Source organism: Capricornis sumatraensis, chromosome 6 (genome assembly GCF_032405125.1).
Source record: "Capricornis sumatraensis isolate serow.1 chromosome 6, serow.2, whole genome shotgun sequence".
In the NCBI taxonomy this organism is placed as follows: domain Eukaryota; kingdom Metazoa; phylum Chordata; class Mammalia; order Artiodactyla; family Bovidae; genus Capricornis; species Capricornis sumatraensis.
In genome coordinates this window covers 101713700-101785788 of record NC_091074.1, presented here as the reverse complement: position 1 = coordinate 101785788, position 72089 = coordinate 101713700, and the positions used below count along the sequence as shown (strand labels likewise).

Below are 72089 nucleotides of genomic sequence, written 5' to 3'. Positions count from 1 at the left end.
ACTTTCTTATCCTTTCTTGCTGTTCTTTGGAACTCTGCATTCAGATGCTTATATCTTTCCTTTTCTCCTTTGCTTTTCACTGACAACATATGACTTTGATGTATTCCTTTCCAAATTTTGAACTAGTCTATTGTTCCATGTCTGGTTCTAACTGTTGATTCTTGACCTGCATACTGGTTTTGGAGGATACAGATAATGTGGTATGGTTTTCCCCTCTCTTTAAGGATTTTTCACATGTTATTGTGATCCACACCCTCAAAGCCTTTCCCATAGTCAATGAAGCAGTAGTAGATGTTTTTCTGGAATTCTCTTTCTTTTTCTATGATCCAACAGATGTTGGCAATTGGCCTTCAGATTCCTCTGTCTTTTCTAAATCCAACTTGTATATCTGGAAGTTCTCAGTTCATGTACTGTTGAAGCCTAGCTTAAAGGATTTTGAGCATTACTTTGCCAGTTTGTTGAAATGAGTACAATTGTAAAGTAGCTTGAACATTCTTTGGCATTGCACTTTTGGGGACTGGAATGAAAATTGACCTTTGCCAGTCCTTTGGCCATTGCTGAGTTGTCAAAATTTGCTGCCATGTTGAGTACAGCACTTTAACATTATCTTTAAGGATTTGAAATAGCTTGACTATTCTATCACCGCCACTAGCTTTGTTTGTAGGAATGCTTCTTTAAGGCCATTTACCTCAACACTCTGACTCTCAGTGAGTGACCACATTTTATAGAATAACCCTTCCTTCTCCAGTTAGTTTATAATGCTATTTTTCATTAGGCTTAAAATCCTTACATATATCTTAGAACTGTTTTTGTATTCTGTCTAGAACACTGTAGCCACTTATTTTAATATTTGTTTCACAATTTTTAATAGTGATCTTACTCTTACTATTCTTGTCCAATAAATTTCTTAAGAAAGATTTTCAAATTTACTTTTTACTATATTTCTATACCCCATCCTTAGTTCAGTTCAGTCGCTTAGCCGTGTCCAAATCTTTGTGACCCCATGGACTGCAATATCCCTGGCTTCCCTGTCCTACGTCAACTCCCAAAACTTACTCAAACTCCTAGTCCATTGGTTCGGTGATAGCATCCAACCATCTCATTCTCTGTCGTCCCCTTCTCCTCCTGTCCTCAATCTTTCCCTGCATCAGGTATTTTGCAATAAGTACATTCTTCACATCAGGTGGCCAAGGTATTGGAGTTTCAGCTTCAGCATTAGTCCTTCCAATGAATATTTAGAATTAATTTCCTTTAGGATGGACTGATTGGATCTCCTTGCAGTTCAAGGGACTCTCAAGAATCTTCTCCAACATCACAGTTCAAAAGCATCAACTCTTCAGTGCTCAGCTTTCTTTATAGTCCAACTCTCACATACATATATGACCACTGGAAAAACCACAGCTTTGACAAGAACTGTCTTTTGGCAAAGTAATGTCTCTGCTTTTTAATATGCTGTCTAGATTGGTCATAGTTTTTCTTCCAAGGATCAAGTGTTTTTTAATTTCATGGCTGCAGTCACCATCTGCAGTGACTTTGGAGCCCCAAATCATAAAGTCTTTCAGAGTTTCCATTGTTTCCCCACCTATTTGCCATGAATTGATGGGACCAGGTGTCACGATCTTAACTTTCTGAATGTTGAGTTTTAAGACAACTTTTTCACTCTCTTCTTTCACTTTTATCAAGAGGCTCTTCTTCATCAAGGAGACGAAGCTCTTCTTTGCTTTCTGCCATAAGGTTGGTGTCATCTGCCTATCTGAGGTTACGGATATTTCTCCCAGCAATATTGATACCAGCTTGTGCTTCATCCAGCCTGGCATTTCTCATGATGTACTCTGCATTTAAGTTAAATAAGCAGGATGACAATATACAGCCTTGACATACTCCTTTCCTGATTTGAAATCAGTCCGTTGTTCCATGTCCAGTTCTAACTGTTGCTTCTTGACCTACATACGGGTTTCTCAAGAGGCAGGTCAGGTGGTCTGGTATTCCCATCTCTTTAAAAATTTTCCATAGTTTGCTGTGATCTACAGAGTCAAAGGCTTTGACACAATCAATAAATCAGAAATAGATGTTTTTCAGGAACTCTCTCACTTTTTCGATGATCTAACAGATGTTGGCAATTTGACCTCTGGTTCCTCTGCCTCTTCTAAAACCAGCTTGGACATCTGGAAGTTCACGGTTCACATATTGTTGAAGCCTAACTTGAAGAATTTTGAGCATTACTTAAATTAAAAGACACTTACTCCTTGGAAGAAAAGTTATGACCAACCTAGATAGCCTATTCAAAAGCAGAGACTTGACTTTGCCAACTAAGGTCTGTCTAGTCAAGGCTATGGATTTTCCAGTGGTCATGTATGGATGTGAGAGTTGGACTGTGAAGAAGGCAGAGCACCGAAAAATTGATGCATTTAAACTGCGGTGTTGAAGACTCTTGAGAGTCCCTTGGACTGCAAGGAGATCCAACCAGTCCATTCTGAAGGAGATCAGCCCTGGGATTTCTTTGGTAGGAATGATGCAAAGGTTAAACTCCAGTACTTTGGCCACCTCATGCGAAGAGTTGACTCATTGAAAAAGACTCTGATGCTGAGAGGGATCGGGGGCAGGAGGAGAAGGGGACGACAGAGGATGAGATGGCTGGATGGCATCACTGACTCGATGGAAGAGAGTCTGAGTGAACTCTGGAATTTGGTGATGGACAAGGGAGGCCTGGCGTGCTAAAATTCATGGGGTCGCAAAGAGTTGGACATGACTGAGCAACTGAATTGAACTTACTAGCATGCTAGATGAGTGCAATTGTGCAGTAGTTTGAGCATTTTTTGGTATTGTCTTTCTTTGGAATTGTAAGGAAAACAGATCTCTTCCAGTCCTGTGTCCACTTCTGAGTCTTCCAAATTTGCTGGCATATTGAATGCAGCACTTTCACAGCATCATCTTTTAGGATTTGAAGTAGTTCCACTGCAATTCCATCACTTCCAGTAGCTTTGTTCGTAGTGATGCTTCCTAAGGCCCACTTGATGTCACATTTCAGAATCTATGGCTTTAGGTGAGTGAGCATACCATCCTGATTATCTGGGTTGTGATCTTTTTGTATAGTTCTTCTGTGTATTCTTGCCACCTCTTCTTAATATCTTCTGCTTCTGTTAGGTCCATGCCATTTCTATCCTTTACTGTGCCCATCTTTGCATGAAACGTTCCCTCCCTTGTTATCTCTAATTTTCTGGGAGAGATCCTTAATGTTTCTCATTCTATTGTTTTCCTCTATTTCTTTGCATTGATGACTGAGGATGGCTTTCTTATAGCTCCTTGCTATTTTTTGGAAGTCTGAATTCAAATGGGTATATCTTTTTTTTTCTTCTCTCTCTTTTGCCTTTTGCTTCTCTTCTTTTCTCAGATATTTGTAAGGCCTCCTCAGACAACCATTTTGCTTTTTGCATAGCTTTCTCTTGGGTATATCTTGATCACTGCGTCCTGTACAATGTCAGGAACCTCCATCCATAATTCTTAATGATACCATAGTTCTTGATGATGATACCCTATCATATGAGATATTATAATTTACAATACAAGATTTTATATTATTTTAAAATAAGAGAAAATCTATCATCTAAATTATAACAGTCCACCATTTGTAAAGTGAAGTGAAAGTCGCTCAGCCATGTCTGACTCTTTGTGACCTTATGGACTATATAGTCCATGGAATTCTCCAGGACAGAATACTAGAGTGGGAAGCCTTTCCCTTTCCCAGGGGATCTTCCCAACCCAGGAATCAAACCCAGGTTTCCTGAATTGCAGGGGATTCTTTACCAGCTGAACCACAAAGGAAGCCCAAGGTTATTGTAGTGGGTAGCCTCTCCCTTCTCCACGGGATCTTCCAAATCTAGCAATCAAACCAGGGTCTCTTGCATTGCAGGCAAATTCTTTACCAACTGAGCCATCAGGAAAGCCCCATCAATTATAAAGCATAGCCCAATATTAGAGTATTTAACATATGAAAATTTGTGCATCTTAAAATCAATGTAATATTTTTTAAATGGACTTAAAGTAAATTTGTGAGCTATAATATGTGCATAAAACATAATTTTATCTTAGGAAAAAAATAGCTTTTAGTCATCTTATCTTGAATTATATAGTGTGCAGCTCAATATATTCTAGTCTTTCCTATCTCTCACTAAAGTTTCTTAGAAGTTAATCTAGATTTAGCACCTTCTTATTAAGATTATTCCTATGTATTTATACAACTTTCACCTCGTATTGTGTTTTCAATCTAAAAAAAAAAAATTTCCTGGTGTATACTACTGATTTTCTAATTTTATATTTTATCACGCTCCAATTCCTTGAGGTGTTTTTGTAATTATGTTTCTCTTTATTCTCTTGTCTTTTTAAAGAAAATATTGATATTGTCTTTTCCCTACATTTATGATCCTATTTTATTTTATAATTTAGTGTGTTTATTACCAGATAAATTCATTTATTTTTTACTCTAAGTTATTGTCTGATGTTTATAAAATCCAGTGCTAACACTTTCTGACTCTTAGAGACAGACAGATTTAGAATTATCAACTAGAAGAGATGGTATATTTTTCATTGATATGTTTGCATTCTCTTGTCCAATTCTATAATGATAAAATGTGTTCTTTTGAAAAATATAACCTATATTCTTTAAAAATGTATTTCTCAAAATTGTTAGAGGCTTGTAAGAATCCCTAAAAATCCTTGCCATCACCTTTTTGTCACTATTACTAATTTACTCTAAATTTGGTTCTTTATAATCACTAAAGAAATAATCAATACTTGCAAAATTGGGTAAAAATCAACAGCACAGAATCATAAAATTTGGATAATAACTTAATAGATTCCACCTTTTTTTTTCTTTTTAAGTTATAAAATCACACGTATTCACATAGCTGGGAATTTTGCATTGAAATAGGAGTTTTAAAGTAAGAAAAGGCCCAGTTGCATGGGAGGACCAAAATTCTGAATGACAAGCATAACTTGATTTTTTAATTTATGTACCTCTACACATTTCCCTAAAATGTTGTATCAAAATCATAATGAAATCACTTTTTAAATTTTCTATTAGGGGAGTTTATATTTTTTATTTTTTCAAAATTTGAAATTAAAAAGTAATTCTTGGCCCAGCATACAACAAAAGCAATAAAAGGACCTGCAGTAATATTCACTTATATTTTTGTATCTGGGAAAACAGACCATACATTTGGAAGTTGAAACATTAAAAAATACTGTTCAGTTCAATTCAGTCATTCGGTCATGGCCGACTCTTTGGGACCCTATGAATTGCAGCACGCCAGGCCTCCCTATCCATCACCAGCTCCTGGAGTTTACTCAGACTCACGTCCACCGAGTCGATGATGCCATCCAGATACCATACTAAAATGATCCCTTTTTGATAAGAGAATTATAAAGTGGTATTGTTTATGGCATTCTTTTTGTTTATATTTCTCTTTTAATCTATAAAATTATATTTTAAAGTTTATTTATCTCAAAACTTTGATATGAATTTCTCAACAGACCTTCTGTTATATTTTTGGATATTTTGTTTTTAGTGCCATTTCAGATTTTTATGTAAATCTATCTTAATATTTTGAACATTTTTTATTTACTGGGTGGAAATAATTTTTATTTAAATTCTTCTTATTCATTTTTATTAAATTCAAATTTATTTCAAAGTACAGGACCTTGATTCCTTGATTCTGGTTCTCAGCTAGTAACCTACTATTCCTTGATCTTCCACAGGGAAGCATATGCACATAGATAATGTTTAGAAAAGGGACCACTTTGAAATCTTAAGTAATTTGAATTCAAACTCTACCAATCTTTCCTGAATTCTTGGACTATCATGAATTACTAATGTTTGCACTAGTGACAATTTCAGAACCTGGAACCTAGGCCTTCCCAGGCAAAGTATAAGCTTGTAAGACTATCTTATCTTTCTGGAATCATGGACCAAAATAATAATAATAATAATTTTCCAGAAAATACAAACAGCAGAATCAAAGAAAAAGAGAAATGTGTAAGGAAGAATGCCCTGGTCATCTAAGAGTCTGAACATTTCTACGTATTTCATTAAAATTCATGGAGAAAGGAATCAGATGGCCATTTGATCCAAAATCAATTATTTTTATACTCTTGATGAATATACATTTTAATATCTTCAAAACTATATATGTTGGGCTCATTTGATGGTATGCTATGAAGAAGAAGTTAGCTGTGAAATTTCCTTTATTAGCTGTCTTCTGTGTTTTGTTCTTAGTGCTTTTCTTGAAGTAGTTGGTTCTCTTCTCTATCCAAAGAATTTAACAGCCTATTCACAGTCAATCACGGATCCTTCTTTGTGTATCAAATGAAGGGTATCCAACGAGCTAGAGGATCTCAGCCTACATGTTTTCACACCATTATTCTAGTCTTTAATCATGTTTCAGCTTATCTATCAGGGACTACTGATGCAAATTTTTTAACTTCTGAAAATTTTTATGGGGGAACTTTGATAATATTCCTCCTCGGAGTTACTGAAAGTTGTAAATCATGCATAAATTCAGTGAAGACACATTATAGACTAGGTTGAGACTATTCAAACAAATGTACTACCTTTATTTATTGTACTTTGTTTTAGTGAGCATAAATTTGGTGTCTGAACAAATTCAAGTAAGCTTATGTAATGTGCATTAGAAACTCAAAACAACAACCACAACGTATAGAAAAAACAAAACAAAACTCAAAATAATTCCCATCTACTTCATAAGTGAAATACCATAGCCCTAAAACATACCTGACATCTCTATACTTTATATTATTATATTTAATTATGCCAGAGAAATTCCAGTTTCTTATTGGAGTTTGAAGTGAAAGTTAAGAGTATTAATTTCTCAGTCTTATCTGACTCTTTGCAACCCCATGGACCCCACAGACCCTGTGGACTATAGCCCGCCAGTCTCCTTTGTCCATGAAATTCTCCAGGAAAGAATACTAGATATCCATTCCCTTTCTCCAGGGGATCTTCCCGACCCAGACTGAACCTGGGTCTACCACCTTGCAAGCAGATTCTTGAATGTCTGAGCCACCAGGGAAACCCATTGGGAGTTTAAGTTTTCTTTTTCCAGTTGTGGTTGTTCTCTAGTAGAAACTGTTAGTTCCTTCAGTGACTTTAATATTGGAATATTCTAGAAAAATAACAAGATGCATAATATTATCAAAGCACAAGCTATATATTCATAAAATTTTGGAAATACAACATATAACCAGAATTAAAATGGCCACTGTAGTTAGCTATACATAAGGACCACGTTTCTGCTAAAATACTATTTCTTAAGCAAAAGTGTTACCCTAGGGAAAACAATATGAACTATAATTTAGGTTCACATTTCTTTTAACAATCAGGATTTATAATAAGTGCTTTGCAAAATTTGGAGGAAATATAGAGAAGTTGGAATCTAAAACAGATTTTCTTACTTTCTAATTTCAACAGAATGCCTGCCAATTGCTGCTAGTTGTCTGGAGTTTATAACCTGTGAAATTAAAAGTAAATTGAGTTGGGGAGTTGGGGAGCTGTACTATTTAAACGTATAAAAATTACACATGCACTATTTTCATTTAAACGTATTCTAGCTTTCAGAAAGATTTATATTAGTAGGATTTGGACTGTGTCACTGTGTCTTAACCAGACTGACACTAACCACAATACTATCTGTTAAGAGAATTCCTTAGCACGTTCGGGCTTTTCATTCCTTGTGATAGTATCTTACTAGTGTAAAGATAGGACATCAGGGAAAATATTCTCTTATGGCACTTCAAATTCTGAAGTTTTAATTTCAGCATTGTTTATTCCAGGAAAAATAGTGTAGCTCAAACATTTTCAAATATGAATTAATTTAATAACTCATATCAATGTACTTATCAAAATGAATTAACTTACTGCATTTACTTTAAATATCAGAAAGAGAACACTTCAAATTATTAATCCTAGTTACCATTTAGGAGTGAGATTAGACAGTGAGAAAATGAGAAGGACTGTTTTTCCTTAAAAATTTGGGTACTGTGCACATAGTTTAATAAACATGCTTTAAAATGTAAGATTATATAAATGAAACATATGGCAAAATTATATATATTTAAAGGTTCAGTTGGATTAAATTTATATTATCTTTATTGTTTTTCTCTCCTAAGAACTTTATCATGAAAGAAATGATGCTTTCATTAGCCTTTCTCATCATTTTGCCTTCAAAGAAAAACAAACTTACAAACATAGGTACATGTTTCTAGTCATACCTTGCTTTTTCTTAGTTTTTTATATCTTCAGGCATTTAATTGACCTTCATAATTGCAGAATAAAATGTCTTTGTTTAACTATTCTCCTGTTGCACTTGAAATTCACTGAGAAATATCTATCAAATATAGCCAAAAAGTGGATTAGAGTGGAAAAAAGAATCTGGGAAGAAAATATTTTTTCTCACCTATCATAACTGACTTCGTTAAGGGAGTCTATAAGTCAAAGCTTTATCTGTTTGGAGCTGGAGCTCCTATCCCAGCACCCTGTAAAAATAAAAAAAGAAAAAGGGCACTGAAGTCTCTCTCCCAGAAAAAGAAGTGACGAAGATCCAAGAGTTTTTCCTTCTAGACATGTGCTTTTGCTATCAAAAATGTAGCTGACTCTGCAATCTGAGATTTTTCTAAGTAGCCTGTACTGAGAACTCCTGAAACCAGAATTATCAGTTTTGCCTACAGATCATTGACCATGTTATAGTGCCCTTGCTCCTTCATAAGACTTTTAAAATATCAGTTTAGCTGACCTAGTAGTCTGACAAGCCTTCTGCAGTCGTTAGAACGTGTTATCAATCCCCCTGATAGCAACTGGACTTGCAGATGTAGTTATAAGCATTGATGTTCTAAGTGACTTCTTTCTCTCTAGTTCTGATGGGCTTTCCAAGGGTCTGAAGAAATGAGGACACTGCTTAAGTAAGAGTTACCGAAAGGGAGAAAAGAGATAGAAGAGTGCCAGATAGAAATGGGTTGGCCTTCTTAGCTCTGTCTTATTTACCTTTACTAAGTTATTAGAACTTAGGACTTTATGACTTCCCTGGTGGCTCAGATGGTAAAGTGTCTGCCTACAATGAGGGAGACCCAGGTTTGATCCCTGGGTGGGGAAGATCCTCTGGAGAAGGAAATGGCAACCCACTCCAGTACTCTTGCCTGGAAAAATCCCATGGGAGGACGCTGGTAGGCTACAGTCCATGGGGTTGCAAAGAGTCGGACATGACTGAGTGACTTTACATCACTTCACTTCACTTCACTTCACTTCAAGTTATTAGAAAGAAGTGAAATTAATTTTAGTACTCTTCATGACATATTCCATTCTGCTTTACCCTCTCAAAATGTATCCTGATTAACATGTTTTATAAAGGCAGCACAGCTTAAACTTCTTTGAAAGTAAAAGTCCAAAGTTATTTATTTTTTTCTTTATATGTGTGTGTACTCAGTCCTGTCTGACACCTTGTGAGCCCATGGACTGTGGCCTGCCAGTCTCCTCTGTCCATGGAATTTTCCAGGCAAGAATACTCAAGTGGGTTGCCATTTCCTTCTCCAAGGGTTCTTTCCAACCCAGGAATTGAACATATATCCCCTGTGTCTCCTGGGTTAGCAGGTGAATTCTTTGCCAAAGCAACACCTGGGAAGTCCTTTTCTTTATTAAGTTAATATTCATTAAGGACGAAAACAATGTCCAAACATTACTTTGGATAATGGGGAAAAGAGAGGAGTTGAACCTCTGTTCACAAATAACCTCATTTCCAAGAATAAGTCATGATAATAACATTTCTTGGTCGTATTTCCATTGATTTGTTTGGATACATGATTTTACTTCCCACCTAATTGTGTGGCAGGTAACTCTTAAATTATAAGTAATTGTGATGTTTGTGTTCTTTTATAACTTAGTTTCTGGGTTAAACATTTCAAGACTATTATTTCTAGATGTGAAAGAAAAAAAAAAACTTGGTATTAGATTTTTATATTTCTGGAGATTTAAAAGCCCATTAAAATAATGCTTCTTTGTACTACATATAGAAAATGCAAAAGATTCCACCAGAAAATTACTAGAGCTCATCAATGAATGTAGTAAAGTTTCAGGATATAAAATTAATACACAGAAATCCCTTGCATTCCTATACACTAACAATAAAAAATCAGAAAGGGAAATTAAGGAAACAATTCCATTCACCATTCAGCATAAATAATAAAATACCTAGGAATTACCCTACCTAAAGAGACTAAAGACCTGTATGCAGAAAGCTATAAGATACTGACGAAAGAAGTCAAAGATGACATAAACAGCTGGAGAGATACACCATGTTCTGAACTGGAAGATTTGGCTTTTACCCAAAGCAAGCTACCAGTTCAATGCAATCCCTATTAAATCACCAGTGGTGTTTTTCACAGAACAAGAACAAAACTTTTCACAATTTGCAGGGAAACACAAAAGACCCGAAATAGCCAAAACTATCTTGAGAAAGAAAAATAGAGCTGAAAGTATCAACCTTCCTGTCTTCAGACAATACTACAAAGCTACAGTCATCAAGCTAGTATGGTACCATCACAAAAGCAGAAATATGGACCAAGGGAATAGGATTGAAAGCCCAAAGAAAAGCCCATGCATAAAGGGACGACTGATCTTTGACAAAGGAGACGACAGTATACAACAGGGAAAAGATACTCTCTTCAATAAATGGTGCTGGGAAAACTTTACAGCCACGTGTAAAAGAATGAAACTGGAACACTTCCAAACATCATACAAAAAATAAACTCAAAATGGATTAAATACTTAAATATAAGGTCAGAAACTATAAATCTCTTAGAGGAAAACATAGGCAGTATCCTCCTTGACATAAATCACAGTAAGATCCTCTTTGGTCCACCTCCTAGAGCAATGGGAATAAAAACAAAAATAAACAAATGGGATTTAATTAAACTTAAAATGTTTTGTACAGCAAAAGAAACAATAAACAAGATTAAAAGACAATCTCTAGAATGGTAGAAAATAATAGCAAATGAAACCACTGACAGAGAATCTCCAGAATATATAAGTAGCTCATGCGGCTCAATGTCAGGAAAACAAAAAACCCAACCAAATAATGGGCAGAAGACCTAAACAGACATTTCCTTAAAGAAGACAAGCAGATGGCCAATAAACACATGAAAAGATGGTCAACACCACTAATTGTTAGAGAAATGCAAATAAAAACTACAATGAGATATCACCTCACACCAGTCAGAATGGCCACCATCAAAAATATCTATAAGCAATAAATGCCAGAGAACATGTGGAGAAAAGGGAAGCCTCCTACACTGTTGGTGGGAATGTAAACTGATATAGACATTATGGAGCACAAATATGGAGATTGCTTAACCAGGAATAGGAATAAATCCATCATATGACCCAGCAACCCCACAACTTAGCATATATCCTGAGCAAACCACAATTCTAAAAGACACATGTACTCCAAGTTTCATTGCAGCACTGTTTACAATAGCTAGGACAAGCAACCTAGATGTCCATCGACAGATAAATGGATAAAGAAAATGTGGTACATTTATAAGATGGGAGGTTACTCTGCCATAAAAAAAGAATAAATGTTAGTCAATTCTAATGAGGTAGACAAACCTAGAACCTGTTATACACAGTGAAGTAAGTCAAAAAGAGAAAAATAAATATCATATATCAAGGCATATATATAGAATCTAGAAAAATGGTATTGATAAACCCATTTGCAGGGAAAGAATGGAGACACAGATGCAGAGACACAGTCTGGGAGGGAGAGAGTAGGAGAGATGGAGAAAGTAGCACAACAGAAAGGGATACAGTGTGGGAGGGACTTGTAGACACAGTGAGGGAGGGAGAGAGTAGGATGAATGGAAAAAGTAGCATCAACATATGTACACTACCATGTGTAGAAAGAATAGCTGGTGAGATGTTGCTTATAACTCAGGGAGCCCAGTTAGGTGCTCTCTGATGACCTAGACGGGTGAGATGGGGGCGGGGGAGAGGAGGAAATCTCTAGAGGGAGTGGATATACGTATAATTATGACTGATTCATGTTGGTCTGTGGCAGGAACCAACACAACATTGTAAATATTGAAAAACAACAACAAAAAGAAAAAAAGAATGTTAAAAAGAAAAATTAGGGGAAGCCAGTTGAGGGATAAAAGGAAACTTTTTTAAAATTATTTTTGCAACTTTCTTATAAATCTATAGTTCAAAATAACAAGTTTCCTAAGAGGGTGGGGGGAATACATTGTTCAGTTCAGTTCAATTCAGTTTCTCAGTTGTGTCCGACTCTTTGGGACCCCATGAAGCACAGCACACCAGGCCACCCTGTCCATTACCATCTCCCGGAGTTCATTCAGACTCACGTCCATCAAGTCAGTGATGCCATCCAGCCATCTCATCCTCTGTCGTCCCCTTCTCCTCCTCCCCCTAATCCCTCCCAGCATCAGAGTCTTTTCCAATGAGTCAACTCTTTGCATGTACATTGTATAGCACAGGAATACATCCAATCTTTTATAATAATTTTAAATGGACTATAATTTCTAAAATTTTGAACCTGTAAAATTTTGAATTAAAATTAAATTTTAATTAAATTAAAATTAAAATTTTGAATCTATAAAATTTTCAACTGTACTATGTTGCACAGTTGAAAATAATAATGTGATGTTATCAACTATACATCAATTTTAATTTTTTTTTTAAATTAGAAAACAAAGTATACTGTTAAATGAGCTGAAGATGATTTTAGGATTAGTTTACCTGTTTCAAAGCAAATGCCAATTAGTGGCAAAAAATGGTACACTGAACCATAGAAGTAAATCAAGCTGAGATTAATGTGGAGAGTCAGCTCATATTAGTTACCTTCCTCTACTGAAGAAAAAGAAAAGAAAAGAAAAAAATATGAATATAAAGAACATAAGAATCATGTGAACAGTTTTCAAATACAAATATCCAAGCCCCAGCCCTGATGAGTCTGATTTTATCACCTTGGTAACTGCCACCTACCCCTAGGTAACTTTTTTTTTTTTGTCAGCTTTATTGAAATATATTTGACATGTAATATTGTACAAGGTTGGTAAACAATGTGATAATTTGATACACATATATATTGCAAGCTGTTAATCACAATAAGGTCAGTTAACAAATTCTTTACTTTGCACAGTTACCATCTACATATGTTTGTGAGTGTGTAGAATGTTTAAGATTTCTAAGCAACTTTCAAGTGTATAGTACACACTATTAAGTTATATTCACTATTCTGTACATCACATCCCTGGAACTTGCTCATCTGTAATTGGAAGTTTACACCCTTCTGATGAAGTTCATTTGAAGACCAGTGCTTAGGTGCATTATTTTTGTTTTTAATTTTAATTAGAGGCTAATTACTTTACAAATTTGTGGTGGTTTTTGCCATACATGAGGTGCACTATTAAGCGCCTCTTGAGCACCAGCTGTAAAACCTATGTGAGTATGTGAGTCAGTAGGGATTAGCTGAGGAGGAAAATTGAGTCATGTAGTTTCCTGGACCTTAGTACCTGGGATTTATTCTGAAGGTTAGTGAAAGTCCACTAAAGGCCCCTCTGGTAACTTAATTCTGCCATTCTGCTTTCTGATCTTCCCCTCAGCTGTTTTCAATTTTTTATGTCATCCAGTATGATCTGCACTCAGAAAATGAGGAGACAGACTCAGAGAGGGAGGGATGGTAGAATTTTCTTATATTTACATAAAGGTGAGATAGTAACGGTAATTGTATTTAAAGTCACCGTATATCTCCTTGTCTTCCCTCTATCTCTACCTCCCCCTTGTTTGGCCTATATTAATAACAACTAACACTGACATAAAGGAGACTTACAAAGTAAGAAGAACATTGAATCAGGACATATGTCATTTTATGGTAATTTTAAATCTCTGGCACTAAAAAGACTTGTTTAAAAATATCAATGTGGCCATGATTTGACACCTGATTAATTTACCTTTGAATTGTAAGGTCTAATTTTAACAGGAATAAGCGATGATGACTTAACATGAGAGACTATCAATATTTAATATAATAGAGTTTACATTATAGTTTTAGAAACATTTCTGGATTATTTATTTCTCTGAAGGGATAGATGCAGTTTGAAATTAATGAGTTGTCCAATATCTGACCTATTTGTGGGCACCAGGGGAGATGTATATTTTGTCCCTTAAAGAAGAGCTAATTTTAAAGGGCTATATTTTAAAATTTGTCATTGGCTGGGGTTGGTTGTCTGATGTAAGAAACTAAACCAGCTAAAAATTTAACATGTGCAATTGCTTAAATAATACCAATGGGAATATGTAATTTACAAGGTACTATTTTATACATTATATTTTATCCTTACTATCACCTTGTAAGATGTGTCATTGCTCTGTGCAAATAAAGAAATGAAAAAAAAAAGAGTATTACAAAGGTCAATTTACTTACCAAAGCATAGATATATCAGTCTGAAATATATGATTCAAAATCAACTCTTCTGACTCCAAATACCATTTCCTTTTATGAATGTCTGTCTGTGTGTGAGCTTCACATAATATATCACATGTTAGTTGTTCCTGTTCACTTTCCTGGCAACAATAAAGACAAATTTTGTGGAAATATGAAAATGTGACAGTATTCAAATAAGTTTATATGTCAATGAAAATATAATTAAATCATATTTGAAAAGTAATGACATTTAAAATTACAATTTAATAATTATATATGATATTTTGAAATGATATATAAAAAATTAATGATTTATTGCTTTAACAATATGTGAGACGTGAACTTCCTGATGTTCAAGCTGGTTTTAGAAAAGGCAGAGGAACCAGAGATCAAATTGCCAACATCCGCTGGATCATCGAAAAAGCAAGAGATTTCCAGAAAAAAACATCTATTTCTGCTTTATTGAATATGCCAAAGCCTTTGATTGTGTGGATCACAATAAACTGTGGAAAATTCTTAGAGACATGGGAATACCAGACCACCTGATCTTCCTCTTGAGAAACCTGTATGCAGGTCAGGAAGCAACAGTTAAAACTGGACACGGAACAACAGACTGGTTCCAAATAGGAAAAGGAGTGCGTCAGGCTGTATATTGTCACCCTGCTTATTTAACTTCTATGCAGAGTACATCATGAGAAACACTGGACTGGAAGAAACACAAGCTGGAAACAAGATTGCCAGGAGAAATATCAATAACCTCAGATATGCAGATGACACCACCCTTATGGCAGAAAGTGAAGAGGAACTAAAAAGCCTCTTGATGAAAGTGAAAGAGGAGAGTGAAAAAGTTGGCTTAAAGCTCAACATCCAGAAAATGAAGATCATGGCATCCGGTCCCATCACTTCATGGGAAATAGATGGGGAAAGAATGGAAACAGTGTCAGGTTTTATTTTTGGGGGCTCCAAAATGACTGCAGCCATGAAATTAAAAGACACTTACTCCTTGGAAGAAAAGTTATGACCCACCTAGATAGTATATTCAAAAGCAGAGACATTACTTTGCTGACTAAGGTCCATCTAGTCAAGGCTATGTTTTCTCCAGTGGTCATGTATGGATGTGAGAGTTGGACTGTGAAGAAGGCTGAACACCGAAGAATTGATGCTTTTCAACTGTGGTGTTGGAGAAGACTCTTGAGAGTCCCTTGGACTGCAAGGAGATCCAACCAGTCCATTCTGAAGGAGATCAGCTCTGGGATTTCTTTGGAAGGAATGATGCTAAAGCTGAAACTCCATTACTTTGGCCACCTCATGTGAAGAGTTGACTCATTGGAAAAAGACTCTGATGCTGGGAGGGATTGGGGGCAGGAGGAGAAGGGGACGACATAGGATGAGATGGCTGGATGGCATCACTGACTCTATGGACGTGAGTCTGAGTGAACTCCGGGAGTTGGTGATATACAGGGAGGCCTGGCGTGCTGCAATTCATGGGGTCACAAACAGTCAGACACGACTAAGCAACTGAACTGAACTGTCTAAACTTTGCAAATATAATTCAAGCTGAGCTATTTAAAATCCTGAAAGATGATGCTGTTAAAATGCTGCCCTCCATATGTCAGCAAATTTGGAAAACTCAATAGTGACCACAGGACTGGAAAAGGTCAGTTTTCATTCCAATCCCAAAGAAAGTCAATGCCAAAGAATACTCAAACTATGGTGCAATTCTGTTCATTTCACTTGCCAGATAATTATGCTGAAAGTCCTTTAAGTTAAGTTTCAGCAGTAGTGAAACAAGAAATTCCATATGTTCAATCTGGCTTTAAAAAAATCAGAGGAACCAGAGATTAAATTGCCAGCATTGCTGGATGATAGAGAAAGCAAAGGAATCCCAGAAAAAAACAGCTACTTTTGCTTCATTAACGACACTAAAGCCTTTAACTGTGTGGATCACAGCAAACTGGAAAATTCTTAAAGAGATGGGTGTACCAGACCACCTCATCTATCTCCTGAGGAACCTATATGTTGGTCAAGAAGGAACAGAACTGGAAATGGAGAAGTGGGCTGGTTCAAAATTGGCAAAGGAGTATGTAAAGGCTATATTACGTCACCAGGTTTATTTAACTAATATGCAGAATACATCATGCAAAATGCAAAGCTGGATGAATCACATACTGGAATCAAGATTGCCAGGAAAAATATCAACAGCCTCAGAGAAGCAGATGATACTACCCTAAAAGCAGGAAGCAAAGAGGAACTAAAAAGCCTCTTGACAAAGTGGAAACAGGAGAGTGAAAAAGCTGGCTTAAATTTCAACATTTAAAAAATGAAGATCATGGTATTTGGTACAATCACTTCATAGCAAATAGATGGGGAAAAATTGGCAGCAGTGACAGATTGTATTTTCTTGGGCTTAGGACTGCTGTCATGAAATTTAAAAAAAGTCATGTTCTTTGGAATGTAAATTATGACAAACATAGCAATAAAACAAGTACTAAAAAGCAGAAACATCACTTTGCTGATAAAAGTCCATATAGTCAAAGCTATGATTTTTCCAGTAGTCATATACGGATGTGAGAATTGGACCATAAAGAATACTGAGAGCCAAAGAATTCATGCTTTTGAACTATGATGCCAGAGAAGACTCTATATAGTCCATTGGATTCCAGGAGACAAAATCCGTCAAGCATAAAGGAAATCAATCTTGATATTCTTTGAGAGGACTGATGCTGAAGCTGAAGTTCCAACACTTTGGCCAACTGATAGGAAAAGCTGACTCAGTGGAAAAGATCTCGATGCTGGGAAAGTTCAATTCAGTCGCTCAGTCATGTCCAACTCTTGTGACCACATGGACTGCAGCATGCCAGGGATCCCTGTCCATCACCAACTTCCAGAGTTTGTTCAAACTCAAGTCCATTGAGTTGATGACACCATCCAACCATCTAATCCTCTGTTGTCCCCTTCTCCTCCTGCCTTCAATCTTTCCCAGCATCAGGATCTCTTCAAATGTGTCAGATCTACTCATCTAGTGGCCAAAGTATTGGAGTTTCAGCTTCAGCACCAGTCCTTCCAATGAATAGTCAGGACTGGTTTATTTTGGGATGGGCTGGATGGATCTGCTTGAGAGTCCAAGGGACTCTCAAGAGTCTTCTCCAACACCAAAGTTTGAAAGCATCCGTTCTTCAGTGCTCAGCTTTCTTTTTAGTCCAACTCTCACATGCATAAATGAATACTGGAAAAGCCATAGCTTTGACTAGATGGACCTTGTTGGCAAAGTAACGTCTCTGCTTTTTTTATATGCTTTCTATGTTGGTCATAACTTTTCTTTCAAGGAATAAGCATCTTTTGATTTCGTGGAAGCAGTCACCATCTGCAGTGGTTTTGGAGCCCCAAAAGAATAAAATCTGTCACTGATTCCACTTTTTCCCCATCTGTTTGCCATGAAATGATGAGACCAGGTACCATGATCTGAGTTTTCTGAATGTTGAGTTAAGCCAACATTTTCACTCTCCTCTTTCACTTTCATCAAGAGAATCTTTAGTTCTTCTTCACTTTCTGCCATAAGGGTGTTGTCATCTGTATACCTGAGGTTATTGATATTTCTCCTGGCAGTTTTGATTCCAGCTTGTGCTTCTTCCAGCCCAGCGTTTCTCATTATGTACTCTGCATATAAGTTAAATTAGCAGGGTGACAATATATAGCCTTGACGTACTCCTTTCCCAATTTGGAAAAGATCTGTTGTATGTCCAGTTATAACTGCTGTTTTCTTACCTGCATACAGATTTCTCAAGAGGCAAGTCAAGCGGTCTGCTATTCCCATCTCTTTTAAGCATTTTCCACAGTTCATTGTGATCCACACAGTCAAAGGCTTTGACACAAACAATAAAGCAGAAGCAGATTTTTTTTGGAACTCTTTTGCTTTTTCCATGATGCAACGGATTGCAGTTTGATCTCTGGTTCCTCTGCCATTTCTAAATCCAGATTAAACATCTGGAAGTTCACGGTTCACCTACTATTGAAGCCTGCCTTGGAGAATTTTGAGCATTGTTTACTAGCATGTGAGATGAATACAATTGTGCAGTAGTTTGAACATTCTTTGACATTGCCTTTCTTTGGGATTGCAGTGAAAACTGACCTTGGAAAGCTCTGATATGGAAGATTGTTAAGTTATAGGTAGAATTTTTTTTTACTATAGAGTAATAATTTCTATCCTAACCCCTATAATGTTCAGGGATTAGCTGTACTAAGTGAAAATAAATCTTGGTATAGAAATGAAATTGTACACAAAGAGGCAAAACTAAAGCACACTAATATATCTTCTTCTAATAAAGGAAACTAAATCAGTTAGGTCTCAAAATACAAAGCTATTATTTTTCCAATGAAGACAGACTTAAGAAGCTGATAACACTAAAATTGTATCAGTTGTTTATTGCTTTTACAAATTCAAAAACATTAGTGATATCTCTAATCATCTGCTAAGAAAACTTGTAAATAAAATCTAAATAATGCTTAGAATATAATGTACAAAACTCTTATTACAATAGTGACTACATTGTATTGTATTTGTTTGCTAATAAGAAATATAATCATTTTCCAAACTTTGAATATCCATTATTTGGAAAGATTGGGATTCTGTTAAAATGAGAAAACTAACCAATATGTTTACATATCAAAATGAATTTGGTGAGATCCAACAATAATGTGAGCTTCTCTTATCTGCTTTAGAAGTAAGCAGTACTGTGCTTATCTCAATCATAGATATGTTTTTTGTCTGTGTACTTGTAGTTCCCTGTATTCAACAAATCAGACAATATGTCAGTGTATAGTTTTCTTCCCATTCCTAACTTAGACAAGTGGAAGAAAAATGTTCTCAAACTGGTTTGCATAATTCTCTCAAGCCATTCTTTTATTGTTGATAGTACTTCTAATGTTTTATTTACTTGGCCACATATTAGTAACTGAGATGTGTAATTCCTATGACTAAATATTCTGTGATTCAGAATCTAACCCTTTACACTTGCCATCCCTTGTCTTCTCTGAGTCCCAGTCTTACATCTGACTTTATAGTATCGACTGACCCTAATAAAGTCAGTGAGATGATTATTTGATAAAGACTTCTGAAATTACATTCCTATTTTACTATGATTTCTTAAAATTGTGGTAATAATGCTAATATGAGATCTGCACTCTTAACACATTTTTAAGTAATAATAGAGCTTTGTTAACAATAGGTATAGTGTTGCCCCGAAGACCTCTAGAAGTTATTTATCATGTATAACTGAACATTTACACCTGTTGTATAACAACCTCCCATATGCTCCTTCCCCCAGCCTCAAGCAACTTCTAGACTTCTACTTTCTGCTTCTATGAGCTTCACTATTTTAGATATTTCATACTGGTAAAATTATGCAGTATTCACCCTTCTATGACTGGCTTAATTTATTTGCCATAATGTCCTCAATGTTTATCCATATTGTCACATATGGCATAATTTCCTTTTAAAGCTAGATGATAATCCATTGTTAAGTATCTACAATATTTTCTTTATCCACTCAACTATCAATGGACATTTAGCTTGATTCTACATCTTGATTATTGCAAGTGGTGCTGTAGTGAACATGGGAGTACACTCATTTCTTTGAGATCCTGATTTCAATTCTTTTGGATAAATAAGTGGGATTGCTGGATCACATGGTGGCTTAATAGCAAGCAAACAAATAGCCTGATTAAAAGTGAGCATAGAATTTGAATACACATTTCTTCAAAGAATATGTACAAGTGGCCAACAGTATAAGAAAAGATGTACACCAACACTAATCACAGAAATGCAAAAAAAAAAAAAAAAAAGAACATGATGAGATGTTACCTTACCCCTTTTATTAATAGAATGACTTTTAGCAAAATGACAAAAGATAACACGGATGTGGAGAAAAGGAGATGCTTGTATACAATTGGTGGGAATATAAATTGGAACACCACTATGGAAGACAGTATGGAAAATCCTAAAAAAACTTAAAAATAGAACTATCATATTATCCAACAGTCTCTCTTCTGGATATATAGCCAAAGGAAGTGAAAGCAGGATCTCAAACATCACCACCTCGTGTTCATAGCAGCATAGTAGTCAAAATAAGGAAACAACTGAAGTGTCTATTAATAGATAAATGGATAATGAAAGTATGAAATACATATACAATGGAATATTATTCAACCATGAGAAAAAAAAAAAAAAAGAAATCTTGCCATTTGCAACAATACTGAAAGAAAAAGTTCAGACAGAGAAAGTCTAATATTTATAATATGTTATGTATGAAATCTAAAAAAAAAAAAATCATAGAAGTAAGGAGTGTTACCAAGAAGGATGGTTACCAATGGTGGGGGATGGGAGAAATGGAGGAGATATTGGTCAAGGGGTACAAACTTCCAGTTATAAGATGATTAAGCATTAATTTACAGCATGATGACTATAGACAATAATACTCTATTGTGTATTTGAAAGTTATTAAGGGAGTAAACCCTAAATATTCACACTATGAAATTAAAATTTTAATTACATGACAAAAGAGGTCTGTATAGTTAAAGGTATGATTTTTTTTGTCCCAGTAGTCATGTATGGATGTGAAAGTTGGACCATAAAGAAGACTGAGTGCTCAAGAATTGATGCTTTTGAACTGTGGTATTGAAGAAGACTCTTGAAACTCCTTTGGACTGCAAGGAGATCAAACCAGTCAATCCTAAAGGAAATCAACCCTGAATATTAATTGGAAGGACTGATATTGTAGCTGAAGCTCCAATATTTTGGCTATCTTATGTGAAAAGCTGACTCATTAGAAAAGACCCTGATGCTGGTAAAGATTGAAGGCAAGAAGAGAAGGGGACAACAGAGGATGAGATAGTTGGATGGCATCACCAACTCAATGGACATGAGTTTGAGCAGGCTCCGGGAGATGATGAAAGACAGGGGAGCCTGGCATGCTGTAGTCCATGGGGTCACAAAGAGTTGGACACAACTGAGCGACCAAGCAACAACAATTACATGACAGTGTGGAGGTGTTAGTCAATGCTATGATGATGTAATTTTGCAAAATACAAATGTATCAAACTATACATTTGAGACCTTAAACTTACCCAATGTTTTATGTCAATTATATCTAAAAAACTTGGGTAAAATGTGTAAAATTCTAAGACCAGATATGTTAAACTTTAAAAATTATGGAAATGTTTACCTTAGAATAAAATTTTGTAGCTTATTTGATAGGAGTCATTATAAGTTCTAGTATGCAAAATAGAATATGATTTTAATTTGCAATATCACATATTTTTTTATTTACTCAGAAATAAGTTCAATTTGCTCTTGACAATGCATCACTTAAAATTTCTAAAATTTAATTAGTCCCAAGAAGCAATATACCACTGAAGCCCTGTAGAGGAACCTCTTTCTTTGAATTTGTCAACTTAAGAATAAGTGCGGAGGAATGTTTAAGGCCAAAGTTTTGTGTCATAATGAAGTTTTGGATATAAAATTAGATCTCAGTCCTTTTACTCATCTCTATAATATATATAAAATCAGTAATTCTATGTTGTGTTGAATGAGGTGACATATGGAAGGAATTTCATATAATCACTAAATCGTTATATGACTGGAAATGTCATTGAAATTCCTTTTAATGCTGAAGCTACCCTTATAGCCAAAAGTTAAAACATTTGCCAATATCCATGCAAAATATTAATATGATCATTCCAGTCTTGCTGTCACCTCTCCTAGTCAAATTTTTTTAGTGCCCCGTGAACAATCTACGCTTGCTTTTCTCCTATAAGCCTCAGTTCAAGTTCACTTGTGTAGCCTCTTTGCCCCTGAAACCAGAACAATTCACTGCCCTGTAATGTAACACTTAAATATCATCTCTGATTGTCCTGTATCATGCCACTAATATTAGTTTATATATGTCTCTTCTTTGTATTGGTGACTTCTTAGGGCAAGAACTATCCTGCTTATTTTTGCATATAAACGTGAAATCCAGTGAAAATGCTAAAAATTTATATACAAGTATAATGCTTCGCTACTAATATCAGTAAACATTTTAAGCACCTAGAGTTCCAGGTATTATTCTAGGTGCTTGGGTATAGTAATCTACACAGGCATTGCTTTCAAAGAGCTTTGCTTTCTTTCAGTGGGAGGAAAATACTTAGCACAACAACACAGAAATACATTAGAAATAAAGATATTTTCAAATCATATAAAAAGAAAATAAACCAGTATATATGTCTCCTATAAATAGGTTATTTAAAGAAAAATTCTCTGGGATGATATTTGAAATGAGTTCTAGATAATGAGGAAAAGTTAACCAACCATTTGTAAGCTCTGGGATAACATGGTCTGAGGCAGAGACAACCACTAACGAAAAAGATTGAAATTTGACATTATTTCTTAGATTTGGAGGAATAATTTTTGAAAGGCTATTAAAATTGTATTTTATTCAAAATTAATTAGTTTTAATTCTCTAAATGAAATCTTCATAAATGCACATCTTTAATAAGAGGGTGTGTTAAGTAAGGGAAGTTCTCTTAAGGATACATTATACTTCTCATTGTCAAAAAGAATGTTAAATAGTAATTAACATACAGAAATTTGGCATTCATGATCTAAATTATGGTCAGTGGATCCAAACACAGTAATAAAAAATAGTGACAGTACATTTGAAGCAGTGATTCAATTAAAACTTAGAAACAAGTGGTTAAAAACCCCCTTAATTTCTTGTAATCTATGTAAAGTGACACAATAAAGCTGTGAAGAAGATAATGAAGAAAGGGGCATTCTTATAGATAATCAGAGATGTGCTATGGAGATAGGTAAAATTTTAGAATAGGATACAGAATTAAAGCTTCCAATCACTACCTTAATAATGCAATAAATGTTCTGAATGTCACCTCTATTTGAATTTGAAGGATAAAGGGTGGCATTCATATTGGAAATATGCACCCATCACAGAGGTTAGTTGCATACATAGCTTTTAAATATTTGTTTAGATTTCTGCCTCTATATGAAGTTTTATCTTTCTCTTTTAAGTTCCTGAGGTAATCAGTATCACTTTTAACACTCTGCATTCCCCTCTTATGAATCCAAAGAATATATATCTGTGAACAGTTAAAATTTCCATAAAATGATGGAGATGAGGAAAAAGTCTAGTGCCTAGATGGCTCCTATAGTGAATAAACATTCTCTCAGTTAGTCAAAGAAATTTCATTTGATCAGAATACATGTATACTTGAGAACTGATATAAGAATAAGAAAATATCGATCCCACAAGTTGCTGATAGGAGGAGAGAACAATGCAATCGGCTTTGTTCTCTCCCTTTCTGGAATCAACTGTCTATTTGGACATATATTTTTCAATTGGGTGTCATGTTGTTGTTAAATACACTATGACTGAATATTCTCAATTTCTCTTAATCAGAATGTAAATAAATTGAATTATTAACTTGACACTTAAACGCTAACTCACTTGCATTTATAAAGTACTATCAAATCATAATGAGAGTGTTTTTATCACCATATCAAAAGTTAAGTTCCAAACCAACTTTGTCTACACTGTGTCTACTATACTAGGAATACTTTCTCAAGAACACGGACCATTTGTATACTTACCCATATTGTAGTCTCTAAATGAGCTAGACTTTAGAAAGGCATTGACTCCATGATTAGTGAAAAAATTATTTATTTAAAAAAGAAAGTTAAGATCTAAGAAAAGAAAGTACAGATCTAAGAATCTGAAGTGGAAAGATTTTAAGTACATGAATAATAAAATATTTTTAGAGATGGGATGAAGGTGACAGAAAGAAGGACATGGAGCTTACTTCCTCTCACAAATACCTCAAAAATTCATCTACCTGTGGAACCGTTCTCATAGAATGCATACTGAATCCTGGCAGATCTCATACAACAAAAGATGCAAGAAGGATCACCACAAACTGGGTAGGATGAAAGAAAATAAATGAATCAGGACTGGACTTGTATACCTGGGAGGGAGTTGTGATAGAGGAAAGGTTCCCCCACTTTGGGAACTCCCTTCACAAGCTGGCAAATCTGCTTGGACAGATAAGGAGCTTCAGAGGCTCAGAGGAGAGTACAGAAGCCAGCTTTCAGCAGGAAGAATATAGAGACTACTACAGATAGTCCTGGCCCCCTTTCTGAACTCTTCAACCTAAGATGCTCTTTGCTGGTGTGTGAAGGGGTTGGGTACTGAACTCAGGTTTCAACAGACAGATGTGGGGAGAGGAATGGGATTGACTGCATAAAGACAGCCCAAAGGGACCAGATTTTAGTCTGGGATGCATTCAAGGGTATGCACAGGAATAGCCTGGGTGCTCCATAGAAGCCTCATTGTTTAAGAATGTCAAGGGATGAGTGGGTCTCACTATAGCAACCTCACAGCAGGTGAGTCTCCACCCCTACAAATTCTGGAAGTATTCAGGTACCAGCAGGTTGCTAACATAGAGGCAAGGTTGGAATCTGAGCCAATTCCCAAAGAGTATGCAAGTTCAGCAGATTTACACAATTTGCATTTTGTGAGCACAGTGCCTGTGGGATATCTGAGTGGATTACTGGTGCTTCAGTGCCTGGAAGTGGGTCCAGTTTTAGCAGCAGTTGACTTTATGTGCACAAATACATGGAGGTGGGGCTGGAGTCTGAACTGATTCCTGTAGCTCCCACAGCGTGTCCTGGTCCATGTCTCCAGTGGGTCTGGATGTTGGGCTTCAGCAGATATCTTCTGTTGGCTTTGTGAGGAAGTGCCTGAGGTACATCCAGGCCTATTGCCAGCATTCCCTCAACTTAGGTGAGGCCAAGAACAGTGCCAACAACAGTGTACTGTATGTACAACACAACAGGTGATGGGTAGTTAACAATGTTTCAGAGCAGAGTTTCCATGTGGACAGCTTCTGCAAAGGAATATTCAGATGCTCCTTTTCCACTGGGAGCAAGTCAATCCTACCTACCTCACACTGTAGCTTAAAACTAAAGCCAGAGACTGCTACTCCAACAAACAAGGAGCAGACTTTGCCCCAAACTGGACTGTAATAAACACAGAATAACAAACAGGCCTTGCTCAACATTCACTATCCAGTGCAAGCTCTGATCACCACAACACTGATCAGACCCACTCCCTGTCGAGAATATAAAGGCCAGCACACACAGGAAAATACACACTGTTTTCAAGTACACATGGGACATTCTCTAGAACAGACCACATTTTAGGACACAAAACATGCATCAACAAATTTAAGAGGATAGAAATTCTCTCAAGTATCTTTTCTGACTACAACAGCATTAAAGTAGAAATCAACCACAAAATAGAAACAATAAAAATAAATTGCATGGAAACAAAACAATATACTCATTAAAAAAATGGGGAGAGAATGAAATCACAGAAGAAATTAAAATACTTTTAAACAAATGACAATGAAAACATAACTATACAAAATCTATGGGAGGCAACAAAAGCAGTCCTAAGAGGGAAGTTCACAGTCAAACAGGTCATTTTCAAAAAGCAAAAGAAAAATCTCAGATAAACAATTTTACCTATCATTTCAACAATGAGAAAAAAATAAAAATAAAAACAAAGTGTAAAGTCAGTAAAGGGCTTCCCAGATGGTGTAGTGGTAAAGAATCTAATTGCCATTGTTGGAGATGCAAGAGACTCAGGTTTGATCTCTGGGTCGGGAAGACTCCTAGAGTAGGAAATGACAACCCACTTCAACATTCTAGCCCAGAAAATTCCATGGACAGAGAAGCCTGGAGGGCTATAGTCTATGAGGTCACAAAGAATCAGACATACCAGAGTGTGCACACATACACACACACACACACACACACACACACACAAGTCAGAAGATAAAGATCTGAGATGAAATAAACAAAAATAGAGATTAAAAAAGAATAGAAGAACTCAACAAAAACCAAGGACTATTTTTTTGAAAGGATAAACTGAATTGGCAGACCTCTGGCCAGACTAACCAATAAGAACAGAGAGACAACCCACATAAACAAAATAAGGAATGAAAGAGGAGAAATATTACCACAGAAATAATAACTATTAAAATAGAAATACAAAAATCCATAAGAGAATATTGCCAACAAATTGATCAACCTAGAAGAAATGGATAAGTTTCTAGAAACATACAGCCCACCACAACTAAACACACACACACACACACACACACACACACACACAAACAAACAAAAAAAACAAGCTGATCACTAGAAGTAAAATATAATGTGTAATAAAAAACAACAACAAAAATTCCCTGGAAACTAAAATCAAGGACTGATGGTTTCACTGGTGAGTTCTTCAAAACATACAAAAAGAACCTATGTCAATCCTTTTCTAATTCTTCCAAAGGACAGGTGCCTTTTACTTTCATGGCTGCAGTCAGCGTCTGCAGTGATTTTGGAACCCAAGTAAATAAAATCTATCACTATTTCTGTTTTCCCCCCATCTATTTGCCATGAAGTGATGGGACTGGATGCCATGATCACAATTTGTTTCCTGAGTGTTGAGTTTTAAGATGACTTTTTCACTCTCCCCTCTCACCTTCATCAAAAGGTTCTTTAGTTCCTCCTTGCAAATATAGTTCATTGAATATTTTCTTGAATTCTTAGAATTCCTTAAAATAGAGCAAAGCAATTGATAAGCAGTACTCTTGGTATTACTTTTTAATTATTTTTTGTATCAAGTACCTAGAATATCTGTAACCTAGTAATTAAGGTAATTATAAATGCCTTCCCTTTAAGGACTCTATTTATGTACTCAATATTCTAAATTTGGAACAGATGAAGCAAAGTTGCAGTTTCCTATATCTAAAGAGAATAGTTTTTAATATACTGCATGTTAAGTGAGTAGTATGGCTAAAAGGGAGAATCTAATGCATAGGGTGTAAAAATTACAATTAGCTTTAAGAAATTTCTTTATGAAATAAGTGAATTAGGCAATTATTAACTAGCAAATATGTCACTTTCACTTTCACTCTATCAGATGCCGTGAAATTTAAAGAACTATCTGTCATTAATGATTTAATTACATCTTCAAAACAGTAGGGTTCCGTTCAGTTCAGTTCAGTCTCTCAGCCGTGTTCGACTCTTTGCGACCCCATGAACCACAGCATGTCAGGCCTCCCTGTCCATCACCAACTCCCGGAGTCCACCCAAACCCATGTCCATTGAGTTGGTGATGCCATCCAACCATCTTATCTTCTGTCGTCCCCTTCCACTCCTGCCCTCAATCTTTCCCAGCATCAGATCTTTTCCAATGAATCAGCTCTTCACATCAGGTGCCCAAAGTACTACAGTTTCAGCTTCAACATCAGCCCTTCCAATGAACCCATAGTTTTTACCATATTGACATTATAATTCCTTGAGCAGTAACTAAACCACAGTGATTGATGCATAGTATAATGAACATAGACAGCAATATTTTGCTATAATTATGTAACATGATAAATACTGCTACAATGGCAATCACATTTCAAATATAAATGTATCAAAGTAACACGTACATTTTAAATGTATATAATGTTTATTACATACAATAAATTTGGTATATTTTAAATATATTTAGTGAAAGAGGTAAAACAGGGAAAAAGGATAACATTATGAGAAATATTTGAGTTCTATATTAGAGAATTTCTTTGAACCAGACAGAATTTATTACTGGGTATATTGAACACCTATTGTTTGTGCAATTTATTTTGTATAAATTACTGTGGAAAATTAATTACTGCATTCAAATATTGATTTATTAGACATCCTATTATTTCCATTGCTATGAAAAAGATTCCTACTCTAGTTGTGGAGATGATGGGACACACGACAAGCAGCACTAAACTAAACTAAGCAGTTTATTAGGCCAAATAATCAAGTTAAAGAAAGTTGCAGGTTATAGGATCAATAGACAAAAATCAATCGTATTTCTATCAACTTGCAATGAATAATGTGAAAGTGAAATTAAGAAAATTCCATTTACAATAGCATCAACATAAATAAAATATATCTGAATAGATATATAAAGTACAAAACTAGTACTCTGAAAACTACAAGACATTGTTGGGATAATTTTAAGAAAATAAAGAATAACTAGAAAAATACCTCATATTCATGAATTGGAAGACTGAATATTTTTATGATGATAGAACTTCTTCAAAATGATCCACAGATTCAGAGCAGTCCTTAGCAGAACATCAGCTGACATCTCTGTAATTGATTCTTTAATCCAAATAGATTTGCAAGGAATCCAAAATAATGAAAACAATCTTGAAGAACAAGAACAAAGTAGGAGGACACACAATTAATTTCAAAACAACAGTAAGAAGACTGGCATGTGACTGGACATATTGAAATAGAATTGGGAGTCCAAAATAAACCCTGTGTTTGTGGTCACTAACATTAGACAAGATCAATCTTAAGCTGTAGTGTTTTCAAAAAAATCATACTGGTTAAACTGGACAGCCAAATACAAAAGAATGAAATTTGACCCTTTCCTCACACCATATACAAAATTAAGGTGAATCAAAGGTCAAAATACAGTAACTAAAACTATAAAAAAATTTTAAGGGAGGTTTGTGGGAACTTGCAACTAGAGCTGCTGAAGATCTTCTGAATCTTCTCAGGAGGCCAGGTGAGGATGGGGCCCAGGAAGCTTGGATGGCAAATAAAATCAGCCTCTTGGCAAAAATTTTAAAAATAATAATAAAATAAAATAATTCAAGGTAAAACATAAGGCTGAATTGTCATAGCCTCATATTTTGTACTGAAATTTTAGATATGACACCAAAAGTATGAGCAACAAAAGAAAAAAAAAAAAAACTTGGAATATGTATGCTTATCAAAATTTAGAACTTTTATACTTGAAAGGATACTATCAAAAAAGGTAAATATAACCCACAGAATGGGCAAAAAAAAATTGTAACTTATATCTGTAAAGAACTAATATCATTACTATAAAAAGAATACTTACAATCCAACAAGAAAAAGACAACCCAATTAAAAATAAGTAATAGGTTTGAGAAGATATCTCTTTGAAGAAGACATATGAATGGCAGTATGCACAGTGAAAAAGCTGGTTTAAAGTGAGCATTCAGAAAACCAAATTTATGGCATCTAATACCATCATTTCATGTCAAATAGAAGGGGAAAAACTAAAAGCAGTGACAGATTTTACTTTCTTGGGCTCCAAAATCACTGTGGACACTGACTGCATCCACAAAATTAAAAGACACTTGATCCTTGGGAAAAAAGTTATGACAAATCTAGACAGCGTAATAAAAAATAGAAACATCATCTTGCTGACAAAGATCTGTATAGTCAAATCTACGCTTTGTTTTGTTTTGTTTTTCCCAATAGTCATGTATGGATGTGAGAGTTGCCATAAAGAAGGCTGAAAGCCAAAGAATTGATGGTTTTGAACTGTGGTGCTGAAGAAGACTCTTGAGAGTCCCTTGGACAACAAGGAGATCAAACCAATTAATCCTAGAAAAAAATCAGTCCTGAATATTCATTGGAAGGACTGATGCTGAAGTGGAAACTCTAATACTTTGGCCACCTGATGTGAAGAGTTGACTAATTGGAAAAGACCCTGATGCTGATAAAGATTGAAGGAAAAAGGAGAAAGGGGATGACAGAGGATGAGATGGTTGGGTGGCATCACCAACTCAATGGAAATGAGTTTGAGCAAACTCTGGGGAATAGTGAAGAACAGGTAAGACTTGCAGAACATGTGGTCACAAAGATTCAGACATAATTTGGCAACTGAACAATGATAAGCATAATGAATAGATGCTCAGCTTCATTAGTTGATTCTCACTGTTTCTCACTGAATGAGAAACCAGTTCATACCCATTTAAGTGTTGAATCTGATAATAATTGTTGATGAGGGTGTCAAGAAATGTAAATGCTCATAATTCTGGTGAGATTTTAAAATAGTGAAGTGACTTTGGAAGATATTTAGAAGTTCTTCAATTGGATAAACATTCAGTTAAGTCATGACTCTGCAAGTGTTACATTTTCCTAAATCTATATCCAAGAAAAATTAAAATATATATCCACATATAAATTTATGCATGAATACCTATAGCATTAAATATATGCTACAGGTATATATAATATCCATAAGATGGAGCCAGCTTATTGCCCATTATCTGATGAATGGGTAAACATTCTATGACATTTCCATAATATGGCATATTATCCTTCCATTAAAAGAATGAAATACTGGTATATTCTATAACAGAAATAAACACTTTAAACATTATATTAAGTGAAATAAGTCATTTGTAAAAGAGCATGTTATAATTTCATTTGTATGAAATATTGAGAATAGACAAATCTGTAGTCAGAATTATATTTGTAGTTGCATAGGACTAGAGTTGGAAATGGAGAGGCATGATTTGATAGCTAAAGGCAAATCCCTTTAGCTATGTTGATAGCTAGAGGTTTATTTTTGAGTAAAAGGAAAATGTTCTAAAATTATACTGTGGTCAGTATTTCACATACCTGAAAGCAAACTAAAAAAAAAAAAAAAAACAAAAAAAAAAACAAAAACAAAACAACAGCCAACAGCATTTATTCAGTTTATATGGGTGGATTGTTCATATATTGATTATACCTTCAAAAAAACTGTTAAAATGAACACATGGAAATATGATAGGATCTAAATTCAGTCTTGGAGAGATAAAAATTATAGTTTATGAAACAAGAAGCACTATTTACAATAGCTGGAACATGGAAGCAGTCTAGATGTCCATCAACAGATGAATGAATAAAGAAGTTGCGGTACATATACACAATGGAATATTACTCAGTCATAAAAAGGATGCATTTGAGTCAGTTCTCAGAAGGTTTGATGGACCTAGAGCTTATTTTACAGAGTAAATTAAGTCAGAAAGAGAAAGATAAATATCATATCCTAATACATATATATGAAATCTAGGAGAAATGATAATAAAGAATGTATTTATAGGGCAGTAATGGAGAAACAGACAGACATAGAAAACAGACTTATGGACATGGGGAGAGGGGAGGCGAGGGTGAGATGTATGGAAAGAGTAATACAGAAACCTACTTACCACTTGTAAAATAGACAGCCAGATGGAATTTGCTGTATGGCTCAGGAAACTCAAATAGGGGCTCTGTATCAACTTAGAAGGGTGGGATGGGGAGGGAGGTGAAAGGGAGGGGATATACGTATACCTATGGCTGATTCATGTTGAAGTTTTACAGAAAACAACAAAATTCTGTAAAGCAATTATCCTTCAAATAAAAAATAAATTAATTAAAAAGTGCTAGTCAGAACATAAATATATTTAAAAGAATAAAGAAAAGCAAGCAGGAAAGGAAGGAAGGACCTAATGAGGGATGGATATTAGAAATGATAAAAATGTAGTGATGCATCCATAAATAGATACATACATAATTGTATAAAAACATTTGTTGGATCAGAAAACAAGAGGGTTCCAGAAAAAAAAAAATCTACCTCTGTTTCACTGACCGTTCTAAAGCCTTTGTATAAATCACAACAAACTTCAACAAACTGCCATGAAAAGATGTGAATATAAAACCACGTTACTGATGTCCTGAGAAAACTGTATGTGGGTCAAGAAGCAACAGTTAGAACCAAACATGGAATAACAGACTGGTCCAAAATTGGGAAAGGAGTATTTCAAGGCTGGATATTGCCACCCTGTTTATTTAGCTTCTATGCAGACTACATCATGAGAAATGCTGGGCTAGATGAATCACAAGGTATAATCAAGATTGCCGGGAGAAATATCAGTAATCTCAGATATGAAGATAATACCACTCTAATGTCAGAAATTGAAGAGCAACTAAAGAGCCTCTTGATGAGGATGAAAGAGGAGAGTGAACAAGCTGGCTTGGAACTCAACATGAAATAAACTAAGATCATGGGATCTGGTCCCACTATTGCATGGCCAATAGAAGGGGAAAAAGTGGAAACAGTGGCAGATTTTATTTTCTTGGGCTTCCAAATCACTATGGATGGTGACTGGAGCTATGAAATTATAAGACACTTATTCCTTGGAAGGAACGTTATGACAAACAAGACAGCATATTAGAAAGCAGAAATATCACTTTGCTGACAAAGGTCTGTATAGTCAAAGCTATTGTTTTTCTAGTAGTCATGTATAGATGTAAGAGTTGGACTATAAAGAAGGCTGAGGAACAAAGAATTGATGTTTTCAAGTGGTGGTGTTGTAGAAGACTCTTGAGAGTCCCTTGGACTGCAAGATCAAACCAGTCAAGCCTAAAGGAAATCAACCGTAAATATTCATTGGAAGGACCAATTCTGAAGCTGAAGTTCCAATACTTTTGCCATCTTATGTAAAGAGTCAACTCATTTAAAATCCCCTGATGCTGGGAAAGATTGAAAGTAAAAGGAGAAGGAGATACTAGAGGATGAGATGGTTAGATAGCATCACTGACTCAGTTGACATGAATTTGAGCAAACTCTGAGAGATAGTGGAGGACAAAGGAGCCACAGTTCACAGGGCTGCAAAAATCTGACACAATTTAGTGATTGAACAACAATTTGAAAATAAGAGTAAGTAAGTTAGCATGGAAGAAATGGAAATACAAGATTCTTATACATTACCTGAAGTGATATAATATTATTAGCAAATAGATAAAACAATTTTAAGGTATATACAGTGTATCATAAAACAGTGAAAAAACTAAAGTAATAAAACAAAAAAATATAGTGGTAAACCAAAATGGAAGCAAAAATTGAAACATAAATATCTGTTAATTGAAAGAAGGCAGAAAATTGAAGAAAAGTGGAAGAAAAAAGTTGATAAGTGGAAAGGAAAGCAAAATGGAAGATTTTTAATTCAATGATGCCATTCTTCAAAAAGAAAGCAAGTACCACATTTTGGATAATGTGACAGTGCACATAACACGTAACTTAATTTAAACTGCTCTATTGTTTCTGTTCAGGATGTTTCATCTTGAAGTGATGCATATTTTCAGAGCCAGTTAGAGATAAAATATGCTAACTGAATTTAGAATCTAGTGTCATGTAGGAAAACAATCATTGTTGGCACGTCTCCAGAAGTGACAGTGTTTACATACCATTGACTCAGGTATAGTCAGTTCAGTTCAGGTCAGTCACTCAGTCATGTCTGACTGTCTGTGACCCCATGAACTGCAGCACGCCAGGCCTCCCTGTCAATCACTAACTCCCTGAGTCTACTCAAACTCATGTCCATCGAGTCGGTGATGCCATCCAGTCATCTCATCCTCTGTCGTCCCCTTGTCTTCCTGCCCTCAATCCCTCCCAGCATCAGTCTTTTCCAGTGAGTCAACTCTTCACATGAGGTGGCCAAAGTATTGGAGTTTCACCTTTAGCATCAGTCCATCCAATGAACACCCAAGACTGATCTTTAGGATGGACTGGTTGGATCTCCTTGCAGTCCAAGGGACTCTCAAGAGTCTTCTCCAACACCACAATTCAAAAGCATCAATTCTTTGGCGCTCAGCTTTCTTCACAGTCCAACTCTCACATCCATACAGGACCACTGGAAAAACCATAGCCTTGACTAGATGGACCTTTGTTGGCAAAGTAATGTCTCTGTTTTTGAATATGCTATTTAAGTTGGTCATAACTTTCCTTCCAAGGAGCAAGCATCTGTTAATTTCATGGCTGCAGTCACCATCTGCAGTGATTTTGGAGCCCCCAAAAATAAAGTCTGACACTGTTTCCACTGTTTCTCCATCTTTTTCCCATGAAGTGATAGGACCAGATGCCATGATCTTTGTTTTCTGATTGTTAAGCTTTAAGCCAACTTTTTCACTCTCCTCTTTCACTTTCATCGAGGTGTTTTAGTTCTTCTTCACTTTCTTCCATAAGGGTGGTGTCATCTGCATATCTGAGGTTATTGATATTTCTCCCTGCAATATTGATTCCAGCTTGTGCTTCTTCCAGCCCAGCATTTCTTATGATGTGTTCTGCATATAAGTTAAATAAGCAGGGTGAAAATATACAGCCTTGATGTACTCCTTTTCCTATTTGGAACTAGTCTGTTTCTTCCATATTCAGTTCTAACTGTTGCTTCCTGAACTGCTATAGGTTTCTCAAGAGGCAGGTCGAGTGATCTGGCATTCCCATCTCTTTTCAGAATTTTCCACAGTTTATTGTGATCCACACTGTCAAAGGCTTTGGCATAGTCAACCTCCTTCGGTATATAAGCATGCCTTCAAATGTGTACTTGAAATAACTGCATCTGTCTTTGTTGAAGAGTGTCGTGTCCTTCAAATATTTCTAGGATACTAATAGTTGAGTGATTTCTGTTTAACTTTAAATTTGCCTCTAAGCAAGCTCTGTACTACAGTCAGTTATGCATTCTTTAAATTTGATAAAATTAATTCAAGAGAAAGGCATCATGAAATTCTTAATATTCTTTTTGTGGAAGTAATGAATTTAAAGCAATGAAACATGAAGTTCTGATAATTTAACATTATATATTTCCTTTAGTCTGTTTATGGATCAAAATTCCATCTGGAAAGTAAAAGTTACACCATATCCATTTTTTTTTTCCTAAAAATGTATAAATCCAGAGGATGATAATATCCTAAGATTTGGATTCTAGAAGAATTGGAGTTTCCACTAAACCTGTAAGTTTAAGTTACTTCTAAATTAGACTTTCTCAAAAAGCAACAACAAAAGATAAAAAAAAAGAAAAAAAAAAAAAACACTAAATTGGAATTTCAGGCCTGGCACAACTTTAAGTAAAATTCTTCAAATATTATCATGCTTTGCTCCTTATAGATATAGCTTCCCTGGGAACCCTTCAGCAGAAGTGATGATCAATAAAGCAGCAATTGGACATTCTTGAGTCTGTGCCTATCAAAATTCCATCAACTTAATTCTAAAAAATATTCAATTAGGGAAGTGTATAATGATGCAAGTTTCTAAATATTCCTTTATTTTAATTTAGAAGAATCAGGCAAGTTTAGACTTCTGGAGCAATATAAAAGTGGCAATCAGAATCTTACCTGTAAAACAGTTTCAAATGTTGGACTGGCCCTTGAATGAGGTACACAAACTATTTTGGAACTTATAGTACCGACATGTCTTTGTATAATTCAGACTAAGGCTGATTTAACATCCATCTGCATAGTGCATGGGGAAGTCCTGGAATGGGAAAAGCAGTCAGATATACTGAGTGGATCAGAAACTTCTTGACCAGCCTTCAAGATAAATTCTATCAATCAGTCCTTTCTGTTTTACTAATTTAATATATTATTTATCTTATCTTGGAAATTCATTATTATCCATATTTTTCATCAGTTTTGCACCAGTGTTTCTTTCCTAGTTGTCTGAGGTTTGGGTCTGTCATACCACACTTCTAATTCCAGCTTAAATCTGCCTATATTGGTTCTTGTTTCTCATGCTGTAGTTGCCTGACTCCAAATTTTAGCTGCAGAGTTACCGCCTATTATGCTTGTCAGGAAATCTTGCATTTGGGAGACATTAATAGACTGACTGAAATAGGACAGAATTTGTTGATACTTTTTTTTAAAGTGATCCATTAAGGCCTCATTCTGTTGGTCAGTCTTCCCCTAGCATTAAACTATGGAGACCTATTTAATATTGTTTTATCATATATACTTTCCAACATGACTTGGATGTATTTATTATATTGTTAGGCTTATATATAAAGCATTTTTTTCTGAGTTCCAATCACAAAAGTAAATGTATAGACAGCATTCTTGGGCTTCTCTGGTGGCTCAGCTGGTAAAGAATCTGCCTGCAGTACAGGAGACTTGGGTTCAATCCCTGGGTTGGGAAGATCCCCTGGAGAAGGGAACAGCCACCTACTCAGGTATTCTTGCCTGGAGAATTCCATGGACAGAGGAGCCCGGGGGCCAGGGGTGGGTGGCTACAGTCCATGGGGTCACAAAGAGGATTGAATGATTAAGAAAATAGAAGGCTAAACTGAGCCTGAAGAGTTTCTACTGGTTGTGGTTAGTCACATGTTTTTTTAGTATGTTTTCCTGATTTATTCTCTAAACAACTATTTTCTTTACTAGGCTATTATTCAGTAGCATTAACTAGGATATCTGATATAATGTTAACCTCTATTCTTATGAAATAAGTAGTACAAAATCTTAAACTTAATATATTTTATAAAATCAAGTCAGCCACACTCTTTTTTTTTTTAATAATATACTTTTATTTACAAAGTATCTATTGTGTTATATTTCAGGTGAAAAATCTGTGGAGATTATTCTTAAGGCATTTTCATGATTGACATAAAACATAATATCTTCTTTCTTAGAAAATTGTATGCATCACTCCATGGAAACATTCTTTTAAGAAAAAGTACTCCTTGCAATATTTTAACATCTATCTTGTAAAGTGTATAAAATAATAATAAATAAATAACAAAATATTAAAGTTCCATTTAAAATAATTAAGGGTCAGCTTTTCAAATAAAGATATTAGTGGCCATAAATAATTGGCAGATTTTAACAATATAATGATATTTTTCCTTCACCTATTGTTTTTAAAGCAGAAGACAAAGGAAAGTCCTGTTCAGTATAGATGAACATTTGCTTATACTTCAGGTTTCCTCAGACCTTCCTACCAGATTCTATCTTATCTGTCTTCATGAATGTTCTCCCCGGCTTTCTTTTCTTCTTTTCCATAGCTGCCTTTTCATATATTTCAATTCAAATAAAATCTCCCTAAATCTTCATTATATCATGTCATAACATCTAACTAATGTCTTTCCTAGGACTCCTCTGATGCTCTCATTATTTTATTTACCAGACTATTTATTTTTCCCTTATAGATTTAGATTCAGTGAAGCTACAAACCATGTCTTGTATATTACAAGTAATGTATAAGAGCTCATAATATATTTTGACTAAGTCCTTAGCCAAATATACGTATTAGAAGTCTCTTCTATCACATTGTGGCTTGATTTTTTTTTTTTTTACTCCCATGATTGTGTCTTGTAATGAATATATATGCTTAGTTTCAATGACAGCTAATTAAATCAATCTTTACTTTTATGGTTATTGTCTTTTATGAACATTTAATAAACTGCCCTTACCCTCAAATCATTATAACGTGTTTCTGCATTTGTATAGAGAAAAATAAATGCTTTACACTTAAGGTTTAAATCTGTAATCCATCTTGGATTAAGGTGTATTTATGGTACATTCCAGATAGGTTTTCATAGAACTGTTCAACTTTGGTTTCTTCAGCATAACTGGTTGGGGCATAGACTTGGATTACTGTAATATTGGTTTACCTTGGAAACAAACAGAGATCATTCTGTCATTTTTGAGATTGCACCCAAATGACTGTGAGAATCACAACAAACTGCAGAAAATTCTTCAAAAGATGAGAATACCAGAACACTTTACCTGACTCCTGAGAAATCTGTATGCAGGTCAAGAAGCAACAATTAGAACTGAACATGGAAAAACAGACTGCTTCCAAATCGGGAAAGGAGTACGTCAAGGAGGTGTATTGTCACCCTGCTTATTTAACTTCTTTGCGGAGTACATCATGAGAAATGCCAGGCTGAATGAAGCACAAGCTGGAATCAAGATTGCCAGGAGAAATATCAGTAACCTCAGATACACAGATGGCACCACCTTTATTGCAGAAAGTGAAGAAAAAAGAGCCTCTTGATGAAAGTGAAAGAGGAGAGTGAAAAGTTGGCTTGAAACTCAAGATTTAGAAAACTAAGATCATGGCATCCAGTCCCATCACTTCATTGCAAATAGATGGGGATACATGGAAACAGTGAAAGACTATTTTTCGGGGCTCCGAGACCATTGCAGATGTTGACTGCAGCTTGAAATTAAAAGATGGTTGCACTTTGGAAGAAAAGTTATGAACAACCTAGACAGCATATTAAAAGCAGAGACATTGCTTTGCCAACAAAGATCCATCTAGTTAAAGCTATGATTTTTCTAGTAATCATGTATGGATGTGAGAGGTGGACTATAAAGAAAGCTGAGCTCTGAAGAATTGATGCTTTTGAACTGTGGTGTTGGAGATGACTCTTGAGAGTCCCTTGGACTGCAAGGAGATCCAACCAGTCCATCCTAAAGGAAATCAGCCCTGAATATTCATTGGAAGGACTGATGCTGAAACTGAAACTGCAATATTTTGGCCAACTGATGCGAAGAACTGACTCCTTTGAAAAGATTGTGATGCTGGGAGAGATTGAAGGCAGGAGGATAAGGGGATGACAGAGGATGAGATGGCTGGATGGCATCACCGACTTGATGGATATGAGTTTGAACAAGCTCCTGGAGTTGGTGAAGGACAGGGAAGCCTGGTGTGCTGCAGTCCATGGGGTTACTGAGTCGGACACGACTGAGTGACTAAATTGAGCTGATTTTTTATGTAATGATGTTCCTTTTTAAAATGCTTAGGAACATTTATTTAGTTCTGGTATTTCTTCTTGTAGTGGGAAGATTCTTCATTCTTTATTATGTTCATTTTACAAATAAGTGGTAGGTTTTCTGTTTCTTCTGTGTTTGTTTTGATAATGAGTAACTTCTAAGAATTGATTCAGTTTATTTAAGCTGAATGATTGACATAAAATTATTTTAAATATCTTTTAATCATTAATATCTCCATTATCTACTTTTTCTTTTTCTTTAATCGATCTTGCTATGAATTTATCAATGTATTTGTATTTTTAAAAAACACCTTTTGGTCCTGTTGAGTTTCCCTAGTGGTTATATAGTAAAGAATCTGCCTTCAATGTGGGAGACATGGGTTTGATCCTTGGGTTGGGACAATTCCTTGCAGAAGGAAATGGCTACCCACTCCAGTATTCTTGCCTGGAGAATTCTAATGATAGAGTAGCCTAGGGTCCATAGGGTCACAAGGAGTCAGACACAACATGGTGACTGAAAAACAGCATAGACCAGTGGTGTTCTGTACACTATAATTGATACTCAAATGAAAGTTATAGTAATTGAAAACAAGCATTTAGAAACTTTCATAATTACTATAGTTCATCCATGGACATAATGAATGTATATGTGACCATAAACAGTATGTGGGCATGTTTATGTAGTGGTCTGTTCTCATGGTAAATTACATGTAGGGGATTTTGTAAATCAGTCTTTATAATAAATATGTCCCCTGGAGGACTTATTATAATATGTAGTATATTGAGACTGTTTATCAGCAATATCCCCAAAGTTTATTAAAATCTGGGAAAGTAAAAATTTGTGTCATTTTTACAACTAAATATATATACTTAGCTATTTCCTTGTTGTACTACTTAAAAAATAAAATTCAGTTGCAATCAAGCCAGTTTTGTGGTTTATAATTATATATTATTACTCAAATTTAGTACATTGCCAGGAGCCAGCATGTGGAATCCCACCCGTGACAAGGTCATGCAGCAGAGGCCTGATGGGCAAGGCGAGTCAGGCCTCAGGTTTTCCCCCTGGTATTTCTTGAGCATGTACCCCCAAAATAAGAATCTGCCTGCCTTATTGTATTGTACTTTTCCACTCTTCTGACACTCTCTGGAAAACGTTAACTCAGGGCTTTAGTCTTCTGCATTTGAAAGGGATGTTTAAGTTCAAACCCCGTCTGATAACTCTCTAGCTTGCCTAACAGGTTCCCCCGGACTTTTTACAGCTTGTCAATTGCTTGCAGTCCCCCAGCCTCGAGAGGCACAAAGCTTAAAGCATCTTAAAGATACTGAGCCTTTTCTAAAGAGCTAAAAATCATATTGGTGACACATTTCACTGTTGACTCAATGATTGCTGCCAGGCCTCCATATTCTTTATCTTTTAGGCACCTGGGAGGATGTTAATCAATGTAAATGGGATATGGAAAAAGATATATAATAGTTTTGATGTTAGCAACACTAGATTTTTGAGTTAATTAGTTTTCTTTTGTTATAAATCAATGTACTCCTTTTACTTGTTATAAATTGCTGTATCTTTGCTATATAAGAATGTAACTTTATTTAGTGTTTTCTGAGAGTGGCACCAGACTTTGAGAAGAACAACACAAATAAGTCTGGTTGACAAACCCTTATCAGAAAAGGGCCGTAAAATGTTTATTGGCCTTCTTGGCTGGAAGATGACATAAATCAACTAAGACTTGTGTATACAACTAGGTATGCAGAGAGAAAAACCTGATTTTGATAAGAGTCTGGGCTGCTAATGCTGCACAATTTTGTATTACCCATTGATCTCTATGTGCAATCAAAAATGTATAAAAGGCCTTTCTAGGCAATAGAGGCCGGGCCAGTCCTAGGAAGACTGGTTCCCCCATGTCTTCTTGTCTTACTCCTTTTCTGGCTGAATTCCCATCTGGGGCATGGAGGCTCGCCATGTCTACTTACTTGCCCCAGCTTCTAAGATTCATGCAAGAGTGAGCCCAAGGTGGGGCACCCCTCGCTATTCAAGAGGAGGCCGGTGGCCTAACATAGATGGTGCAAGCTCCTTGTCTGGAACTTTATTGGCTTTCCACGTAAATCAAGTTATTCAGCCTCTTTTCTCCACTAAAGTTTCCTACTATACTATTTCTTCTTAATCTCTTTATATTTCTAATTAAATAAATAAGTTTTTCCTCGCCAACGCTGTCCCCACTTCAAATTCCCTGGATCCACCGGGGGTGGACCCTGGCAGTACATAATGGTTTTAATCTTTATTCTCAGTCCTAATTTCTAATCATGAAGCAAAATTACCTGTCCTTTATGTAAAAAACAAACTTGCACACTGGCTTTTATGAATGCAGGTATGTTAGTTAAACAATGATGATACAAGTAATTTGGAATCAATGGCATTCACTATAGTATGTACTGGTTGTACTTAGAAGTATATTCCCTCATATAATCAATTTTGTTTTGCAGCCATATTTAATACTGAAGTATTCAAATCACAGCATGTTATTTATGGAGATGTATTGGAGAAGGCAATGGTAACCCACTCCAGTACTATTGCCTGGAAAATCCCATGGCTGGAAGAGCCTGGTAAGCTGCGGTCCATGATGTTGCTGAGAGTTGGACACGACTGAGTGACTTCACTTTCACTTTTCACTTTCATGCATTGGAGAAGGCAATGGCAACCCACTCCAAGGTTCTTGCCTGGAGAATCCCAGGGACAAGGGAGACTGGTGGGCTGCCGTCTATGGGGTTGCACAGAGTCGGACACAACTGAAGCGACTTAGCAGCAACAGCAGCAGCAGCAGCAGCATTGGTTAATTAAACAAAGCCATCAACTATTAAGCAGCAACATTTATACATAAAATTTAAAGTTACGAATTCAAATCAAAAGAATGCTTTGGAAAAAAAAGTATACTGCCTTAATTGCAAGAAGATGTTCAGAATTTAGCATAGAAATATGGAAACAGTTTTGTGAGGTTCTTATATAAAGTATAACTTTTGGTTGCTAGAACCAAGAAAATTTTTTTAAAAAGTAAAATAAAAATATAATTTATAATAAACAAAAATAAATAAATGTTTGATCTTTTGTTAGGCTGAAGAAAAATATGAATATAAAATTTGAATAATTCCATCTAGTACCTATGGGGTCGCACAGAGTCGGACATGACTGAAGCGACTTAGCAGCAGCAGCAGCAGCAGCAGCAGCAGTACTAAACAAGATAAATTTTTATGTCTTGAATTAATTTGTTTATATACATTTAGAATTTAGACTTTAAAATCTTTTAATAGGAACAAGAGGTGTTTTGGTTGTGAGGGACTGATTAAAGATAAAGTAAGAACTTATTGCCTAAAATTGTAGATTTTGAAGTATTATGTTTAAATCCTATAAACTTTGCTCCATTACTTCACCACAGTGCAAACAGAAAGTTACAGTGTTATGAGAGTTTGAAGCAATAGGAAATCTCTTGAAATGTAGAGCTCTTATAATGCTTGTGAAAGTATTTCTTTTTAGGTCAGGTACACCTACCCCACTCCCAAGGTGTTTCCTATTTTCATACACTAAATGAAATTTTCCTGCTGTTATACTTTGGGAAATATTTTGGATTTAGAAATCTTGGGTTGATTTCTGATCATCCTAAAAATCTATTAAGCTCTTATTTACTTATTGGGTATTCTAGTATATTATGAATGAAAACAGATTTCATTACTTTGTTCATTAGTCAGAGTATAAAATAATATAAATAATTGTGGTACTTTTAATATATATATTATTCTCTTTAGAATTTAATAATCACTGCTTTTGAAGAAATTTATGCAAATATTTTTATATTTACATGCCTAAAGACATGGATTGTGGTTACCTACAAAATGATCTATTTGTTAGTCATGAAATCCCTGTCTGGACGTTAGCTGAGACTTTTTAAAATGTAATAAGTACTTAACAATGTAACAACAAAGCCAAGTATATATTTAATTTTAACTGTGATCAGTTATTCATAATCACATTGAAAACATAAGTTAAGTTTAAATGCCTAAAAGTTGGATAAACACTATTTTTTCTAAAGTCCTTATTATTCATGTTATAAATTCAACTATTGTTATATTCACTCATCTAATTCTCAGTGCTTCATCTTATTTTCCCTGTTCCCTTCATATTTTTTTTCTGTGATACTGTCTTAAAGAGATTCTAAACTCTTTAAGAATTTCCATGTGGAAATGTTCATGGCCTGTGTGATTGCTTCATTATTATGAGTACTTCTTTAGCTCTGAATTTCTCTATTTGAAAGAGGTGAATCTCTGTTTGAAAGAGGTGCATAACCCTTATGCTTATGAAGAGCTTTACCTTTATGCACATAAGTTAATCATAGAAAATTTTATCTCATTTATCTGCTAACAAAAGTATCACTAATTCAAGATAACGGTCATTTACAGAATCTGATAAACAACTGCTGTATATCTTGTTTCTGAAGACATGTTCAAAATCATTTCTGGAAAAGTTTCAGAAACCCAAAGACCCTGCCAAATTTGCAGTTAACAGAGCGTGAGAACTAGCAGTCCCATGCTCATAATCCAAATAGAGGAATCAGAGCTCTCTCTGATGCTGTTCAGTTCAGTTCAGTCGCTCAGTTGTGTCTGACTATGCGACCCCGTGGGTTGGAGCACGCCAGGCCTCCCTGTCCATCACCAACTCTCAGAGTTCAGTCAGACTCACGTCCATCAAGTAAGTGATGCCATCCAGCCATCTCATCCTCTGTCATCCCCTTTTCCTCCTGCCTGCCATTCCTCCCAGCATCAGAGTCTTTTTCAAGGAGTCAACTCTTCGCATGAGGTGGCCAAAGTACTGGAGTTTCAGCTTTAGCCTCATTCCTTCCAAAGAATTCCCAGGGCTGATCTCCCTCAGAATGGACTGGTTGGATCTCCTTGCAGTCCAAAGGACTCTCAAGAGTCTTCTCCAACACCACAGTTCAAAAGCATCAATTCTTCAATGCTCAGCAAGAAGAGATGGCAAGAATACACAAAAGAACTGTACAAAAAAGATCTTCATGACCAAGATAATCACTATGGTGTGATCACTCACCTAGAGCCAGACATCCTAGAATGTGAAGTCAAGTGGGCCTTAGAAAGCATCACTACAAACAAAGCTAGTGGAGGTGATGGAATTCCAATTGAGCTATTTCAATTCCTGAAAGATGATGCTGTGAAAGTGCTGCACTCAATATGCCAGCAAATTTGGAAAACTCAGCAGGGGCCACAGGACTGGAAAAGGTCAGTTTTCATTCCAATCCTGATGCTGTTAATGGCATGCAAAATTATATTGTGTATAGTATATGGGTGGGCTACCTCATGGCTGATGAAAAACTCTATTTGCAGTTGATCTTCTTATCACATAAAGTCCAAAAGTGTAAATTCTAGAACACAACTAGTAGACACTCATGTGAGAAATTCTGGAATGTTTAGATAGATATTTTTTGACTTTTAACTCAAAGCAGAAGCAAAGTTTTAGCTGTTGCTCTGGAGAACAGGCTGGTATAGTCACTGATCGAAATATAACTTTTCATCATTGCTAAGGAAATTTATTCTAAGATTTCATTACACTCATGAAAATATGTAACAAATAAAATAGAAAATCTGAAACTGGTGCTGTAAACAACAGATGAGAGAAACATATATTTCAAAATATAAGCTCGTAAATTGGAAGGAATGTGAAATGGTGTAGTCACTATGAAAAACAGTCAGCTTTTTCCTCAAAAATTAAAAATATAATTACCATATGATACAGAAATGCCTCCTCTGTATATATATACTAAAAAAATTAAAAGCAATGTCTCCAGGGGATATTTTTATACCCCTGTTTGTAGCAGCATTGTTCACAATAACCAAGAGGTGGAAGTTACTAAAGTGCTCCTTAGTAGAGGATTGAATGAGCACAATGTGGTATATACATATATATATATATATATAACATTATTCAGACTTGAAAAGAAAGGAAATTTTGATACATGCTACAACATGGATGAAACTTGAAGAATTTGCACTAAAGGAAATAAGCCAGTCACAAAAAGACAATTACTGTATGATTACATTTATATGAGGTCTGTATGATAGTCAGATTTGTAGAAAAAGAAGGTAGAATGGTGATTTCCAAGGGCTGGGGAGAGAAGGGAATGGGGAGTTGTTTAATGAGCATAGACTTTCAGCTTTGCAAGATGAAAAAGTTCTGTAGATTTTTTATAAATCTGAATATATTTAATGGTGTTTTTAAAAATGGTTAAGATGATAAATATTATGTGTATTCTGCCACAACAAAGAAAGTATAGATGCACTCCTACTAATCACATTTTGACAGTAATAGAAAAAGAAGTGTATCCTTGAACTAAAATATGTAAAAAAAAAAAATCTTTGAACCAGTATTTGAGAAGTAGCTTCAAATAAGTGTAAAAATACAGACTTATTCTCAATTTGTAGGTATAACTATAGGATATAAATGATAAGGAAAGCAGAAGCTCATTTCTCTCAAGTATGGAAATAATTTTCTGAGCCAAACTCCTGACTCTAGATCTTATTAATTTGTCTTTTTCTCCATGACTGTTCTGAGATTGCAATGCCAGGAATGTAACAAAATATGCAGCATTTGGGGGGCGGGTGGGGCGGGGAGTGGATCTCTATGCAGTGTTTTGAAAAATATTTAGACATTTTATCTAAATATTTTGACATTTTATCTGTTATTATAAAATTTACTTTGAAAGTATTTGATCTCTTATGTAAACTAACAGTCATTATTTAAATTTTGGGAAAATTGGCATAAACTTAGGTAAACTCATCAGAAGTTAAAACAGTACTCTACCAGTGTGGTTTATAATTTAAATTTAAAACATGATCACATTCCCCTCATTGAATAGCTCCAGTTTTTTTTTCTTGATGCTTTAGATTATTTTATAATTCACATGAAACACTTTAGATGAAAATAACATGCAAATAATGTTACCACATCATAATACTCTGGTTTTAGTTAAAATTTTAAAACATCTTATTTCATAGTATCCAATAATAAAATAACATCAAATTTTCCCCCAAATAGTACGATAGGCTTCATTGAGCTTAAACTGCAAACTCAAATTCATAGGGCATTGTTCAAATGCCAGAGCTTGATTCCATCCAAAAAAATACGTTCAACACTTTTTCTTTTTTTCCCATAAATCAAAACCTGTGCTCTGAGGCACATTTGTAACTTTGGATCAGCCTACACAGCTGAGCAAACATTTTATCTAATGCATGTTATTAAGAGTTCAAATCTGCATTAGAGATGAACTAAATGGAAAATGTAGCCCTCAAAAAAATAGGATTAGAGTGTTTGTTCTCTGTCTGTTTCTTCATGAAGCTTACTCTGTAGAGGATTTCCTGGGCAAAATTTCTTCTGGATTAAGGTTCAATCCAACTGTGCTCTACATTTATCCTGCAGCTTAAAATCTTAGAATGATGAGAGGTTTCTAGAAAGGAATGCTAACTCAGAATTCAGAGGCCTGTGCAGGGCTTCTTGCTTGCAGGACAAATGAGAGAGAGATCTAAAATCATACCTACCTTGATTGATTTATCTTCTAACATTAGGTCTGAATATAGCCTTCCAATGACACTGAATTTATTCATTTAATAAATGACATGAACAAAATTTTCTTTTGCCTTACCTTTGTTGTATGTTTATACACAGTTTGTTCATGTTTCTTTTATAACAATTTTAGATTTACAGAATTATTTTAAATATAGCACAGAATTCCCATATAACCCACATCCAATTTCCCCTATCATTAGCACCTTACCTTAGAATTGATCACAATTATGAACTGATAGCAATACATTATAATTAACTAAAATTTATACTTTTTCAGAGTTCTTAAATGTGTCCTTAATGTTCTTTTTTGATTCGAGGGTTGCACCCAAAATTTATCATATTTTCTTTAGCCATGAGGCTATGACAGTTTCTTAGACTTCTTTTTTTTGATAAACTTGATTTTTTTTTTTAGTCAGATATTTTGTAGACAGAACACTCTATAGATCATCCTCAATTTACAATGATTTGATTTATTTTTCAGCTTTAACTTGGTGTGAAACCATATGAATCCCAAAGAACCCATACTGCAACTTCTTATATATATATATCTTTTCCCAGGCTAGTGATACATGGTACCTCTTATACTCTTTCCTGGTGTAGGGCAGTGACAGTCGGCTGCTGCTCCCAGTCAGACACTTGATCACGGGGTAAACAATAGATACACTTATAAGCATACTTCCCTCATAGCTCAGTTGGTAAAGAATCTGTCTGCAACGCTGGAGACCTGGGTTTGTTTCCTGGGTCAGGAAGATCCCCTGGAGAAGGAAATGGCAACCCACTCCAGTATTCTTGCCTGGAGAATCCCATGGACAAAGAAGCCTAGCAGGCTACAGTCCATGGATTTGCAAATTGGGCATGACTTAGCAACTAAACCATCACAAGCATTCTATACCTCTACAACCACAATATTTTTTTTTTTTTTTTTACTTTTAGTACAGCATTTAACAAATTACAAAACATAGTCAGTTTATTATAAAATAGACTTTGTATTAGTGGTTTTAAAGTTTTTATTTTTAATCTTATTTTAAACAAATAATAGGTCTACTCTGAACACTATCTGCTGGTGGAATATTCTGTAGTAATCTCCCATAAACATAACAATATCATTTCCACCTTTTAATACAATGTGATCTATCAAGTGACAGGAGATTTGGAGGCAGGGGTGGAGAGACAGAGGACTAAAGTGCTAAATTTTGTTTACATGCAAAGGGAGCAATAATATCAAATGAGTTTTCTGAAAGCTTGTATGAAGATGAACCTTTTGTCATAAGAAAATGAGTAAAAACAAAGAATCAAAATTTAATTAGGTAAAATAGCAGGTACTAAGAACAAATTATTGAATATCAGAATTAGATGCAAATAAGAATCCTAATAAGATTCAAAAATTTGTCTGTGGTAGATAATCTATGTAAATTGACATAATAATAAACATCATACTGAAAATAAAGAGAATAAATAGAAAAAATTGAGTCAAAATTTAGCCATCCCAAATTTAACCAAAGAGCAACTTAATGCATGGAGAAGTATAGAATAAGAATGTGCTATTGTGACAATTTCATAATTTTTTCAAAAAGAGACAATAGAAAAAAATACTAAATATGAATAGTTAGAAAGGATAGATTCAAATGTGAACATACAATTTTATTTACATGTAATGAACAAAAGTAATGGAATACATGAATAGCAAGTAAATAAAAATAATGATTCTTGTTGACAAATATTTTATTTTTTTAATGTAAAAAGTAACTAGAAATTAAAGAAGAAAGAGGAGGAAGACAAAGACAAGAAAGAGGAAGGAGACAGAAGAATCAGTAAAAAGAGAAGAATGTGGTAGAGAAAGAGAGGGAATGTGGAGGAGAAATATAAAAATATAACCACAAAAAGTGTATTAGAACAAGTATATAACAGTTCAACTATTCCTTTGAAATTCATACTTATTTTAGAAATTAAAATGACCAAATATGCTCAGTTATATGTTTTCTACTATTGAAAATTATAAAATAGACAGGTACTTAGCAATATTGGGTATATAGACATTCCTAGATACCAAAATCAGTGGATGCTCACATCACTTGCATAAAATATTGGCCTCATTTCTCATCCCAAAATTCAGCCATCCAGGGATTGATCCCTGGGAATCTATTCCCTGGGACTACTCTCTGGGAATCTATATTCCTGGGAACTGATGAATATTCAGTTCAGTTTAGTCACTCAGTAGTGTCTGACTCTTTGTGACCCCATTAACTGCAGCACACCAGGCCTCCCTGTCCATCACCAATTCCTGGGGTTCACCCAAACCCATGTACATTGAGTTAGTGATGCCATCCAACCATCTCATCCTCTGTCGTCCCCTTCTCCTCCTGCCCTCAATCTTTCCCAGCATCATGGTCTTTTCCAATGAGTCAGCTTTTCGCATCAGGTGGGCAAAGTATTGGAGTTTCAGCTTCAGCATCAGTCCTTCCAATGAATATTCAGGACTGATTTCCTTTAGGATGGACTGGTTTTATCTCCTTGCAGTCCAAGGGACTCTCAAGAGTCTTTTCCAAGACCACAGTTCAAAAGCATAAATTCTTCGTTGCTCAGCTTTCTTCACAGTCCAACTCTCACATCCATACATGACCACTGGAAAAACCATAGCTTTGACTATACGAATTTTTGTCGGTAAAGTAGTGTCTCTGCTTTATCTAGAATGATCTTGTGGAGTAGGAAATGGCAACCCACTCCAGTATTCTTACCTAGAGAATCCCATAGATAGGGAACCTGGAGGCTACAGTCCATGGGGTCACAAAGAGTTGGACATGACTGAGTGGCTAAGCAAAGGATAACCTTTAACTAAGGTGTGCATATTTTCCAAAAGTGCTGGAGACAGTATATATATTCCATTGCAAAAGTATTAGGAAGCCTATATATACCATTGTTTACTATTGCATTAACCTGCACAAAGTTTATGTAATTTTTCTGCATTTTTTGCTTCTTTTAAGTCAGATGTTCTTGTGAACTAATATTTTCTGAATGGTTTCTTGTCTCCTCCCTCTTTCCTTCCTTCCTCTTTTTCTCCTTTCTTTCTTTCATCTTTCCTTTTCTTTTTCTCTTTCTAAACCTATTTTTAGGCATTTCAAATTCCTAAAGTGTGAACTATTGAGTAGTCTACCATTTGGCCCTAAAACAGCTCTTGCCTTTCATAGCCAAGACTTATCCATACTGTATGATTTATTTCATTAGAACTTCATGTATTTGGATGATAATAAGCCACACAGAACCTAAAAAAAAAAAAAATCAAGACCAAAACATCATATAAAGTCATAGTTTTTGACTTTGCTTTGATGTGATGAAATTAATATTAGACCAAAACAGAGAGTGGAAAAGAAGGAAGAGTCAGACACAGATTTGGATTTCTTTCATAACTGAGATTCTGTTTGATACTGTGTGATATCCCATTTTTCCAGTCCTAGTATCATAATAGGAAAAGGGATACGTAGGCAAAGCAGAAACTTTTCCGTCATTGATTAAATTATAGAAATTCAAACTATTTCTACAGTACACAAAATAGAACTATGGATGACATAAGCAAAACAAAACTAATCATGTAAGCATGCATTGGCTTGAAATTATGGACCATAAAGTGGTCCATATTAAAGCTTATAGCATGGCTATTCCGAGATGTCATCTGCATCAGCATTCTTTTTATTTACTTATTTATTTATTTGTATTTTTGATTGTTCTGGGTCTTCACTGCTATGTGGCCTTTTTCTCTGTTTGCGGAGAGTAGAGGCTACTCGCCAGTTGCCATGCATGAAGCATGGAGGCTTCCCATTGTGGTGGCTTCTTTTGCTGCAGAGAACTGGCTCTAGGGTGCAGGAGCTTCAGGAGTTGCCTCATGTGGGCTCAGCAGTTGTAGCTCTGGGCTCTATAGCATAGGTTCATTAGTTGTGTTGCACAGGCTTAGTTGCTCCCTGGCATGTGGGTTCTTCCCTGATCAGGGATTAAACCCTTGTTTCCTGAATTGGCAAGCAGATTCTTTACCACTGAGTCACCACGGCAGTGCCTCCCTGGTAAAGAATACAAGAATCCTCCTCTGATACAGGATACCTCAATTTGATTCCTGGTCTGAAAGATCCCCCTGAAGAAGGGATGCCAATCTACTCCAGTAGTCTTGCCTGGAGAATCCCCATGGACAGAGGAGCATGGAGGACTACAGTCCATGAAGTCTCAAAGATTCAAACATGACCGAGTGATTCAGCACAATGTAGCACAGCACCATGGCAACCCTGGTTATTCTTATTTATTTGTATTACTTGAGTTTTAGTCTCTGTAATTACAAGAAAATCATATAAAGTGTAAGAATTAAAACAACTTTTTTTTTTTTCACTCTGCAGGTGATAGGACTATCTATATAAATAATCATATGATAATCTAAAGAACAAGTATCAAAAATAATAAGTATTTCAATTAAGTGTTTTGTTATAAAATAAATATACAAATATTATAGATTTTTTTTTTTACTAGAGTGATGCTAAGGAGAATAACATGGAATAAAATATCTCATTTAGAGCAGTGAGAAAAATGTAAAAAAAATAAAATTAAGGAAAAATTTGAACTATGCAGTAGCTATGCTTTTTAAAGCTCTAAACTCTACAGTAGAGATTTGCCATGAACTTGGGCTCAGGAGATTATATATTTTAGACCTACTGTTGCTACTGCTACTCCAGAAGATCTCCCCAACCAAGGGATTGAACCACCTTTCTTGCCTCTCCCACAGTCATGAAGATTCTTTACCACTAGTGCCACCTGTGAAGCCTTTAGACCTACCAAATCTCTTGAAATAAAATTCGCTAAATATATGACTTTCCATTATAGAACCTAATTTACATAAAATTTAACAAAATTATTCTGTAGTACTTCTGAAAGAGTATACTTGAAAATACTCTGGAAGATTTCAAATGGAAGAGTAATGAAGAAATTTATCCTTTAGATGTCAAATGTATATTAAAACCACAGGGTTCAGATTATACAACATTAAATTAAAGTAGTTATAAACAATGTGTGAAAAGGATAATTTCTTTCTGTGGTTGTTTTACTTCTAAAATATTTTTATGTGAGATTCTTTTAAATATTGACTTAAAATGCAATGGGAATTTTTGAAAAGGCTGTACGGTGATCTACAACAGAAGCATGTATTTATAGACAGGTTAAATACTCATTTATTTACATTGAATTAGTACATGCAAGTAATTTTTCCTTGTTTTTCTATTAGCTGATTAGATTTGCCATTATATCTTACTGCACAGTCAAAGTATACTAAAGGGTAATGAATATAATCTGTTTAAGATTAAAATAATCTGAATTTTTAATATTTAGCAACTTTATTAACTTATAAAAATAAAATTTATTTTATAGGATCTTCATGCATGTTTAATTCTGGAATAACAATATGTATATAGGATAGCTGCAAAGAAAATACCAAGTGTTCTGATGTACCCCTTATTTAGTTTGTTTGACATTATAATAGTTTACCTTGACACTTCAACACTAAGAAATCAACTTTGGTATATTGCTATTAACTCAATTCCAGTCTGTATTCATATTCATATTCACTTTCACTGATTTTTCTATTGATGTCCTTTTTATATTCCAGAATATCAGATTGCACTTATTTGTCAAGTCTCTGGGTAAAACTCCCCTGTACTGTACTACTGTGCTTCAGTCATGTCTGACTCCATGTGATTCTATGGGCCATGGCCTGCCAGGCTCCTCTGTCCAAGGGATTCTCCATGCATGAATACTAGAGTGGGTTGCCATCAGCTCCTGCAGAAGATCTTCCCAACTCAGGGATCAAACTCTTGTCTCTTATATCTCCTGCACTGGCAGGTGGGTTCTTTACCATTAGCACAACCTGGGATCTCCCCTGGTCTATGACAGTTTCCCAGTCATTACTTGTTTTTTTATGTCCTTGAATGCTTTAAGGACTGCTAGTCAATATTGTGTAGGTTTCTCAATTTGGGTTTGTCTGATGTTTTTCTAATGATTAGACTTGGTTGATTAGTTTTAGAGAAGAATATCATAAAGGTAAACTATCTTTTTTTCCCCTTAGAGTTCTTATTTACATCATTTATAGGGTTGTTTGATATCCACATAACATCACTGGTAGTTTTAGCCTTGATCATTTGATCAAGGTAGTATCTGCCAGGTTGCTCCACTTTAAAATGATTGTTTCCCCTTTTCAGTATCCTTTATTTGGAAGTAAGTCACTATGTTCTGCCCATAGTTAAAGGGCAAGTGTTTAAACTCTACAACCTTGAGAAGAGAATATTTACCTGTAGTATTTGAATTTTTTTCTCTGGTGGATGATTTCTCTCTACTCTTGTCTTTTACTTATTTATTTTATAGTTTATAATAATATGACCTGGATATTTATTTTATTTTTACCTTGCTAATATAATAATATGCCATTTATTTTTGAATATTTTGCTCACATTATTTCAATAGGACTTTGTTTCCATTGGGGAATCTTTCAAGTTGGTTCTTGTGCCACACTGACAACCCCATTCTTTTTGGTTTTGAGTACTTTCTTTTCAGTATTATAAAATGCATCTCAGTTCTCTTAGAGGCTAGAGCTGGGTAATATATGTATGATTAATGATTCATGCATATACACACATATCTATTACTGTTTATTATATGTTTATCTGTATGTAGGCATACATACACACACATCAAAAAATGAGTTTATATGGATATCTCTAACACAGGCTCTAGACTAGCTTTCCTTGTTGTCTATTTATAACTTCCATCTCTGACAGTGAAACACTTAGCTCCCAGTATTCTTGTTAATCCATGCCACCAAGAAACGTGACTGTACCAACCAGAGTGCATTGCTTATGTTGAGGAATTCCTTTTGTTTTTAACCTTAGAGTCTCCAGTCAAAACACCATTTCCCAAAATTACATAAGATTCTGTATCCCTCCCACCCTTTTAAGAGAGTAAAATGATATATCTGTAATACACTTAGATTTATTTACAATAGTTGCATTCCATCCTAGTATTCTTCACCATTATTTACTTTTTTTTTTGCATACATGAAAGATCACTCTTGGTAATAAGTGGTTCTGTGGGTTTTGACAAATGCCTGATCATGTATCTTCCCCCCTAGTTCTCCACCATTCATTATACTCTGGTAACCACAGAGGATCTATTTCTGTATGCCTCTAATTGTACCTCTTTATTAAATAATAAAAAATATAACCTGTCTTTATTTCCAGGTAAAGTTTAGTTTCCCTTTTTATTATGCTTCACTTCTCATCCCTCTGACTTCCCAGAAAAGGAGTTAGAGACTTTGGCCTTTATTAGAAAACACAATCACCAAGGAAAAGGAGTGCATCAAGTAAAAGGAGTACTATTTGTAGGATGCAGATTGAAGCACTGAGAGTTTTCCAAGGATAGAATCTGAGTGGAATGGTTTGTTCCAGTGTGTTGTTCCTCCTTGTTTAAATGTATGAAAATTTAAGATCCAGTACTTTCACAAGGGGTTAGAATCACAGCAGGTGTTTTGACTGCATTGTTTTAGAATTGAGGGCCTTAAGAATAGGGAAAAGAATTCTGAGCACCGACCAGCACAGCTTACCAAAGCAGAACCTTGGCAAAACCAATACAATATTGTAAAGTAATTAACCTCCAATTAAAATAAATAAATTTATTTAAAAAAATAAAATGAAAAGAACATTGGGATTTCAAGCCAAAGCTTTTTATGTAAACTCATTGTTCTGTACATCACTTACCTATTACTGAGTAACAAATTACAACAAATCTTAACAGGTTCAGTCCACAGTGAATATTTATCTTTTCACAATTTCTGTGCAAGAATTTGATGTCAACCTAAATGATCAGATTTGATATTGGCATCAAGCGCTGAAAACCTCAAAGTTTCACATTTATCAAGCCTCAGCCAGAGGTTAGTGAAATGAAGTGATGGTTATAACAGCCTAGTAGGCAAAGCGCTAGCTTTTATTTCCTAATATGGATTAATTTGAAGAATAGACTGGCGAATACTGGGATTTACATGATTGTTTCAATATAATGTATTTCTCTGTGAAGGTGCACTGAGTTGTTTAGGGCATCAGAAATTGTTTAAATCCCATGTCAAGTCTTTCATGAATATTACTTTTAAAAATATTCAACTAATATGAAATAAACTTATTATAGCACCAAATATTTAAAAGTATTAAATATTTTTTAAATTTTAAAATATTAAAGAAACAAGCTATATACTAGCCAAAAACAGTTTTTTCCAGGAAAAGTTATTTTCCATAACATAAATTCAGTGGTATTGAGAATCTTATTGGATCAGTGGTATCTGAGCCATAGATTGTGAACAGGAGAAAAAATATCTAATATTTGTCATTATCAAAACAATAGTCTATTTCAAAATGCAAGACCTTTGGATTTTAACTGCTGCTGCTGCTGCTAAGTCACTTCAGTCGTATCCAACTCTGTGCAACCCCATAGACGGCAGCCCATCAGGCTCCTCCATCCCTGAGATTCTCCAGGCAAGAACACTGGAGTGGGTTGCCATTTCCTTCTCCAATGCAGAAAAGTGAAAAGCGAAAGTGAAGTCACTCAGCTGTGTCCGACTCGTAGCGATCCCATGGACTGCAGCCTACCAGGCTCGTCTGCCCATGGGGTTTTCCAGGCAAGAGTACTGGAGTGGGTTGCCATTGCCTTCTCCCAGATTTTAACTAAGTTAACTTAAATATTTGATGTTTACTATGGCACTTTAAAATATCTGGAGGGAAAAATCCATATATGCAAATCATCTCCTCAAAAATGGAAAAAAGAAATCTGGTATAATCAAAAAATTAATTTCCATTTTCTTTTGAATCACATGTTTGTTCCAAGTGAGAGCTTCTCCAAGAATATGTTACAGTTTTAATCCTGGACCAAATTACTAATTAAGACATATTGTCTAATGTCTTCCTAAACATTAGTATGCCTATGTTACCTTGAATATTGGACTATTCTGGACACTGTTACCTCATTTTTAATTTCATGTGTATCCAATTTATATCTTAATGATTCCTCATTTCTCTTAAGGAAACCTCTATTTGTAGCTTTTGTTCTCTCTTCCATTATTTAGTCTTCATTCTGACAGCAAGACAGACTCCATCCTAGTCCTTTGTAGATTTACTGGCAGACTTAATCTCCAGAGGCAGTGCTCCAATCTCAGGCCTTTTAAATACCTTTTTTATCCTTTGGATTTGCAATATTCCTTTATTTTCACTAGCTCATCTTTAGAAATTGACATATTTTCACAATAATAAGAGCCACAACTTTTTTTAATTTATGTTTTAGTAAAATTTAAACATTTTTTTTCATGGGAAAACATATTTAGGTCACAGGCATAATTTATAAATCTGGAATTAACTTGACATGACATATGACACTGGTTCTTATATCTGAGGACAACTTCATGAATCTAAGGTGTATGATTCCTGTTCCCTTTCCTGACTTTTAATCCCAAATGGCACTGCCTACCTAGAGGCACTAAAAAGTTAAAGTTATAAGCTCACACATAATTGCTCTATGGCAATCCATTCAAATCAACAGCCTGGAAAAAAGTAGGATTTGTTTTGTCCAACAATGCATAAGGAAGATTGCAGTCAGCATTAGCGTCTCCTGCAATAAAGGTAAAGATACAAGCATATGGGGGCTTCTCTGGTGGTTCAGAAAGTAAAGAATCTGCTGGCAATATGACAGAACTGGGTTCAATCCCTGGGTCAGGAAGATCCCTTGAAGAAAGGAATGGATACACACTCCAGTATTTTTGCCTGGATAATTCTATTGCAAAGGGCACTACTATTTGTCTGAATTCACCAGTACAGTCACCAGGCTATCTGAATAAGGTTCAGCAGTGCACACCTCAGTTGAGGCTTTAGGCATCACATACCCCTCTCCCAAGAGAGAAAGAACCTCCACCATTATGGGATTTATAATCTAGAGAAATAAGTAAATTCAGTATTCTCCAAGGCAGACTGAATCCTAAGAAGCAGCAAGTGAAGGGTGATTAATTAGCAATTTTTGATGAAAACATTAAAATCAAATAAAAAATATAACAATATTAATAAAGTAAGAGCAGGGATAATAAAGAACAGAATGATGAAGTGTATTTTTTAGAGTAATTCAGGAAGATATAGTAAGACAATTTAATCAGAGAAAGAGAGCTCTGTGATAAAGCTCATATTTCTTGACATATAATAGGTGTTAAACAAATTTTAGGTTTTTAAAAATTATGCACCAATATTAAAATCTATGTTTTTATTTTTAGTCAAGATATAAAATCAAGTTATGTACATTCTGTGAAGTTTCCTACACCTTGTGTGACTCTATTGTTTCCTGTCTTGGCAAAAAACACTGACTCATTAAATCCACAGTAAATGAAATGAATTTCCAAACAAACAAAAAATGGAATATCAGCAGTGATAAAAACCTTGATTATCAGCCAAAACCACTGAACACTAACTTAAATTCACCTTTATTTGCCGTATTTTCCTCTGCCTCTATTTTCCCTGCCTTGTCTAACATCATCTATCAAATGAACACCATGAATCAAGTGGTATTTTGAGGAGTCCTTGGTAACAGTTCCAGCAATGCAATAGTAGTTGCAGCCTAATCTAGACATTTTTGCTTTTTTTTTTTTTTTTAGATGATAGCATACTGTGAAAATGGTATAGAAGCTAAAATACTTACCTAATTGGAATACTAACCAGTCCTGAACAAATATTCTCATTTAAATATCACTTGAAAATATACAAAATTTCAGGGCTAAAATAAGTATAAAATAGGTATAGAATAAACTGCCTCAGAAATCTACAGTCTTATTGCTGTTGGGCCATCCCATCAAGAATGTACTACATTATCTCAACCAATTGAAGGAGAAGAAAAGGTGTGACTCAAACTATTTTAGGAGGAAAAACTCATTACAACAATTTTGCACTTCTGCCTCCTTATTTACCCATGATGACAGAAAAAGAGAAAATGGTCCAAATTAGTATAAGTTAGATGTTATCTGAGGAAGAAGTTGAAATCATTCACCTATTTTAAGAGACTAAGAATCAGTACAGATGGGGAGAGATAAGGTGAGAGAGGTAAGACAGGGGTAGCAGATTAAGAGGATCACACTACAATGTGTACAATAAATAAACTAAAAGGATATATTATAGAGTATAAGCAATATAGCCAATATTCTATAATAACTGTAAAGTGAGCTTAACTTTCTTTTTTCATTTTTCATTTTGTTGTTTTCTGTCAAACTTCAACATGAATCAGCCATAGGTATACATATATACCCTCCCTCTTGAATGTCCCTCCTATCTCCCTCCCCATCCCACCTTTCTACATTGATACAGAGCCCCTGTTTGAGTTTCCTGAGCCATACAGCAAATTCCCATTGGCTATCTATTTTACATATGGTAATGTAAGTTTCCATGTTACTCTTTCCATACAACCCACCCTTTCCTTCCCTTTCCCCATGTCCATAAGTCTATTCTCTATATCTGTTTCTCTATTGCTGCCCTGTAAATAAATTCCTCAGTACCATCTTTCTAGATTCCATATATGTGTGTTCGGTCAATTCAGTTCAGTTCAGTCGCTCAGTCGTGTCCAACTCTTTGCAACCCCATGAATCCCAGCACGCCAGGCCTCCCTGTCCATCACCATCTCCTGGAGTTTACTCAGACTCATGTCCATCGAGTCCGTGATGCCATCCAGCCATCTCATCCTGGGTCGTCCCCTTCTCCTCCTGCCCCCAATCCCTCCCAGCATCAGAGTCTTTTCCAATGAGTCAACTCTTAGCAAGAGGTGGCCAAAGTACTGGAGCTTCAGCTTTAGCATCATTCCTTCCAAAGAAACCCCAGGGTTGATCTCCTTCAGAATGGACTGGTTGGATCTCCTTGCAGTCCAAGGGACCCTCAAGAGTCTTCTCCAACACCACAGTTCAAACGCATCAATTCTTCGGCACTCAGCCTTCTTCACAGTTCAACTCTCACATCCATACATGACCACAGGAAAAACCATAGCCTTGACTAGACGGACCTTAGTCGGCAAAGTAATGTCTCTGCTCTTGCATGTACTATCTAGGTTGGTCATAACTTTTATTTATCTTTTTCTTTCTGACTCAGTTCACTCTGAATAATAGGTTCTAGGTTCATCCACCTCACCGGAACCGACTCGAATGTGTTCCTTTTTATGGCTGAATAATATTACATTGTGTATATATACCACCACTTATTTATCCACTAATCTCTCAAAGGACATCCAGGATGCTTCCATGTTCTAGCTATTGTAAATAGTGTTGCAATGAACAATGGGATACATGTGTCTTTTTCTATTTTGGTCTCTTCAGAGCATATGCCTAGGAGTGAGGTTGCTGGGCCATATGGTGGTTTTATTCCTAGTTTTTTAAGGAATCTCGATACCATCTTCTATAGTGGCTGTATCAATTTACATTCCCATCAACAGCACAAGAGTGTTCCCTTTTCTCCACACCCTCTCCAGCATTTATTATTTGTAGACTTTTTGATGATGGCCATTCTGACCAATGTGAGGTGTTATCTCATTGTAGTTTTGATTTGCATTTCTCTAATGAGTGATGTTGAGTATCCTTTCAGGTGTTTGTTAGCCATCTGAATGTCTTCTTTAAAGAAATGTCTGTTTAGGTATTTTTCCCACTTTTTGATTGGGTTGTTTATTTTTCTGGTATTGAGTTGCATGAGTTGATTATATATTTGGAAATTAATCCTTTGTCAGTTGTTTCAATTGCTATTACTTTCTCCCATTCTGAGGGTTATCTCATCACCTTGCTTATAGTTTCCTTGCTGTGCAAAACTGTTAAAGTTTAATCAGGTCTCACTCCTTTACTTTTGTTTTTATTTGCGTTACTCTAGGAGGTGGGTCAGAAAGCATTTGTTTTTATTTGCAATACTCTAGGAGATGGGTGTGAGAGTTGGACTGTGAAGAAAGCTGAGCACTGAAGAACTGATGCTTTTGAACTGTGGTGTTGAAGAAGGCTCTTGAGAGTTCCTTGAACTGCAAGGAGGTCCATCCAGTCCATCCTAAAGGAGATCAGTCCTGGATGTTCATTGGAAGGACTGATGCTAAAGCTGAAACTCCAATACTTTGGCCAACTCATGTGAAGAGTTGACTCATTGGAAAAGACTCTGATGCTGGGAGAGATTGAGGGCAGGAGGAGAAAGGGGCGACCGAGGATGAGATGGCTTGATGGCATCACCGATTCGATGGACATGAGTTTGAGTAGACTCCGGGAGTTAGTGATGGACAGGGAGGCCTGGCGTGCTGCGATTCATGGGGTCACAAAGAGTTGGACATGACTGAGCAACTGATCTGAACTGAACAGAGGAGGTGGGTCACAGAGGGTCTTGCTTTGATTTATGTCATTGAATGTCCTGCCTATGCTTTCCTCTAATAGTTTTATACTTTCTGGTCTTACATTTAGGTCTTTAATCTTTTTTTTTTTTTTTTTTTTTTTTTTTTAGTTTATCTTTGGTTTGCTGTTAGGAAGTGGTTTAATGTCATTCTTTTACATGTAGCTGTTCAGTTTTCTCAGCACCATTTATTGAAGAGGCTGTCTTTGTCCTATTGTATATTCTTTCCTCCTTTGTCAAAAATGAGGTACCCATAGGTGCATGGGATTATTTCTGGGCTTTCTGTCTTGTTCCATTGTCTATGTTTCCATTTTTTTTTTTTTTTTTTGTGCCAGTACCATACTGTCCAGGCTTCTCTGATAGCTCAGTTGATAAAGAATCCACCTGCACTGCAGAAGACCCTCGTTCAATTCCTGTGTCAGGAAAATCCCCTGGAGAAGGGAAAGACTACCCACTCCAGTATTCTGTCCTAGAGAATTTCATGGACTATTCCATGGGGTCACAAAGAGTCAGACACGACTGAGCGACTTTCACTTTCACCAAACTATCTTGATTATTATAGTTTTGTAGTATAATCTGAAGTCAGGAAGGTTGATTCCTCCAGTTCCATTCTTCTTTCTCAAGACTGCTTTGGTTATTTGGGGTCTTTTGTGAAACCATATGAATTGTGAAATTTTTTATTGTAGTTCTGTGAAAAATGTTATTGGTAATTTGATAGAGATCGCATTGAATCTGCAGATTGCATTTGATAATATGGTCATTTTCACAATATTGATTCTTCTTACCCAGGAACATGGAATATCTCTCCTGTTTATGTATTCTTTTATTTCTTTCATCAGTGTCTTTTAATTTACTGTGTACAGTTCTTTTGTCTCCTTCAGTTCAGTTCAGTTCAATCGCTCAGTCGTGTCCGACTCTTTGCGACCCCATGAATTGCAGCACTCCAGGCCTCCCTGTCCATCACCAACTCCCAGAGTTCACTTAGGTAAGTTTATTTCCAGGTATTTAATTCTTTTCGGTGTGATGGTGAATGGAGTTGATTTCTTAATTGCTCTTTCTGATTTTTAATTTTTAGTATACAGAAATGCAAGTGATTTTTGTGTATTGATTTTGTATCCTGCACTTTTGCTAATTTCACTAATTAGCTCTACCAATTTTCTGATGCTATTTTTAGAGTTTTCTGTGTACAGTATCATGTCATCTGCTAACAGTGAAAGCTTTAATTCTTTTCCAATATGGATTCATTTTATTTATATTTTTATTCTCTGATTGCTGTAGCTAGGACTTCCAGAACTATTCTAAATAATAGTGGTGAAAGTGGACACCTTTGTCTTGTTCCTGATCTTAGGGGGAATGCTTTCAGTTTTTCACCATTGAGAATAATGCTTGTTGTAAGCTTATCATATATAGCTTTTACTATGTTGAGGTAGGTTCCCTCTATGTTCATTTTTTGAAGAGTTTTAATCATAAATGGTGCTGAAATTTGTCAAAGGCTTTTTCTGCACCTTTTGAGATTATCATATGGTTTTTATCTTTTAATTTCTTAATATGGTGCATCACACTCTTTGATTGGCATATATGGAAGAATCCTTGCATTCTTGAAATAAATCCAACTTGATCATGGTGTATGAGCTTTTTGATGTGTCACTGAATTCTGTTTGCTAAAATTTTGTTAGAGATTTTTGCATCTGTGTTCATCAGTGGCATTGGCCTTCAGTTTTCTTTTTGTATGTTGTCTTTGTCTGGTTTTGGTTTCAGAGTTATGGTGGCCTCATAGACTGAGTTTGGAAGTGTTCCTTCCTCTGCAATTTTTTGAAAGAGTTTTAGGATAGGCATTAGTTCTTCTCTAAATGATTGATAGAATTCTCCTGTGAAGACATATGGCCCTGGACTTTTGTATTTTGGGAAATTTTTGATCACAGCTTCAATTTCAATGCTTATAATTGGATTGGTCATAATTTATATTTCTTCCTGGTTCAGTTTGGAAGATTGAACTTTTCTAAGACTGTGTCCATTTTTTCCAGGTTATCCATTTGAGTGCTAGTTGTTCATGATAATCTCTTACAATCCTTTGTATTTCTGCATTGCCTGTTGTAACCACTTCTTTTTCAGTTCTAATTTTGTTGATTTGATTCTTCTCTCTTTTTTTTTTTTTGATGAATCTGGCTGAAAGTTTGTCAATTTTGTTTATCGTGTCAAAGAACCAGATTTAGTTTTATTAATCTTTATTATTGTTTCTTTCATTTCTTTTTCATTTATTTCTGCTTGGATCTTTTTAATTTCTTTTCTTCTACTAATTTTGTTTTTGTTGTTGTTGTTGTTCTTTTTCCAGTTGTATTAGGTATAAAATTATGTTGTCTATTCAATTTTTTTCTTGTTTCTTGAGGTAAGATTGTATTGCTACAAACTACCCTCTTAGAACTGCTTTGGCTGTATCCCATAGGTTTTGAGTTGTCATGTTTTCAATGTCATTTTTTTCTAGAAGTTTTCTGATTTCCCATTTGATTTCTTCAGTAACCTATTGGTCATTTAGAAATGTGTTGTTAATCTCCATGTGTTTGTGTTTCTTACATTTTTTGTTGTTGTAATTGATATCTAATCTCATAGCATTGTGGTCGGAGAAGATGCTTGATATAATTTCTTTTTTTTTTTTTTTTAATTTACTGAGGCTTGATTTGTGACCCAAGATGTAGTCTATCCTGGAGAATATTCCATGTGCACTTGAGAAGGTGTATTCTTCTGCATTAAGATGGAATGTCTTGAAGATGTCAATGAGATCCATATCATCTAAATATCATTTAAGATTCATGTTTCTTTATTAATATTCTGTTTTGATCATCTGTCCATTGGTGTGAGTGGGGTGTTAAAGTCTCCTACTATTATTGTGTTACTGTCAATTTCTCCTTTTATGTCTGTTACTGTTTGTCTTACTTATTGAGGTGCTTCTCTGTTGGATGCATAGATATTTACAATTGTTATTCCTTCCTCTAATATGGATCCTTTGATTATTATGTAGTGTCCTTCCTTATCTCTTTTAATATTTATTTTTTTCCATTTCTATAATTTTATTTATTTATTTTTTAATAAAAATTATTTATTTTAATTGGAAGTTAACTAATTTACAATATTGTGTTGGTTTTGCCATACATCAACATGAATCCGCCACAGGGATACACATGTTCCCCATCATGAACCCCCCTCCCTCTTCCGTCCCCTTTCAGTTCAGTTCAGTCACTCAGTCATGTCTGACTCTTTGTGACCCCATGAATGGCAGCACGCCAGGCCTCCCTGTCCATCACCAACTCCCAGAGTTCACTCAGATTCACGCCCATCGAGTCAGTGATGCCATCCATCCATCTCATCCTCTGTCGTTCCCTTCTCATCCTGCCCCCAATCCCTCCAGTATCAGAGTGTTTTCCAATAAGTCAACTCTTTGCATGAGGTGGCCAAAGTACTGGAGTTTCAGCTTTAGCATCATTCCTTCCAAAGAAATCCCAGGGTGATATCCTTCAGAACGGACTGGTTGGATCTCCTTGCAGTCCAAGGGACTCTCAAGAGTCTTCTCCAACACCACAGTTCAAAAGCATCAATTCTTCAGTGCTCAGCTTTCTTCACAGTCCAACTCTCACATCCATACATGACTAGGAAAACCACAGCCTTGACTAGACGTACCTTAGTCGGCAAAGTAATATCTCTGCTTTTGAATATGCTATCTAGGTTGGTCATAACTTTCCTTCCAAGGAGTAAGAGTCTTTTAATTTCATGGCTGCAATCACCATCTGCAGTGATTTTGGAGCCCCTCAAAATAAAGTCTGACACTGTTTCCACTCTTTCCCATCTATTTCCCATGAAGTTATGGGACCAGATGCCATGATCTTCGTTTTCTGAATGTTGAGATTTAAGTCAACTTTTTCACTCTCCTCTTTCACTTTCACCAACAGGCTTTTAAGTTCCTCTTCACCTTCTGCCATAAGGGTGGTGTCATCTGCATCTGAGGTTATTGATATTTCTCCTGGCAATCTTGATTCCAACTTGTGTTTCTTCCAGTCCAGCGTTTCTCATGATGTACTCTGCATAGAAGTGAAATAAGCAGGGTGACAATATACAGCCTTGACGTACTCCTTTTCCTATTTGGAACCAGTCTGTTCCATGTCCAGTTCTAACTGTTGCTTCCTGACCTGCATACAGATTTCTCAAGAGGCAGGTCAGGTGGTCTGGTATTCCCATCTCTCTCAGAATTTTCCACAGTTTATTGGGATCCACACAGTCAAAGGCTTTGGCACAATCAATAAAGCAGAAAGAGATATTTTTCTGGAACTCTCTTGCTTTTTCCGTGATCCAGCAGATGTTGGCAATTTGATCTCTGGTTCCTCTGCCTTTTCTAAAAGCAGCTTGAACATCTGGAAGTTCATGGTTCATGTATTGCTGAATGCTGGCTTGGAGAATTTTGAGCATTACTTTACTAGCGTGTGAGATGAGTGCAATTGTGTGGTAGTTTGAGGATTCTTTGGCATTGCCTTCCTTTTGAATTGGAATGAAGACTGACATTTTCCTGTCCTGTGGCCACTGCTGAGTTTTCCAAATTTGCTGGCATATTGAATGCAGCACTTTCACAGCATCATCTTTCAGGATTTGAAATAGCTCAACTGGAATGCCATCACCTCCACTAGCTTTGTTTGTAGTGATGTTTTCTAAGGCCCACTTTACTTCACATTCCAAGATGTCTGGCTCTAGAAGAGTGATCACACCATCGTGATTATATGGGTCGTGAAGATCTTTTTTTGTACAGTTCTGTGTATTCCTGCCACCTCCTCTTAATATCTTCTGCTTCTGTTAGGTCCATACCATTTCTGTCCTTTATTGAGCCCATCTTTGCATGAAATGTTCCCTTGGTATCTCTAATTTTCTTGAAGAGATCTCTAGTCTTTCACGTTCTGTTCTTTTCCTCTATTTCTTTGCATATATTGCTTAAGAAGGCTTTCTTATCTCTTTTTGCTATTCTTTGAAATTTTGCATTCAGATGCTTATATCTTTCCTTTTCTCCTTTGCTTTTCGCTTCTCTTCTTTTCAAAGCTATTTGTACCATCCTTCTAATCTTTATTTTAAGCTATTTTGTCTGATATGAGAATTGCTACTCCAGTTTTCATTTGCTTCCCATTTTCATGGAATATATTTTTTCTCTCACTTTCTATCTATATGTGTTTTTAGGTCTGAAGTGGGTTTCTTGTAGACGGTATATATATGGGTCTTGCTTTTGTATTCATTCAGCCAGCCTGGGTCTTTTGATTTGAACAGTTGATTCATTTATATTTAAATTAATTATTGATATATATGTTCCTACTGCCATTTTCTTAATTGTCTCATGTAGATTTTGTAGATGTTTTGCTTCTCTTATATATCATGGCTATATAAGTCCCTATAACATTTGTTGTAAAGCTGGTTTGGTGGTCCTGAATTCTCTTAACTTTTGCTCATCTGAAAAGCTTTTTATTTCTCCATCAATTTTGAATGAGATCCTTGCTGGGTACTGTAATCTTGGTTGTAGGTTTTTCCCTTCCAACACTCTAAATATATCCTGCCATTCTCTTTTGGGCTGCAGAATTTCTGCTGAAAGATCAGCTATTAAGTGTATGGGATTTCCCTTATATGTTACTTGTTTCTTTTCCCTTACTGCTCTTGATACTCTTTCTTTGTGTTGAGTGTTTCTTAGTTTTATTAGTATGTGTCTTGGCAAGTTTCTCCTTGGGTTTATCCTGTATGAGACTCTTTGTGCCTCTTGGATATCATTGACTATTTCCTTTTCCATGTTGGGGAAATTTTCAACTATAATATCTTCAAAAAATTTTTCATGCCCTTTCTGTTTTCTTCTTCTTCTGGGAGCTCTATAATTCGAATGTTGGTGTGTTTGATATTGTCCCAGAAGTCTCTGAGACTATCCTCAGTTCTTTTTGTTCTACTTTATTCTGTTCTTCAGAAGTTATTTCCACCATTTTATCTTTCAGCTTACTGATTCATTCTTCTGCCTCATATATTCTGCTATTGATTCCTTCTAAAGTATTTTTTATTTCAGTAATTGTGCTGTTTTTCTATGTAAGCTTATTCTTTAATCCTTCTATAACATTGTTAATTGATTAATTTTCTCCACTTTTTTTCAAGGTTTTTGATCATCTTTACTATCATTATTCTGAATTCTTTTTTGCTGTAGTTTACCTATTTCCTCTTCATCTATTTGGACTTCTGTGTTTCCAGTTTGTTCCTTCATTTGTGTATTTCTCTGCCTTTTCATTATATATATATATTTTGACTTATTGTGTATGAGGTTTCCTTTTCCTAGGCTTCAAGGTTGAATTCTTTCTTCCTTTTGGTTTCTGCCCTCCCAAGATTGGTCCAGTGGTTTGTGTAGGCTTTGTATAGGGTGAGATTTATCCTGAAGTTTTGTTTGTTTTTCCTCTAATGGATAAGGCTGAGTGATGTGGTAATCCTGTCTGCTGATGATTAAGTTTGTATTTTTGTTATTGTTTAGATAAAGCATCCTGCACAGCATGCTACTGGTGGTTGGATGATGCTGGGTCTTGTATTCTAGTGGCTTCCATTGTGTGAGTTCTCTTTGATACTCCCTAGAGTTAGTTCTCTGGTAGTCTAGGGTCTTGGAGTTGGTGCTCCCACTCCAAAGCCTCAGAGCTAGATATCTTGAAGCCAGAGTGAATGCTGAATGCCCTGGATCCAGATCATGTTCCTTGGTACTAGGCTTCCTTCATATTTTCCTAGTTATCTGTGTTGGAGGAAAACTGTCTGAAGCAAGTTCATGGAGTGACATCTCACTGAGTAGGGCCTTAACTTTTTAAAATTGTGAATCACTATTTTACACACTTGAAACTTGTATAATAGTATAAATCAATTATACCTTAGTCAAAAAAATCTCTAAAGAGAAATCTTGTGATGTAGAGGTTAAACACATAGACTCTGTAATTGGAGAGTCATGGCGCAATCCTGACTGTTAAACTTGTAATCAATTTGAAAGAGTGCAAATCACCTTTCTGTCCCTTAATTTCCTTACCCATCTAATGATGATATCTGCTTCAGAGTAGTTTTATGTTGAATAAAAAATTGTCTCTTACACATTTAATGCTGTGTTTGAGATTATTTTTATGCTAGTTAGTTTTTATCCTTTTTCTTTCCAGCAGCAGGAGAATAGAAAATTCACATATCTGAGTTGAGTTCTTTTACCTACTGAATCAGCACAATAGTTGGAACAACCTATTCTCATGGGTTATCCCTGTTTTGTACCATGGTGCACTTCTCCAATAGATTTCCCTTTACTTAGTCGCTCTTCCCAAAATTATTGTTCAAGCCTGTACTTAATTTTTATTGACCATTGGGAGATATTTTATTGAAGAGTACTATATGCTGCTGTTATTATTTAGTCATTGAGTTGAGTCCAGCTATTTTGCCAGTCCTTGGACTGTATCCCACCAGCCTCCTCTGTTCTTGAGCTTTCCTAGGCAAAATATTGGAGTGGGTTGCCATTTCCTTCCCCAAGCGATCTTCCCAACCCAGGAACATAACCTGCTTCTCCTGTGCTGGCAGGTGGATTCTTTGCCACTGAACCACCAGGGAAGCCTTAATATATGCTATTACTATTCAAAAAAAAGTTCTTCAAATGTCTCTGAGTAATTCTCACTAACTATTAATAATCATGATGTGTTAATTATATCATTTCCTGTCTTTGATTCCCATCCCCCCCCCCAAGGGCTATATTTACTTTCCTTAGGTGTTTCTGTAAAATCTAAATTTCTCACTTAATTTTTAAAATTAATTTTTTTGTGTGTGTCAGTGTTTTTATTTCCAGGCCATGCCCTGTGTGATATATTTTAGGAGTTATTTAGCAACTCGATGTGTTTTTCTGACTTAGTGATAGAAGATAATTGCTTTACAGTAAAAAAGTAATTAAAATTTACTGAGCATCTGTCAACAGTTCATTTCAGATTTAAACAAACAAAAATAAGAAAAAAATATGATATTTGGAAGCCAAGTAATATTGCAAGAATAAACATCTAAAAAGTGGTGGGTCCAAAATCAGGACACACAGTTTATATATTGCACTATGTTTAAATCTCCCTTTGTTACTTCTATACATATAACTTTTTTCTCAAATTATTCCTTTATGATATATATATATATATATATATATATATATATATATATATATATATATATATATATAATTTCATACCTTCAGAGCTGTCTTATGTTTAACATGATAATACTGTGTATTGAAACCATTCAGGAGAAAAATATATATATATATATATATATATATATATAATCAGTGGCTGTGGAGTGACTTTACCCCTCTGTGTTTCTCTTGTTTAATTTTAAATGTTGAACTGTGTGAGTGGCAGTGTGAGGACGAGCTTCACTTACCTCAGAATAATTGGTATGGAGTGGTTCTTTGCTCATTCATTGGAGGCATTCATTGTAATTCACTGGAGGCATGACTTACTACACAATGTGAGGGACCCAAGAAAAAAAAAAAAAAAGAAGGCTCTGCTGGGGGCAAGACATCAGTTTCCTTTTCCCTAGACTCCACCACCCTGACACTTTCAGTCTCCCAAATGGATTGCAACATCCATGAGGGATGTACTAAGAGTCTGGAGGTGAGAAGCCCTCATTAAGTCCCCCCTTGAAAGCACCATGGAGCTGTCTGGACGAGTCAGGGATGGGCAGCAACTTATCTAGGCCCAGATGCTGCAGGGTTCTCATTTAAATTTGACCCTTCCCATTCCCATTCTGCATTTTTTGATAGGATTTATTTATAAAACACACAAAGATAAAATTTCAAAACAATGATTACAGAATATTCAACTCCAAGTAGAGCACACAATTTTGAGTGCTAAACCCTATGCAAGTTCACTGGTCCATGAAGCCAAATTTGATGAGAAGAATTTATGGAGTTAAACACTGTTCTTTTGGACCGATTATACTGGTATCCATAACTTACCCTGATTTCTGCTTATGAAAATTAAGAGAGCTAAACATTTCTTTAGTATATACCCACCTGGGGCCTTAAGCTCAGATTATAGGACTGGAAACTTGTTGTGAAGATAACTGCTTAAATAGGAACACTGGAGGATACTCAGAAAAAAAAAAAAAAAAGACAGAAACAGTGAAAGAAAATTATATTCTAGGTCAAGTCAATAGCATGATAAAAACACCAAGAAAGGAAATGTAAACCAAATTTTGGGGGTAAAAAGAACATTGACATATATTGTTGAATTAAGGAAGAGAGGTAAAATAATAGTGGGAATCAGATTGAAAAAATAAATTGTTTTGGTTATACATCATTTTCACTCAAAGACTATTTGAAACTCAAAAGTGATCTACTAAAGGGAATTATATGGCCTGATATTAATTGGTTGATATAGATTTCAGTTTTATTGACAAGATTTTGTGTTTTGTTTTGTTTTCTCTCTTAGCCTATATTAATAACTACCATTGTGGCTGGACTGACCTTATAGTTCTCATTATGATTTCAAGACACCCTCCAGTAACATCATCAAGAAACTTTGAAACAATAAAGGTTGATTAATTATAATGAAAATGAAAGTCATTCAGTTGTGTCTGATTCTGCAACATGAGCCCACCAGACTCCTCTGTCCATGGAATTCTCCAGGCAAGAATACTGGAATATGTAGGCCATTTTCTTCTCCAAGGGATCTTCCCAACCTAGGGATTGAACTCAGGTTTCCCACATTTCAGGTAGATTCTTTACCACTGAGCCACCAGGGAAACCCAAAGTGTTAGTCAGTCAGTCAGGAGGCCCACCAGGCTCCTCTATCCATGGAATTCTCCAGGAAAGAATAATAGAGTGGGTAGCCCTTCCCTTCTCCAGGAATCTTCCTGACCCCGGAATCAAACTCAGGTCTCCCACATTGCAGGCAGACTCTTTACCATTGAGGCACCAAGGAAACCCTGATTAATTATAAGACCTAGAAAATACGCAATGCAACTGGAGTCACACAGCAGGGAGTTGGGAATGGGAAATGCGGAGAGTGAAGGAGAATCAGAGCTAGAGCAGGTAAAAGAGTGCACTAGTCTGAGGTTCTGCTTTTACTGAGGATGAAGGTAATAGTCTAGAAGTTTTGTGGGCTCATTATTGCTGAATTTAAAACAAAAGTGGTAATTTAAAGTGTGGGGGCAAAATAAAAAGTGGCCCAAATGATCAGTTATGGAAATCAACCAGGATTTATAAAAAAATAAGCCTCAGTGCTGAGAAGTGGCTTGGTACTTTATTTAGTCAAGTTTCTGGGGATGTAGATATTTATTCTAGATAGCTGACTTTGGAGTAGATAGCCCTTGAAATGGTTGTCTCAGCAATCAAAGTTTAAGCTAGGCACTTTCATCAAAAGAAAAGAAAAGAAAAGAAAATGCTCATTTTGGCAGCACATATACTAAAATTGGAATGATACAGAGATTAGCATGGCCCCTGTTCTAGGATGAAGCACAAATTCATGAATCATTTCATATTTTTTCAAGGCAAGATCCTCTATGACCCACCTCCTAGAGTAACACAAATAAAAACAAAAGTAAATGAGTGGGACCAGAATTAAACTTAAACACTTTTGCACAGCAAAGGAAACTATAGTGAAGTCACTCGGTCATGTCCAACTGTTTGCGATCCCATGGACTATAGTCTACCAGGGTTCTCTGTCCATGGGATTTTCCAGGCAAGAGTACTGGAGTGAGTTGCCATTTCCTTCTCCAGAGGATCTTCCTGGCCCAGAGATTGAACCCAGGTCTCCTGCACTGCAGGCAGATGCTTTGCCCTCTGAGTCACCAGGGAAGCAAGGTGAAAAGACAACCCTCAGAATGGAAGAAAATAATAGTAAATGAAAAAAACTGATAAAGGATTAATTTCCAAAATATATAAGCAGCTCATACAACTCAATACCAGAAAAACAACCCAATCAAAAAGTGGGAAAAAGACCTAAACAGACATTGCTTTAAAGAAGACATTCAGATGGCTAACAAACACCTGAAAGGATGCTCAACATCACTCATTATTAGAGAAATGCAAATCAAAACTACAATGAGATATCACCTCACACTGGTCAGAAAGGCCATCATAAAAAATCTGCAAACAATAAATGCTGGAGAAGGTATGGAGAAAAGGGAACACTCTTGCACTGTTGATGGGAATGTAAATTGATACAGCCACTATAGAAGATGGTATCGAGATTCCTTAAAAAACTAGGAATAAAACTACCACATGACCCAGCAATCCCAGTCCTAGGCATATACTCTAACGAGACCAAAATTGAAAAAGACATATGTATCCCATTGTTCATTGCAGCACTATTTACAATAGCTAGAACATGGAAGCAACCTAGATGTCCATTAATAGATGAATGGATAAAGAAGTGGTGGCATATATACCCAATGGAATATTACTCAGCAATAAGAAGAAGGAACACATTTGAGTCAGTTCTAATGAGGTGGATGAACCTAGAACCTATTATACAGAGTGAAGTGAGTTAGAAACAGAAAGATAAATACTGTATGATAACACATATATATGGAATCTAGAAAAATGGTACTAAAGAATTTATTTACAGGGCAGCAATGGAGAAATAGCCATAAAGAATATACTTATGGACATGGGGAGAGAGGAGGAGAGGGTGAAATGTATGAAAAATGTAACATGGAAACATATTACCATATGTAAAATAGATAGCCAATGGAAATTTGCTGTATGGCTCAGGAAACTCAAACAGGCACTCTGTATCAACCTAGAAGGGTGGAATGGGGAGGGAGATAGGAGGGACATTCAGGAAGGAGGGTATATATGTATACCTATGGCAGATTCATGTTGAGGTTTGACAGCAAAGAACAAAATTCTGTAAAGAAATTATCCTTCAATAAAAAATTAATTAATTTAAAAAATACATGATTTACATTCTACTAATAATGGTTTGAGACTTCCTTGGTGGCTCAGATGATAAAGAATCTGCCTGCACTGCAGGAGATGTGAGTTTGATCCTTGGATTGTCAAGATCCCCTGGATAAGGGAATGGCAACCCACTCTAGTATTCTTGTCTGGGAAATCAT

The 72089-nt window shown here is 35.6% G+C and overlaps 1 non-coding gene across 1 annotated transcript; it reads left to right on the top strand.

Moving 5' to 3' along the window:
* Nucleotides 1-70408: 70408 nt before the first annotated feature.
* LOC138081611 (U6 spliceosomal RNA) lies at nucleotides 70409-70512 on the top strand. Its single transcript, XR_011145058.1, has one exon. It is a non-coding gene; the product is annotated as a U6 spliceosomal RNA (small nuclear RNA).
* Nucleotides 70513-72089: the final 1577 nt, after the last annotated feature.